At 38.4% G+C, this 71,714-nt stretch overlaps 4 protein-coding genes and 1 pseudogene across 11 annotated transcripts; 2 read left to right on the top strand and 3 right to left on the bottom strand.

Annotated features, from left to right (window-relative positions):
* Window positions 1-3,160: 3,160 nt before the first annotated feature.
* On the top strand, window positions 3,161-7,293 carry LOC145787811 (uncharacterized). Of its 4 annotated transcripts, none has more exons than XM_082599641.1 (8): window positions 3,161-3,595; window positions 3,700-3,796; window positions 4,403-4,479; window positions 4,773-4,850; window positions 5,619-5,699; window positions 5,933-6,007; window positions 6,537-6,718; window positions 7,082-7,293. In XM_082599641.1, the coding sequence occupies exons 1-7, from the start codon at window positions 3,400-3,402 to the stop codon at window positions 6,710-6,712; spliced, it is 780 nt and encodes a 259-aa protein (XP_082455767.1). In that variant the 5' UTR covers window positions 3,161-3,399; the 3' UTR covers window positions 6,713-6,718; window positions 7,082-7,293. The 4 variants fall into 4 exon arrangements, with proteins under 4 accessions (XP_082455767.1, XP_082455765.1, XP_082455766.1 ...); XM_082599639.1 differs by having other exon boundaries at window positions 5,619-5,708; XM_082599640.1 differs by having other exon boundaries at window positions 5,616-5,699.
* A 14,475-nt stretch (window positions 7,294-21,768) lies between these two features.
* Window positions 21,769-46,254, top strand: LOC145787712 (uncharacterized). Of its 2 annotated transcripts, none has more exons than XM_082599513.1 (14): window positions 21,769-21,989; window positions 30,452-31,003; window positions 31,876-31,939; window positions 32,560-32,732; window positions 33,914-34,020; window positions 34,731-34,971; window positions 36,479-36,574; window positions 37,095-37,242; window positions 39,151-39,314; window positions 39,811-39,866; window positions 42,123-42,342; window positions 42,601-42,683; window positions 43,103-43,239; window positions 43,787-46,254. In XM_082599513.1, exons 1-14 carry the CDS (start codon window positions 21,893-21,895, stop codon window positions 43,953-43,955), a joined length of 2,307 nt encoding a protein of 768 aa, XP_082455639.1. In that variant the 5' UTR covers window positions 21,769-21,892; the 3' UTR covers window positions 43,956-46,254. The 2 variants fall into 2 exon arrangements, with proteins under 2 accessions (XP_082455639.1, XP_082455638.1); XM_082599512.1 differs by having other exon boundaries at window positions 34,728-34,971.
* Window positions 46,255-46,663: 409 nt separating this feature from the next.
* On the bottom strand, window positions 46,664-54,796 carry LOC145787458 (adrenodoxin-like). Of its 4 annotated transcripts, none has more exons than XM_082599205.1 (5): window positions 53,132-54,796; window positions 51,221-51,333; window positions 50,535-50,664; window positions 49,038-49,138; window positions 46,664-47,808 (listed from the first exon to the last, which is right to left on the bottom strand). In XM_082599205.1, exons 1-4 carry the CDS (start codon window positions 53,299-53,301, stop codon window positions 49,045-49,047), a joined length of 507 nt encoding a protein of 168 aa, XP_082455331.1. In that variant the 5' UTR covers window positions 53,302-54,796; the 3' UTR covers window positions 46,664-47,808; window positions 49,038-49,044. The 4 variants fall into 4 exon arrangements, with proteins under 4 accessions (XP_082455331.1, XP_082455332.1, XP_082455330.1 ...); XM_082599206.1 differs by having other exon boundaries at window positions 46,664-47,754; XM_082599204.1 differs by lacking the exon at window positions 46,664-47,808 and adding an exon at window positions 47,876-48,672.
* An 8-nt stretch (window positions 54,797-54,804) lies between these two features.
* Window positions 54,805-56,333, bottom strand: LOC145787457 (glutathione S-transferase kappa 1-like). The gene has a single exon (XM_082599202.1). The coding sequence runs from the start codon at window positions 55,522-55,524 to the stop codon at window positions 54,835-54,837; it is 690 nt and encodes a 229-aa protein (XP_082455328.1). The 5' UTR covers window positions 55,525-56,333; the 3' UTR covers window positions 54,805-54,834.
* A 324-nt stretch (window positions 56,334-56,657) lies between these two features.
* On the bottom strand, window positions 56,658-63,136 carry LOC145787223 (glutathione S-transferase kappa 1 pseudogene; annotated as a pseudogene).
* Between the last annotated feature and the right edge of the window lie 8,578 nt (window positions 63,137-71,714).

Genomic DNA, 71,714 nt, shown 5'->3' with positions numbered 1-71,714 from the left:
CACGTAGCCGGTAACACTGATATTTGTTTTAAAAATTGGTTTTTGTTTTAGTTGTGTTTTTAGAAAAGTAAAATTTCATGATTAATGATGCCTAAAGAGAAACTAAACAAACTACTGTCATCACGTACAATACGCCGCAATGCAAGAATGCGAGTGCGCCAGCATTTTGAAGATTTGTCGCAACCAAACTTTGAAGATATTGCAGAAACAACTAATCAATCCGCTTCGAGTAGTCATTCTCCAAGTGTTACATGCGAAAAAGACACTTCGAATTCATCAAGCCGAAGTGTACAGCTGAATAAAAATCAAATATGTGATTCAGAATTTTTTCCACGTGAAGTTAATCTGGACATGCCAACGGATTCTAATATAGAACACAGTTTCGGAAGTTGTAGACCGGTGTCTGATTCTGATACAAGTGTCAATAGTGATCTTGATGAAAACCATGAAGCTGACCTCCTGAGCAGTTTGTCTAGTTGGGCACTTAACTGTCAAATTCCACATTCTGCTCTTACAAAACTACTTGGAGTATTAAAACCTTATCACCCCATTTTACCTCGTGATTCTCGTACTTTACTGAATACCACAAAAGCAGTATATGACATCAAACGGGTTGCGGGTGGAGAATACTATCACATTGGTCTGGAGCATTCTGTGGGTAACTTATTGAGAAAATGCTCATCTTTCCCGAGCAATGGTTCAACCTTTAAAATGAAAATGAATATTGATGGTTTACCTTTATTTAAAAGCAGCAGTGACCAGTTTTGGCCAATTTTAGGCTTGATTGATGTCCTTTCAAGTAAACCATTTGCAATCGGAATCTACAATGGAAAGACAAAACCAAACTCTGTTGAAGATTTTCTTTCAGACTTCTTGCAAGAATATACCAAACTTAAAACAGAAGGATTTCTGTTCAGAAAAAATAGATATTTTGTAAAGATCTTGGCAGTTGTTTGTGATGCTCCAGCGCGAGCAATGGTTAAAGGCATCAAAGCACATTCGGGGTACTTTGGTTGCGATAAATGTAGTCAAAGAGGCGTTAGAGTGGAGAGAAGAATCACATTTCCCGAATGCTCATCCCCACTGCGTACCGATGAAGATTTTGTTGAAATGAATGATAACAACCACCATTTACGTCCGTCACCCTTTACCGGAGTGGGCGTTGGAATGGTGTCACAATTTCCATTAGACTACATGCATTTAGTGTGTCTTGGTGTTATGAGGCGTGTAATTAAAGCATGGATCCCCGGATCTTTTAAGTGTAGGATTAGTTCTGTGATGATTCAGCGTGTTTCATCGTCTCTACTTTCCAAAAGAACTTTTATTCCCAGAGAGTTTTCACGGAAGCCGAGAGGCTTAAATGAAGTTGATCGGTGGAAAGCAACTGAATTCAGGCAGTTTTTATTGTTTAGTGGACCTGTTGTGCTTAAAGATGTGCTAGAAAAACGTTTTTATGATAATTTTATGTTATTACATGCAGCAATTTACATTTTTACAAGTACCGAGCTATGCAAGACTTTTACAGATGTTGCCCATGGCTTTTTATCCAAGTTTATTGAACATTCGTCACTGTTGTATGGGCAAGAGTTTGTAGTATACAATGTGCACGGTTTAGTTCATATATCCAATGACGTGAAAACGTTTGGTCCTTTGGACAATTTCTCAGCTTTTCCATTTGAAAGCTTTTTAGGAAAAATGAAACGACTGGTGCGGAAAGCTGAAACTCCATTGCCACAAATTGCCAGAAGACTACACGAGTTTGAGCTGCTGGAGAACAACGACGACAATGAATTGGATAGTCATCGACTGGGACGCATGCATGAAAATGGACCTGTGCCATGGCAATTTAAACATGCTGTTCAATACAAAACTTTAAAAACAAAAAAATGGTTCATTTCCGTTGATGACGGAGACAATTGCTTTAAGGTTTCGGGAAGAATTGTTATGGTGCGAAATATTTTGCTTTGCTCCAGATCGAAAATAATCAATTTAGTGACAGAAGAATTTAAAACCATTACTGACTTTTATATTTTTCCCATGCCGTCATCGTCTTGCGGCATACACCATGTGTCTGGTTTAAGTAACAATTTTGTGATGACTAATCTTTCTGATATTGCTACAAAATGTGTTTTATTGCCTTACAAAGATGAACATGTAGTTTTTCCACTAAATAACGTTTGATAGATATCCTAAAACTGATCACAACTACAGTAAGTGTCATTTCAGTTCAACCGCCGTCCAAACAAACAAATACTCTTGTTTTACTGGTTTTCTTTCCTAAATCATAATATTAGTCATTGTTTCAACAAATGCTAGTGATAAGCAATTTGTTCGCTGGTATTTTTACAGGTTTGCTATTATGACATACATAGTTTCGACCGGAGGACGTTATGTGATAGGCTATATAGGGCGATTTTTTGTCTCTAAAGTTACTTTTTTTTAGTTGTACCAATTAACAAAAGAAATGTAGAACCAAAAGTTCATGGTCTTAGGGTCAATGTTTAAGAAGTTATAAAGTTACCAAAAGTCACTTTTTGTGTTTTTAGGTTACTTTTCATTTGTTAGGTCACTTTATTTTGCATACTTTTTTGCCTAATTTCCCTATTTGTTTATCTTTCATTGCTACTGAAGAGATAAATTTACATTCTATGTAATGCCAAGACTTTTAATATATCGTCTACTATGGTATGGATTTTAGGTTTAAACGAGCCCATGCTTGTTCGTATCGCGTGTAGCCTATTCCCGAAAGCTAGTAAAGTAATTTTTTTGATGAAACAAATTGTGTTAACTATTTTTAACCACTTGTTTTCCCTGCAACACCGAAAGTGTTTGATTGACAGAAACTTTCTGCCAGAGAATGTAAAACATTACATATGTATAATTTGAATCTGTAATTTTAATTTGAGCTCAAATTGAAACTAATTTACAGTAGATCCTTTTTTATGTTGAATAGCTGCTTTTTCTTTCGCTTTCTTGTTTTTGTTGAATAAAGTTATTTTTTGGGTTCTTTTTCGGAAAATTAAAGTCATATTTTTGAGTTTTTTAGGTTATAAAAAAATCGCCCTAGTGATATAATATAATGAGTCACTGTGCGAATCAAGCATGTGTTTGAAACCTTCTAAAAAATGTGAACTCCCAAAAAATGGTCACCGTATAAACATGAACCAGTGGCATCAGCAGTTACTCAATAAGAATAGGTCTCCCCATGTTTATGCAAGTATTATTTGGGAAATGCAATCTTTTTTTAATATTATTTGACTAAATATAAAATTCCATAGTCAACCAGCTAGGCCGTACCTATTTTAAGCAAGCTGCATTTCAGTGTCATAACCATAAGAATTGTGTCTTACAGCAGTAGCACCGGTAACACAGAATATTCCTTGTCTTGCAACTTTTAAAATGTATAAAATTGTGGCATTCGGAAATCAAAGCATTGAAATGGCGCCTCAAAACTGGCTTCGGAAAGAAAATAAAAAAATATTTTGCTTGTGGCCACAATACGGACCAAGAGAGCTTTCTGCTGCTGTGAAAAACCGTCATGAAGCACTGACCTCGTGGCAGACATGCGAAGTTGTGAGAGTTTTGTATGAAAATGGTTAGTGAATTAATATATTTCACTATGGTTTTAACATTAAACAAATGTACCATGTAGGCTACAGTAGGTTAATTGGAAAGATACGCTACTGCTTTACGTTTCAGATTCGTATGAGAAAACACGATTGAAATTACGGCGAGCAGAGGACACATCGGACCTTGACACAACAGACGTGGAGGTGTCAAAAAAGCGAAGAAGAAAGTAAATTACTAGTGCAGTAGACTGTGATTAATTGACAATAGCCAGCCTTAGATGGCAAAAAGCACGACGTCGTGCTATCCACTTGTATCACAAGTATTGTTGCCGGATTAAATGAAATATCGCTGTCAAATGTTATACATAAAAGGCCAAGAAAAAGGCGTACGTTTATGACCTGCTACATTATGCAGTATCATTTTTGCTTTAGTGAAGAAGATTTAATGTTATGGCAAAGAAGTGAATGTCTTATTAATGCATTCAATTCTGCAAATGCCATTTATGGATCATCATCATCTTCATCAGCCGGTCATGCCACTGCTGGCAGATGGCCTCCACATATGTTTCCACACTATTCTGTCTTTTGCTGTTCTCATCCAGGTGATGTCAATCTTTTCGGCAGATGGCCTCCACATATGTTTCCACACTATTCTGTCTTTTGCTGTTCTCATCCAGGTGATGTCAATCTTTTCTTCTATGTCATCTCACCATCTTCTTTTTGGTCTCCCTCTAGTTCTTCTTGCATATCTTGGTGTCCATTCTGTGGTTATCTTGGCCCATCTGTTGTCTGTCATAGTGTCTGTCATTCATGATCATATCTATTGAATTTAGGCCAACCGTGAGATTTTGCGACTCTGAGTCAGATTTAGATGAGGGGAAATCTACACGAAAGAAGAGTCGTATGTCAGGTAAGTGATTGTTTGTTGACAAATAAAAAGCCTATAAATATAGGCTAATTGATTTCGTCTTGACGTGGGTAGTTTGTCGTTATTTATTGATGTTACATACAGGAGAAGGCAAAAACGAAAATTGTGAGCGTTTGTCAAAGTCTACTCAAATAGGCTTCTAGCGGCACCTGTCTTTGTCACATTGAACTGAATATGGGAGGTTATGTAACCAATCAACCATGCAAAAACCACTGCCTATGTAAACAAAAAATAAACATAGCCTGCGTGTGTTTCATTCATGCCGTACTGCGCAGAACCGATTTCTTCAACTCCAACAAAAAAGGGCTTGCCGCAATCCGTTTCGTCTTATTCCAGCAGTGAGTCTGAAAAAGGTTTGTTATGTTCGAAGTTTTGAATTTTCAATAAATCATCTTGAATAAAAAATTCATTTCCTGCTATGTTTCTATGGAAATGTCTTATTATGGATTGAAGCATTGTAATTTGCAGTAGGTCTGATAGTTGACAAAGTAAGATGGCAAACGTTGTCAAGGAAACCATCCTCTTCTTTTATAAAACAAAACTTTAATAAAACTCAAGTAGGCCTACTGCTCCAACAATTAGATTAGATTAATTAATAACCGGCAAATCTTCATTCGTGTAAACGGTTGGTTTTGGGACTACATTTCATTGGGGTTAAATGTCCGGGCATTCTTCGAGCATCCATTTGATTGTAGAGTCCTCCAGGGTTGACAGACCAACTGCCTTGGTGGAGTAAAAGTCGGGCAGTGGTAGAGTATGTAGTCTGTTCCTCTGCACCACTGTTGCATGCCGCGGATGTTGATTGTCCTATGTGTGCATCAAGGCTTCGAAGCGACCCAATAACCGTGCGGAGGCGATTCAGCCGTACCCAGACAGGTCGGCAGAACTTCATTCCTAGTGGCAAAGGTCCAGCGTCCGGACAAGGGTACTGAGTCTGGAGGTGTTGTGTGTGAGTGTGTCCACTCCTCTTGCCAGGCATTGGTTATCCAAGATGAAGCACCGGTGTCATGCCCCAGCAAGGATTGTACTTAAGCAACAAAGGGCTTCTCGATCCGAGGCGTCTCCCTATCGCCGGTCCAGCGATGGCTAATGTGTTTATTTTTCTTTTTTTGGCACAGAAGAAAATGACCTCAGTTTATCGGAGAGAGCTGTATCTGGCCCCAGTCATTCAAAACGAAGCGATGGAAGAACTGATTTTTCCAGTAAGTCTGGTGAGATTTCTAGCCATAATAAATAAAAGCCAAGAAAGTCAGACTTCGATTATTTTTTCCCAACAGACAGTAATAAAGTTTGTAAATTATGTTGCAATCCCTATTCAATCCATTGCAACATAGTCTTAATATTATTCTTGTTTTCAAGCTTTTTTCAAGAAATATAATGATGCATTCTACTATATTAAATGTTGAAGCTTTAAAAATTTTCAACTGTTTTTTAGGTCTCCAAACAGATATTTTGCAAGATGTAAGTGTCATTGATGAGGACATGTCTCTGTCAAGATTTGAAATTAAAGGTAAATCTGTAAATCTATGGCATTAGGCTACTTTCTTTAGTGAGTTAAGCTGTTATAAGTTGCTAGTTCCCAAAACTTGTTTTGTAAAAAACCTTCATACCTAATGGCGGTTGGGTGGCGCAACGGATAAGGTGTGCGCTCTTTAATGATGCAATCCTGATTCGATCTGGTGTTGAAAAACACCGCTCACTTCTACCTGGGGTGCAATAAACTGGGTGGGCGTAGTTTCTGAATGCCGAAGTCTCGTCAGTGCCAAAGGTTTAATAGCGTAATGTGAACCTTTTCTTCTCATTATCCCCCAAAATCTTAGAATCGAGGAAGGAACCACCTTTACTTTTACCCCTTTACCTAACGTTTCTTTTTCAACAAACATCCAGTTTTTAATAAATAGGTAACTACAGACAAAGCCTCTGTTTCGGCCTTTTAGGTCTCACCAGTGCCGTTATGACTCTTTATTGAATGCTTTCAGTTTTATTTTTAAATTCAGCAAAAAAAAAAAAACATTCAATTACAGTAAAACGTATTTCAGGTTTGCTACAAAAAGCATTGGCTGGCATCGAAGTACTAAAAATGCAGCAAGCCAATACGCACATGTTAGTTGATTCTCTGGTGAAAGCACAAGATGATCGTCAGCAATGTCTAAGCGAACCTCCTAGTGATCTTGTGCTTCCACTCAACTTCTACTACTACGCCTTCTCCAAATGATCCAGGGTGAGTAGATTTAATGCAAGGTTGCATGAAAAAGGTGTTTATTACAGTGACGAAAAAAAATCATAATTTTGTATTTGTAACAGAAGTAATTCGCAAAAACTCCGAAGAAATGATTTCTAAGTTTATTTGTAGCAGGATAATTTCCATTTTCTTTTCCAGACTGTTGTAATCAATGTAACTCTGAGTTTATCAAGCATGGGAGATGCTTTCAGAGCTTTTTTCAGCGTGATTAGTTCATTGCTTTATGGGAAAAAGTTGCTTGTTAGAGTTAGTTACGTGGCTTCAGTAACCAACTTTTTCCACTAGACATATTGGTTTGGACCAGCTATTGGTAATTTATCCCAATGACATTATTATTTTTAGATGGAGTACGAAGAACCCACAACCTGTCCACAGCAACAAATTCAAATATCGATGCCGCTATTTCAGACTGGCTGAAATACGCAAGAGATAGAGATGGCGGGCGTTTGAGAAGAGGAAGACAGGAAATTTGATTTTAATTTGGCTCTTCTGCCCTGTTCTGGACCGCTGTTATATGTAGAATGTTTTTTGTTTTTGCTATGATGGTTAGAAATAAAAACAAACTTAACTGCCATCTGTCCAACTTTTTGCTTGTATGAATGCCTTTTCTAGCAATGTTGTACCGAGTGGAATGCTAGTATGATGGGTGATAAGGTTTACTGCGAATTGAGGCCTCGATGCCACATCTTCGTGGTCATCATTATCAGCACAGATTAACTCGAAAAAAGTGAGTTAACTACACGCCACCATGTGGTTAAAGTTAAGAAACTTTTTCGGTTTGGTGAGGTCGTAATGTCTATCCCTTGTCAGAGCAAAACGTGATCGTTTGGTAGTAGATTAGCAAATGGATGGCCAACGTTATATAGGCCCACGAGTAACCAAATCGTTTTCGCCACAGAAGGGATGATTGTAAATTGCGTCGTTGATTCCACGTCGACCCAACGAAAGCGTTTGGTCATAGGTTGTCCAACAGTGCACCAACGTTGGTTCTACGATTAAACAACTCTTTTTTGCCACAGTGAGAATAGTTGTAAATTACGTCGTGGATCCCACGTCGACCCAACGAAAGCGTTTGGTCGTCAGGTAGGCCACCAGTGCACCAACGTTGGTTCTACGATTAAACAACTCTTTTTCGCCACAGTGAGGTTAGTTGTAAATTGCGTCGTGGATCCCACGTTGAACCAACGGAAGTGTTTGGTCGTCAGGTTGGTCGCAGGTGGCAAATGGTTGTCCAACAGTGCACCAACGTTGGGTCTACGATTAGGCAAGCCTTTTTTCGCCACAGTGAGGATAGTTGTAAATTGCGTCGTGGATCCCACGTCGAACTAACGAAAGCGTTTGGTCGTCAGGTTGGTCGCAGTTGGCAAATGGTTGGGAAAGGGTTGGCCACCAGTGCGCCACCGTGGGATCGACGTTTAGCCAACCGATTTTTGTGACTGACGATTCGCCCACGTTGGACCGCTGGCCAAATATCTTACGCGCCAACGTCGGAAACCAACGGAAGGCCCACGGAACGTTTCCGATGGTCCAACGTTGGGCCAACGACACGTTGTTGTGCGGGTTGTTTTTGACAAGAATTCCCGACTCCCGACAAAAATCCGGACTCCAGCTCCTATGCACCACTGGCGTTGACAAGGGGTCCAAAGTGTAGTCTACTTTTGAACCGGGGCGCGAAAATCTTTTCAAGGGCCCCTAAAACATGAAGAAAGCACAGCGTATTCTTTGGATAGCCGCGTAGGCTATTCTTTGGATATCATTGGATGGCCTAGGACAGCGGTTCTCAAACTTTTTCAAAAAAATTGTTGAACGGTCCCCTTGCGATTTTTTCAACGACTCTCGGTCCTCCAAAACTTAAGGCAAATTAGCGCAAAAACGGCAAACGATTAATAGTTTATTTGTTATATGCAATTAAAAATGCACACGTCAATAAAATGGGTGCATCTGCTTGGGTGTTATTAGTTCTATGTTAGGTTCCGTTTGGTTCAATATGATCTTGATGTGTTACCAAATGTCTTTTCAGCCTGCTAGGTTCTAGAGCAGAACTTGCTAAAACTTTACAGCACAGCACGCACTGCGGCTTTTTTTTCTCCTCCAGAATGTATCGCAGTGAAACCAAATTGAACATAGGAATCATTGAATCTTAATTTTTTTCGAGGCTGAACCATTTTCACATTTTGTATTCAAATTTAACTTAAAAATTCAATTAGTAAAGTGAAAAAGTTCTTAATTTTAGGCTAATTTGAGTTTGACTGAGGCTAAAAAAGCTAAAAGTTCGAAAAAGCATTCAATTCAAAACTTAAATCAGTAAAAAATAACCAGCCTTAATAAACTTCGCCTAACCCCTTTTTAGTCAAGTATATTTCGTAATTCTGTTCTTGATCTGGTAAACACGACTGTTGTAGGAGTACGTCACCACTATGCAGTCCTTGATGTCACAAAGTCGATAGAAACGAAACAAAGGCTATCACAATCAAACGAAAGGCCGGGCTTAAAAAACTGTGTGGAAGGATGACAAACCAGCTTACTAAAATATATCTGTTAAGTTTGGTTTGGAAAATAAGTTGCCTGAAAATTTTTACTTCCTACAAAATTTTTTCTTCGGGATTGTGTTAATTTTGCCGGAAGGTGCTTCGCGGTCCCAGAAAATTGTCTCACGGACCCCAAAAGGACCGCGGACCCCAGTTTGAGAACCACTGGCCTAGGAGATTAAGAGGCTTATGGCCACTACAATAATGTAAAAAGAGTATTCAAACATCATGAAATAATGTCAGGTAACTTGAATCCCACGTGTCGTCGTTGAAGGAGCGTCCGATGAAAGGCAGGCTTGTCGTAATCCGTGATATAACCCAGAGTAACGTCTGCAGATGTTCGAATCAATGTAAAAATGACAAATTTTGTTGTCTGGGTTCGTTCAAAATATGTGTTTTACATCAAAACAACAGTTTTCATGATTAACCATAGGGGTTAATGAAATAAAGTCTCAGCGAAAACGTGTCAACTAAAAAAAAAGACAGTTGCCAAATAGCGTTTGCCATAAAAGATGAAGGTAAAACCTAAGTGGCAGTTTAGAGTAAACCTATAATTTTTAAATAATTAATTTTTAAAATTAATAATAATTAATAATAATTTTTTTAAAAAATTTCAAAAAATCTCCGAATAGGGAACTCTCCGAAAAAGGCTGTTTTCAAATAGGAAAATCTCCGAATCGGACTCGCCGAATAGTAGCAGACCCTGCGAAAACACCCTAGCCCTAAACCTTAACCCTTTTAAAATGTTGCGTAGCGCTCAAGTCCGCTTTCCCGCAATGCAGGATAAATATAAAACAAACAAACAAACAAATGTTTGCGGGAAACTGCGACCAGCAACTTCGGCAAACTCTTAGGATCATTACCGGAAATTTTAAAATGTTTGCATTCCCGGAAATTTTAAAATGTTTGCGGAAACTGCGGAAAAATAGAAACTGCGATCAGCGATGTTTTATTTTTTTCTCTCGATTTTTTTAGTTTGTTTGCGGATACCGATACTCAGATACCCTAACCGGGGATATCTAGATAAGGGGATATGAAGGCTCGCAGCGATTACCTTATTCTCATGACACTACCAGGGCGGTAGTTTGTAGTGCTTTAAACATGTGGTTCTTTTTAAAATCGTAGAAAGTTTTGTAGTGCAGCTCGTACAATGAGCTACAGAAGACAGTTAGCAAATGTTACGTAGAGTATATTTAAAGAATACCTTGTTTACAAAGACAGTCAAAAAGTTACCAGTAAGCTGTTTTTTATAACAAAGCCTTTGCAGGAGGCTAGATGTAAAGCAAGTATATGGGTAGTTGAATTGACAAGCAATCACGAGCATACTGTGAATATCCAGGCCTGATGTTAATAGGGCAATGCAAGTTGTCATAAAAAGATTTATTAAACTACTATCGGTGCCAATTGTCATTTTACGATAAACACAGATTATTTAGGATAAACAAAAACCCTTCTATTGTCACAGGTAATAAAAGCCTTTGTATCCCCTTCTTTAGATATCCCTGACCCTAACCCTTTTAAAATGTTTGCGAAAACTGCGATCAGCGACTACGGCTTTTTTAAATTTTTTCTCTCGATCTTTTCAAGGTACAAACTGACTGCACCCGTTTTTAGCAGGCAATTGTAGTTTAAAATGAAACGCTTCTGGGTAGTATCGAACGGGTGGCGACGATGTCGTCCCCTGCCGATGTCGTACCCCCGATGTCGTACCCTCATACATCGGGACGCGCAATAATTTACGCCGCCAAAAAAAGCTTCATATGCGGTGCGCTGTTGGATTTCAGCCCGAGCGTCAATGCCCATGTCGTCCCCAGTGAGTGATCATGAATCATGCTGCCGAACAGACTTCAAAATGCGGTGGGCTGTTGCATTTCAGCTCGAGCGTCAATGCTCATGTCGTTCCCAGTGAGTGATTATTATGAATAACGTTGCCGAAAAGTCTTCATATTCGCTGAGGCGTAGGCCACAAAAGCAGAATTGCGAAAATAGGCTATTACATTTTAAATATTTATTATGGTGTTTGTTACGTTATTCTTTTAGTTTGGTACAACTTGTGGGATTAGTTGATGAACAAACAACTTTTTTTGTTTGTTTAGATGAGCAAACAAATTATTTTAATTTCAAAAATAAAAATTAATTTCTAGGCTAATTATTTTTTTTCAAATGTCCACTAGCCAGGGTTAATTATTTTGTTGCTGACGAGTGCACAGTTCTGCACAACCGAATGAACAGTTTGTTTATTTATTATTAGCCTATTTCTTTAAAATAACATAACCTACGGACACGGTAGCCCATTGCTACGAGTGGCGGATCTGTGCAAATGGCGCCCATGGCAAAGTTTAAATGTGCGCCCTTTTTAACAATTTAAGTTAAATATTGCATACAAGTCTTTTATGAACAAATCATGAAGAATATAAATTAATGTATTATTGCCGTTTTATACTGTTCAAAGGCAGTCACGTGAGTTTGTTTTGTCATGCAAATTTTGTTCTCTCTGCAGAGCTAATCAATTTGACAGAATGCTGCGCTATTGCGCCTTTCCAAGTTATTTCCAACATAAAAACTAGCCAACGCGGCTTATTACTTTTTCATCTGACGCTGTGTGTGTATAGCCTAATAATCGGACATAAGTTTGTCTGCTTGACTTTTCAGCTTCTGCTGCTTGCAAGTTTCATCTCTTTCGCCCTTCAGCCCCACTTTGCTTTTTCTTTGTATTGGTTTGTTTCAGGGTCTAAAAGGGCAAGTAAAAGTTAAATTAAAAAAAATCCTTGGTCGATAATTATAATATATAGCCTAGGCCTAGGCATACGCAAAATGTTTTCGTAGTCTTAGCCAACTTAAAATTCATCTCAATAGAGCACTGTGTTGATGCAACCGGCGGTGACCGACCTGTAGATAGGGGCATTTTTGTCGGATAACTGTGGATAAAAATAAAACGACCCAAGTCCGGCAGATTTTTTCAAAAACTACCGTAACATTAATTAATTTAATTTGTCGCCGACATTTGTTGGCATGTCGGCGGGTTTTGTGACCGTTGAGTTCTAGACTATGCTAACTAGAGATTGAAACTGATAGCGAAACAATCCCAACATTAGTGTGTAGCCTACTACTACGAATTGCGTTCATTTTATCCGTTTGACAACTTGAGGTCGAGGAAGTTATGTAAAAGTACGGTATCGTATATTTATAAAGCACAGCTTGTGAAGTTGTCAATGAACCTCAAAACTTCAGACTGCTTATTAGTGCTAGGCAGCGCCAGCACAGCACGTAAAAGAAATCATACCTAACATAATTCTTGGTCTCAAAATTTCACATAATGATGTTTATAGGCTCAATAATACTTCAATGTTAATTTCTTCCTAGAACAGACTGAGTGGTCTGGTCAGGCCAAATTGAAGTCATAAGTTACAACAGTTTAGATTTACAAATTCTTATAAAAATGAATAAGTAAGTTCTGGAGCTACCTCTAAGCTTCAACTAATCGTTGCTTAGCGACTTTACTAAACTTTCAATTTTTAAATGGCAAAATCGTCATTTCCGTAGGGTGGCAAATGACTAGGTCGTCTCGTTGTCTCCCTGTCGGTATGGGAACTTGTGTAACTTTTGTATTGTGTGTAGCCTATTAGGCTACTTGCATATTTCAAACATGTAGCCTACTGCACTATGTTCCTGTTACTGACACATAAACCATTGATTGATTGATTCCAATTGTTGCTGACTGAACGCGAAGTGAGCCAGAAGAGGCACAATGTTGCTTTTCCAACGTCCATTGTTTAACAATAAAAGAGTGACCCTTTTTGATCTTTGTTGGGCGCAAATTAGAGTTTGAAGAAAGTATAAGTCACAAATTTTATTTGACACAACACCGAAAATACAATCAATAGGCCTAATGTACTCGTAGCCCATTGGGATAAGTAGCCTAAGTCAACTACGTCGTCTAATTAAAACATTACAGCTATGCGACATCAAGACAGTTAAGTTAGGCTATATCATATTGTTTGTTTTCAATAAAAAATGTAGCCTATCTAATGTAACTAAACTGATCAGCAAACCAAAAAAATAATGGCAGCAGTGGCCGAGAGGTTAGCGCGTTTGCTCGCAGTCGAGAGCCTGCATGTTCGACTCCAGCCACCCGCACTTGCTGTTGTTTCTCTGGGCAAGAAACTTTATGATAATTGCCTCTACCCAGTGATCAATTTCGAGTAATGGGTAGTACCAAATTTAAGTCATAAGTAGAGTAGACAACCGGAAACAGACATTGCCGTCGGCTGCAGCGTGGGTCAGGTGTAGGCTACGTCGGAAGACGTACACCGATGCATAGCGCTCAAGTCCACTTTCTCGCAATGCAGGATAAAGATTAAAAACAAACAAACAATCGTCAATGCAAACTGAGTAGCCATAGGAAAATGTACAATGTAGTCTAACTAACTGGTTATTATTAACAAATGGGCGTTTTTTTTATTTCGATTCGAAAGGCTCTCATCCTTGAGGAAATCCTACGTACGCCGCTAAGTCTGCATTATAGATGTGCGAAAAGTAACAGGTAATTTCCTTAACTCAGGGCCGGATTAAGGGTTTATGGGGCCCTGGGCTGAGCTGAAAGCGGGGGCCCTTATCAAGTGACATTTTTCGCTAAAAAGGTTATCGATCAATGACGCTAAAAGCATTTCTCAGCAGCTGGGGGCTCCGTCTCCAAACCCCGAGTTGTGTGTATTGTGTAGTTGGTGCAGTAGCGTAGCCAGGAATTTAGAAAGGGGGGATTTTGACTAGCCAGCGGCGGGGGTCTGGGGGGCCTCTCCCAGAAAATTTTGAAAAATTACCTTGAATTTGGTGCATTCTGAGAGCATTTTCAACAAAAATGTGGGTACGAATATTCCTGTAAAATGGTGCTGTCAGGTGGCATAGCAAAAGGATAAGAATAAAATCGTGTTTTCTTCGTCATTTTTCGGAAATAAAGCTAAGTCTCTGTGTTTTCTTGTTGCTAATTCCTGGCTGAGATGTTTGAATGTTTGGTATTGGCAAAACTCGCTCTTTTAATGCAATTTTGTTTAAAGTTAAGCAATTTTTTTTTAGACTGAAAGCATCGTTCTCAATATCGTGACGTCACACGAGTGCCAAAGGGGGGTTGTAACCCCCCCCCCCCCCCCCCTTGGCTACGCCACTGAGTTGATGCTATGCTTTTGCTGCGTTTGGGATCGAAAAAAGCGATTAAACAGGAACATTGTATTTAGAACAACAAAATGACATAATTCGTTTAATGCTGACTTTATTAGAGGGGCGCAAACTCTTAAACTTACCCGAGCGACGCCACTACAGTATTCTCTAAGTACGCTGCTGCTCTCTAGTTGTCTTTTTGAAAGCAAAACCAATCATTTTAGAGCAGATCAACAAACATATCCGTTTGTGAGATAGGCTATCACTGTTCACAAGGAACTCGATCCTTTCTCCACAATTTTTAGTGGCAACCTTTTAATACAAATTGCTTATAGGCGATTATTGATATACTGTATGATAAAATGTTCATTTTGTGCAATACTGTAGGTAGGCTACTGTTCAAAACAAACAATTTTTCCCCATAAAAATTGTAAGGAAAAACCTGGTTAATTTTCAACAGTATTTCATCTGAAAAGATTCGTTTAGTTAATAAACGTTCGTTTTTGGCCGCAACTTTATGTATGAACTGTGAATTGTTTGTCAGCTTCACACGATAAAAACAATCATATTCATAGGAGTAGCCTATAGGCCATAAATCAAAAATGAAACTGCAAACTGGTAGGCGGTACCGGTAGTCATTTTGTTTGCTGCCCTAGAAAATTGTTCATATCAACTCAAAATGGACGCTTTCTTGCTTTTCTCGTGGCAAAATCGCTGATCAACTCTTCAAAATTCAATGACTCCAAATTATCGTGTTCAATGCTTTGAAGCGAAAGATTCGAAACTCGCTCTTGCCGCGAAGAATTTCGAACATCGATACTCTATAATTTTGAAAAAGATCTTTCTCCACTGCAGTTGGAGACCATCACACACAAATACATACGCAGAGCAACGAAGACATTGGGAAAGGTTTCAACGCGCCTGTTTTTCCTTAGAAGTAAGAACATGTTGAGCTCAACATCTTCCACTTTGTGTTTATTAGGTTTTCTGAGGCTTTTTTTCCACCATCAGCAATTTTCACTTTGAAAAATTCTGCAACATGAACTGTTTCAGTTGAAAAATTGGCTTCGAAATTCGTGAGATATTCCTTCATCAATGCAACAGTAGCTTGATGAATCTCGTTAGGGCCAAGATCCGTCAGTTTTGAAATGAAACCAAACTTACTTTCGACGTCACGGTAGGCTATGCTTTCAAACGCTTATCCAGTTCTGCAGATAGTTTGTCAATTATGGCAAGATGCACAAATTTATCTCTTGCGGAAAAAATCGTTGGGTCTGTAGAGGGCTCATCAAAATGCCTATAACGTTGGGTTTGAATTCGTTTTGAAGTACCTGCGTAGGTGTTGGATCCACATTTCTTCTTACCTTTTTCTTCATACGTTTCAAAGTTGGATTTTTCGCTTTTGACAAAGCTTATGAGACTTTGTAACAACTGGACTGCATTATTCAAACACAAGCCACTTTTTTGAAGGGACAGGTTTGCTTTTTGAAACCTTTCCAATATTGCACTCCACATTCCAAGCAAAATAACTGTCTCCAGTTGTTCCAACTTTTTTACAAATCCTTCTCCTTCGACTTTGCTCTCTCGAGATTGAGCATCATCAGAGGCCAATTCTTCAAGCGCTAAAATGGTCTCACTGTATCCTTTGTTTAATGCACTGACTGCATCATATCTAGCTGACCATCTTGTATCAGATAATGTCTTTAAAACAGGCAAACCATCTAGGAATTTTCGATGGACTTGCCAACGATGAGTAGACGAGACCAGCCATGAATAAAGGCTTTGCAACAATTCAAAAAGCTCAGCGGCAGAACGGCATGTTTCTACAGCACATTTACCGATTAAATTAAATGAATGTGCTGTGCAGTGTGCAAGGCACATAAGGAGCTACACTACATTTCTCGTGCAGAAGAGCTTGAAGACCATTGTACTTGCTACTCATATTGGCAGCATTATCATAACTTTGACCGCGGAAAACTTCAATGCTTTTCCAAAAACTCCAAAACAATTTTGGCGATTTCTGCTCCTGTATGAGAGTGCATTGGTACAAATTTTAAAAATCGCTCGATTGGACCTTGTTTCGAGCCGCCCCTGCTTGTTTGAGATACGAATTAAAGCAGCAATCTCCAGCTGTGCAACTAAAAAAAATAATATATTTTTTTCTTTGAGGTGGGGGCCCCCAAAAGTGGGGGCCCTGGGCTTCAGCCCAGTCCGCCCCCCCCTTAATCCGGCACTGCCTTAACTCATATTAACAGATAGGCTAAGCAAATTGAAAAGTAACAGTTAAAAAAATTGCTAGTTAACCTAATCGCCTTCCGCTTTTGACCTTTTTTTTTAGACAAACTAGATTAAAATTGTATCATTTAGGCTACAGTTCAGGGTGGTCCAAAGAGTTGTTAATATTCATAGCCTGCTAACAGTAGCCTAATAATAACTTATAGCGAAAACTGATCGAAATCTATAGAAAAGAATTTCAAAATCGCAACCTAGTTAAGTTTTTATTTAACAACGTTCCTACTTTCAGCAACGCGTTATCATTTCTCACTATGCAGCCGTAAAGTTTTTCTCGGTAGCCACTTTAACAAGTCGAAATTCTGCCACTGAAATTGACTAGAATGAAACCGCCAACCAATCATAAGCTACGGTTTAAGTGACGTAAAAAATGGCGAAAAGAAGATAATAGAAAGCAAATTAAGTGATGGATTTTTTGTCAGCTGGTTAGCTTAGGGGTTAGGGCTAGAAATAGTCATTTCATTGACGCGTGTTCGATTCTCACCACTGCTATTGCTCTTTTTCTTCTGTAATTACCAAATAAAGTTCAAAACAAGCATTAACTCTCTGGATGAGTGCAAGAAGGGTCACAATTGGACGGTAGCCTCTTATAACACGTTCTGATTGGTTGGCGGTTGCATTGTAGTCAATTTCAGTGGCAGAATTTCGACTTGTTAAAGTGGCTACCGTTTTTCTCAGACCCTGATGTGGCTCTTCATGTTCGCAGTCTTGGACCACCCTGGTTTACACAATCGTTTTTTTTTTAAGTCACACGTTATCTGAGGTTTACTGTAGCCTAGCTCTTTGCTGCTTTCATGGTTTTAGCTTTCAAAGTAGGCCTAGCAGTTCAGATTTTCAAAGTAGGCCTAACACAAATTTAACACATAGTTGCGAACCATACATTGTATGCCAATGTATGGTTTGCAACTATGGTGTAACTATAAAACTTCTACTTTAAATCGCATACGAGTTGCTTACAACGACTCGTACAGAATTATCCACAATTTGTCAAGATGCGACAGTGCTAGAGTGTATCAGGTACAGAACGACGTGTTAACATTTGATGCTCTATTAAGAAAAAATTGCTATGCATTTGTAGAACGTTGCAAAAGATCAATTAATCCACTTTTGCGCAATGTTATGTCTTCTGATTGCTACTTTAATTCTACATTTTATATTCACTACAACAGTATTTTGTACGTTGTTTGATGTAGCCTGCTTGATGTTGTGTTAGTCTGATATTTTGTGTGATGACTGTTAAAAATTTGAATTCTATGGACTTTGAGTCTGATTGCAAATAAATAATAATAAAAGTAACAGTTTGGCGCATCTCTAATTTACATTACCAGATAACGTAGGACCACACTTGTTGCATGTCATAGTTAATGTTTTTTTAGCTGTTTCTGTGTTTTTTGTCGTAGGTTAGATATGTTCATTTTCGCCCTTTATTGCGTTTATTTATTGTCCGCCCCGTTAGCTCAGTGGTTATTAGGGATAAATGGTTATGCGCCCGGCTCAAGATCACGCGGCGCAAGCTCGACGCTCGGGATGTGCGCTTGAGCAACGCATTTCAGGACTGCTCTCCATTCAACGGCACCTAGTGAATGGACTAATTTCTCGGCAACAAAACTTCAACAAACGGAAAACTTCACTCTGCCAATCTCGGTGACCGGCCCTGCGTAAAGAGCCACTACAAGTACGCGTAACTACCAGGAATAACCAATCAAGGCTTTGTCAGTCCGAGGATAAAGCTTCAAAACCAACCAATTTGCAGTGGGCTACGTTAGCGATGTCAAAATAAATGTTCATGAAAAGAAATTGAGTGTTGATTCAGTGGCGTAGCTTGGGAATGTGCCGCCCGGGGCGGATTCAGATTTTTCCGCCCCTTCAAGAAAAAGCATGTGCAAATGAAATGCGTTTTTTTATCAGATTTTAATCAAAATCGAAAATCGTAGTCTGAAAGTGCCACCCCCAGACGTGCCGCCCGGGGCGGTCCGCCCCCCCCCCTCTTAGCTACACCAGTGTGTTGATTGCAGGAACATGAAATCCATGTTCTTCGGACGAAAGAGCAATGTGAAATTTATGAGGAATCAGAGCAAGAAAGATTTTTTTTGTTTTCAATTCAATTTTATTTTTCTTTGTTTAAGTCATGATGAGTTGAACAATATTGTAACGAGTAAAACAGTAATGATAAATTTAACAATAGATTACAGGAACAAAACCAACAAAAGAAAAAGGTAGCAAAAATATCGTTTCGATTTGAATAAGTTCGTTTCGAACAACCATAATTTTTACCGACATTTGAATGTACAAAAAAAGTTGAACATCTGGCAACAGGGACGACATGTCCAGGGGACGACATCGGTGGCATTCGTATCGAACTCATACCCTTACTGACACCAGCCCGAGAAAGATCACACGCACCGCTGACTCAGTTGAATAAAACAATTGAATTTAGATGTTATATATAATTATATAGGCACTTTTTTCTTCTCTCGTTTTTAGCTTTGAAAGAGAAAAAGAATACGTCATGACCGGTCAAATAGTGTTTCAGATTAAAAACCGAGCCAGTCAAATAGCCACTGCCTTTATTTAATAATTTACGTGTACCGTATTTTACGGACCATAAGGCGCACCGGACTATAAGGCGCACTGTCAATAAATTGCTTTGATTAGTTTTTTGTTCATACATAAGGCGCACCGGACTATAAGGCGCACCGGACCATAAGGCGCACCGGACCATATATAATAGTAGTATCGGTACTGGTTTTGAGTGTAGGCAATAAAGCACTACCGCACTTGATCCATACATAAGGCGCACTGGACCATAAGGCGCACGATCAATTTATGAGGAAAAAAAGAATTTAAAGTGCGCCTTATGGTCCGTAAAATACGGTAGTTGGTATATACCTCCAAATACCAATTGTCTCCTTTTGTCGGGCATTGTCAAGGTTGCCAGATCCACAAGACCAGTTTTTTAGATTATCATATAGTTTAGGTTAAGATTGCAGGCTTTAAAACTCGTGTTTTTTTTCCGGCAGCCATTGTGGCCTACCGAGAGCTCCTTCTCGGCGCCAAATCTGCGTGCTTGGAGGCCAAAATACAAATAACAATAGCACAAGTAAATGGAATTAAACTTGCAACAATGCCAAAATGATCACTTAGTGTTGTTAAAGTCTGGGCGACGTCCTGCTATATATACAATCGTTGTACCACACAATAACTGCTTTATTGGGATTGTAATACCGGTGTTGCGGGACCATCTAACGACGCAATTGTTTCAACTGCTCGCTGCTCAGTAAATGGTTTCAACTGCATTTCATAAAACAACCGCCTTTCATAAAACCTGACCATTTATACCGTTATGATGTCACCATTAAGGGTGTGAAGTCACCAACACATGTCCCACAGCGGGAACATTTTTCAACTATGAACACACGTGTTTTCCCCTCGGATGTCAACTAACCTAGTTCTCCTTTTTAACAACAATTCAATGTCCGGCAACATTGAATCGACATAAAAACGACAATAACGCCAGCCGATATAAATTGGCACTTCAGATTAACACTTTTGTTAAAATAAACGTAGGAAATTACAAACAAAACTTACAGCTCTAGTGATCGCAGCTGGATATATTCCAATCCATACACAATAGCAAATGTTCCCGCACAATACAACAGTGGTGATTGAATGACGGGCTGACCTAATTATGCATTACTCTTTGATACTACATTTTCTACAATTAATCCACGATCATTCTATTGCGAAATTAAACAATTGGCTACAAGAAACCGGCGGCCAAACTTGGCCGACCGAAGATGTAGCACCGGCGGTCATTCAAGCACTACTTAGCGGCCATGGCCGCCGGCTGATTTAAGGCTTGGATTGGGGAACTAGTGTTAAGATTATGGTCCTACAACTCTTTAATATAGCCTATCTGGCAATGCTCAAGAATGCCTCATAATTATCAAGGGTTTGCCAGATTGATAAGCTTTTCCTCAAATTGAGCTAGTTTTGCTTGCTAGTTGCTGAAAAATTTTAACAGTTTGCAAGTTGTGATATTGTTGATTTCTTTGATTTCCTATCATTTCGTATCAACTTCAATAGAATAAATACCGGTAGGCTATTATTTTTAGTTAAAAACACCTTGCAACACTGACAGTGGGTATTTAGCGGTACCCCATATAATGGCTAAACACTGGAAGCTTAATGCGTCAGCACTGAACCTTATCTTTGAAACTACCAACTATTCTTTCAATCTACCGATGTGTTTTGTTGATAACTATGTCAAACCATACAGTCTAGGCTATTTATGCTGTCTGCAACGAAGGAAGATGCATGATTGTCATTTTTGGTGCCTTAAAGCAGTTACGCTGTTCTTGTTTTGAAAAACCAAACAAACTGTCTTGCATTTTCCAGAGTAAATAAAGTAGGAGCAGGTGTTTACGCTTGTGTTTGGCACGAAGAGTTTGGATTGAGTTTCTCCTTGTATGCTGTAGTGCATAGCTTATTATTACCACTTGAATGTACCAATTTTTCTCTAAATGTCGCTTGAAAAGCCAGATAACCCTGATGTAGGCTATATATACAATTCATTGGACTTGGAGTTTTCAATACTGAAGTTGATATTGATAACCTTGCTTTTTGGGCAAAGTGGCTTATAGGTTAGCTAATATTCTTGAGCTTCATTTTATGGAAACTGGAGCACAAGTGTCTGCCCTGGTCAAAATGATATGGCGTTATAGATTGTAATCGACCAAATATATATAGGATAAAGTAGCTGTTTTGTGTCTTGACTACTTTCCCTTTGCTTTACTTTTCTAACCAAAACCCTCGTAACCTAACCCTGAATGTTGGAGTTAGAAAAATAGTAAAGCAAAGAGAAACTAGTGAAGACATATATAAACAACTTTGAATGCTGTTTATACAGTACACACTTCAGCCTGTATGTCTTGGTCGATTCCAATTTTTCATATATTTACGTCCTAGCATGTATGACCAATACAAATCCTTGCACACTAGCTCCATTTTATGTTTGTATCTAACCAGAATACGCTATTCTTTACAGTCTATCATTTCATTTGTGTAAGTTTGCTGCAAGCTTGTCAACACAGTTCTGCTTTGATCATTTTCAACGTGGAACTTCTATGGTCATATTCATGCTGGATAATAGAAAGTAATTGGAAAGTTGTTCGTAAAGATGGATTCTTCAAATACACAAGCAAAGAATGGCCAAGTTTCTCAAAATAGAGGTTGGACCAGTTTTGATGATAGCCCAGTTCATTCTCAATTACAAAGTAAGTTTTTTTTAAATCACTAAACTGTGCAATTTTTTGTTTCAATAGTGGATTAATTTTCATGTTTTTAATGTTATTACAGTATTATCAAGTAAAAATTCTAATTTCAATTTTGAGTGTAAACACATGGGTATGAATCTTGCCTGTATATACAGTATTCAATCAATGTACAGGGGTCGATCTTAACTTTTTTTTCACTAGGCCACCGGACTAGTTGCTCCCCGTTTTCACTAGTCCGACCAGTTTACTGACTTTTTACTTGTCTGATGACGTATTAAGATAAGTGTTTTGGCTTAGACTGAAACTAACTAAAGTAAAGGCTTTCAGATTTCAGTACGCACAAGAGAGCAACAATATGCACAAAAACACCTTCTCGTACTACAGACGCAAACAATGCAATTTTAAAACACAAAAAATAAATGTGGCATGTGATGTGTGTTTAATATTTATTTATGTTTTAATATTATATATACAATTATACATTATGTGTGACATGACCTACATTGAAACCAACAAACTCATTTCAGTAAAGTGGGCTTTAATAAACTTAAAACGTGATTATCCTGCAATTGAAAACTAGCTTTAAGGAATGTTAACAGAAAGTATTAAATGACAAACTAAAACAAGACTCTACTTAAACTGTCAATTGCACTGCTACACTGTTAACTGAAAACTAGAGAATGAACCAACACGAAAGAAACCAAGAGAAGCCAAGCCAGGCAATCGGCAAACTCACACTGCGCTGTTGGCAAAAGAGATGTGGTGCGTGACGACACGCGCTACAGCCGCTACACCACATTGTGCATCTGTAGTATGAGATGACACGCCACTCGCCAGGGTGGTACAATACATAACATTCGTTCACTGTCAAAAGAAGTGGACTATTGGATGGATTGCGTTTGGTTAGGCCTCTACCGTCAGACCTGTCTGGCTTGTTGGGTCAGCATAACTATTTAGGTCACGGAGGCACACAAGCTCTTCAACTACGACAAGGTAGCAATCCAAAGAAGAGGGGAAAAAACGAAATAAAAGTCAAATAAAATATTGTTTGTAAAAATGTTCAAGCTTGGGGACGTATTAATATAACACAGTGTATTTCAGAGTGACGTCGCCAATCGCCATTTTGTAAACCAAAACTTTTCACCGGCGAATATTTTCACTAACCAATTGGACTAGTACTGTAACATTTCTACTAGTCTGCGCAAATTTTCACTAGCCTTGGCTAGCAGACTAGCGTTAAGATCGAATTCTGATGTAGCATTGTATCACTCAATTCACACAAGTTACATCTTTTAACTTCTTTAACAATCTAATGGCAACATATTGTATCCAGTAGATACAGGAAACGTACCAGCCATGAAAGTATTAATAGTCAACAATTCCTACTGAATGAAAGGGAGCCAGCAAAAAGAGTCATCAAGTCATCCACCACCTTCAATTGGCTTAAGTAACAAAAAATAAAAAAACAAAACAATGACAACACCTAAAAACTAAATAAATTGGTGTTAACTATAAAATAAAAGTAGAGAAAAAAAATGAAGTAAACAACAGAGACATGCTTCTACTACTAGCCTACACTTTCTACAGTACAAGGCTTGAGTACTAACATTTTACAAACAACACTTCACACAGTACAATAATTATGTGTTGTTCTGAGATAGTGCATACAGATTGTATTACTTTTTGAAGGGCAATGCAGGTAGGTTTTTAGATTGTTTGGAACTTCACTCCAAATACCTGGACCTCTAGTAGGCTTACATCGTAGTTTTTCATGTTCCGTTTTGGCTCTTTGTTGAACAAAATTATTCTAGGCAGAAATGCGGGTATAGGACCATGAAGTGTGTGTACTTTTTCAAAGATTAGGTACTCCATTTGTGGTACTGACTTGCAAATATGTTTTAGTCCATTTCGGTCTCAAGGTTTCCCTCATTCAGGTTGTCATTTGATCTTTATGAAGAGCTTTATAGTAAAACAAAATTTGGCAAGACGCACGAGATCGATCAAACTGGAACATCATTGTAGTACATCGAGGGCTGTAACAGCCATGATACCTACAGAGAGAGATAGTAAAACAGCAAAGTGGTAAAATAACCAGCCCTGCAATTTTTACTTTTTACCAATTCGTACTTGAAACATTTTTTGTCCATTATATACGCTCACATGATCTGTCTATCAAAGTTGTTTGAATAAGAACCTTCAGATGATCCCAATAAGGGTGAAACAACGAATGATTTGAAGCTATATTATTGATAGGGTTTGTGCCCCATCGAAGTTCTATTTCAAAGAAAGTTTAGGTGCAAATTAACCACCTACTTACCAACAGACATATTTACAAAAATACAAATGGGTAATAATACCTTTTGCGATTTGTAAGTTTGTCATAGACTGACGTAGAAGAGCAGACCACAGATCACATCATTAACTATATCATACAGTCTACTGTGCCCCAAACAGTTTATGGTCTGCGTGATTTCAATATTGAAACAATACCATCGCTAGGCTACCTTGACATTTAATTCAGTCCACCACCTCTGTTTTCAGAGTGATGAATGGCAGTGCTTAAGCTTTGGACTAGGTACAAAGAAGAAATTTTGTTATTCACAAAAACTAAGTTTCAGCTGTGCTGTTAAAGGATCATCACAATGCTGCTGTTTAAGTTTCAGTGGTTTGTTGTTTTAAAGCGACAAAACTTGCAGTCACTTATGCAATATGTACTGTAGCTAGTATAATAATGGGTCAAGTGTTTCATGGTGAGCAACAGGTTGATACTGTCAAAACACAACAATCCCATCCCAGAAGTGGCTTAATTGCTTTGGTATATTTCATTGAAAGGACTAGGTACAGTATATATTTTTCTTATGTTGTGTTTTTTTACAGTGGAAGAAGCAGAATTTGTAGGGATATGTGGACTATGAAAAGTTTACCATACTACATGGTACCGTATTACATCGATGATTTTAGTGTCTCTGTTTAGACTTTACATTTTTCAGTGTTGTGAGCTAACAATCAACATCGATTATTATGACTGAATCTAAAAATAATACCTTGTCTGGTTTTGATTGTGACTTCATAAACCTACCTCCTTTGCAAGTTGATGATCTACCTATTTTTGATGAGTTAGAATCTTCTGATGAAGAAACCAAAGATCCTTTGAGCTTTTCTTGGCCTTTAACCTACTTTTCTTCTCGTAAAAAAGATCTGCATTATGACAGTCCCCAAAGAAATACTTCACCTTCAGTTCATCAGAAAAAACAGAATTTTACCAAAAACGATTCTCCAGTTACAAAAATGCTAAGAAAGATGACTATTTCCACCATCTTTAAACGAGAAATCAGCAAAAACCAAAAAGGTTGGTGTAACCTCCCAGGTATGTTGATGAGAAAAGTATGTACAACTTTGAGTGAAGCTGGTGTGGTGGTGTTTGTTCTTACGCTCCTTTACAAACTTTTCTTTAGCTTCCATGGATTAGGTTTGCAGAGAGTAGCCTATGACAGTAGGCCTATCATATGAAGTTCTTAAGCCAGATGAATGATAAATTTCAGAACCTTGTGTTTATAAAATAGAACAAACACTTCAAATCCTAACTTCTAACGCTGACACTAATTGAACTATTTTTCGTGTTCTGTGATGTTTGTTTCATTCTGTAGCATTCCAAACCATATATACGCATAATGCAAATAAACAATTGCATATATAAGTGCCTAATGTAGCAACTTGTCCGTCAGTAATGGTAAGTAAATATAAAAATTAACCAGGGTTGAGAAAAACCCGGGTTTTTTTAAAAAAGCCCAACCCACCCGGGTTTTTTAAAAAAAAAACGGGTTTTTTTGGGTTTTATTGGGTTTTTTTAAAAAAGAGTAGATTCATGCTTATTTCACCTCAAAACTACTTTTTACGAATGAAGTGCCTTTCACTCACAGTACATGCTTGCATAACTCAATAAAATAATCCACTAGGGCTGTTGTTGCTTGAATGTTGCATCATCCATTAATTTCAAGATCAAGTTGGATGTTGCATCATCCACTGATTTCTATACCAAGTTGATGCTACCGTGGTAGAAATCACATTATTGCATCATTTGCTTTAGATTTGAAGGCAAGGAGCATTTATGCCATCATGTTTAAATATTTTTTATCATTTATATATATATACATTATATATAGTAATGGATGAGCAATTGCGTGGTCAATGGCCATTTAGGCAAACGCTCTGAAAGAGCCATGCGTTAGAATCCAGAATCCGTAATTGGTAAATAGCCTCCTAAATTGCATTACACATCATATATACAGACTACAGTAGAGTAGTACTTTCACCAGTTTAACTATAAGGCATTCTTGCATAAATGAGTTTTAGTGTAGTATACACAAAGTGACATTACTTGATTTTTGTGTACTGTACATTACAATATCCACTGCGTTTTCAGTTTATTCTTGGAAATTTACTTCACAATCACATCCTTAAGTCCTAATTTAAAGTTTGTTTTAAGTGCTTTGTAGTGTTTTTGTTCATTTTTTTAATTTTCTTATAAAAACTGGACAAATATGATGCTCTGGGTTTTTTTATGGGTTTTTTTGGGTTTTTTTAAGTGGGTTTTATTAAAAAAACCCACCCGGGTTTTTTTGGGTCGGGTAAAATACCAACAACCCTGAAATTAACGTAATGATAAATAATGGTGCTCCAGTTAAGAAATGCTGGTCTATGATGAACATCAATAGGCTACTTAGTCATTAGTCAAGCTGCCGGTATGTATTTATTACCGTGTATAAAGATGTTGAGTCATCTAACACAACGCATCATGGGCCATATGTTTTAAATTTCATAAAATGTTTGTATAATTGCATATAGACCAGTGTTGTACACGTCAATGAAATAAATTGACAGCGTTAGCGCGAATTGCCTAAAAACTTTATGGCGTAAAGTACTGCGTAAGCTCTTCAAGAAATTGACAGCGTTAGCGCTAATTTCTAGCGCTATTTTAGCCAGGGTTTCACAAAACGAAAGTATTCGACTTCTAACGAGTTTGGTTTTTGAGACTTTCGAGTTGCAAAAGACAATTTCGTCTTTTCTCGACTCAGATCGTCGTCGTCGTGTGAGCGTCTGGGGCCGAGGGTCTATCCTTTTACCACCCCAGATTCACGATGTTCCCGGACTACACTGGAAGGCTACTAGAGAGCAGCCAGTCTTTGGTTTCATCATCCATAACACGCAGACCTTCCACTCCGTTAGGTGGCTTGAAGATGGAGCAGTCATTGATGATGTGGTCTGCGGTCTGTTCCTCGGCACCACATTCACAGGAGGAGGAAGAGGCCATTCCCCATTGGTGCATGGTTGAACGGAAAAGCCCGACGCTCGTACGGAGACGGTTGAGGCGCACCCATGCCTGTCTTGGTAGTGTTAGACCGATGGGGCGTGTGTCGGCGTCGGGGATGAACAAATAGAGTCTGGTGGCGGTTGATTTCCATTCAGAACTCCATTTATGGTCCGCCCAAGCAGCCGCAGAGATGTCTTGTACCTCAGCTTCGTTGATAAGAAGTTGAGTGGCTGGCACGAATGGGTGTCTTGATTTCAGTCGACGGGGGTGCTCGTTTAGGAGAGCAGAGATCTTGTGGTGGAGAAGGTGGTTGGAGAAATTAGTAAAATTAGGCTCACACTTTTCATATATATACAGGGTGATCAAGCCAAGTGTAGACTAATATTTCTTGAAATAACAATACATCCAAACAGGAAAAAAATTACACATATAAAGAAAAATACAAAGAAAGTATAAATAAACAAAATGTACTCTTATTTTTCAATATATCCTCCCTTTGCCTTCACCAAACGCCTTAGTCCATTGTGCTTTTGACTGCATAAGGCACGTATGGTGTCTGATGATGTTTTTTTCCAATAAGTGCGCAATTTTGCCTTCAGAGCTGTAACACTTGAATGATTCGAAGAACAGGCTTCACTCTCCAAGATACTCCAAATTGTGAAGTCCATTGGGTTTAAATCAGGAGAGGATGGAGGCCATAATTCCTTTGGCCAAAACTCTTCCATATTCTCTTTACACCAGTCCTGGACAAGATTTGGTGTGTGGGACCTAGCCCCACCTTGTTGCAGAGTTATTCCGTTTTCTCCAAATGTTGCATTGATCCAGGAAATCAATTTCTCCCTCAACATTTTCAAATAAACATGTTGATTAATTTTTACTCTTTCTTCAATGAAGAAGAGGGGATTTTCTTCACCACTTGAAGTTACCCCACCCCAAACCATCCCAGGGGCTGGTTTCTGTCTCCGGAACGTCAGCCTTTCATTCAGTGGGATATCTTCTTTATTCTTTGCATAAATACGGTCATTCTGATGATTATGCACAGCCTGGACGATGAATAACTTTTCGTCTGTCCAAAGAACTGGTGGCTGCGTGCCTCATGCAGTCAAGTGCACAACAGACAAAGGCGTTTGGTGAAAGCGAAGGGAGTACGAATGAAAAATAAGAGTATATACATTTTGTTTATTTATACTTTTCTTTGCATTTTTCTTCACAGGTGTAATTTTTTCCCTGTTTGGATGTACTGTCATTTCAAGAAATATTTGTCTACACTTGGCTTGATCACCCTGTATATACAGGGTGGTCCACAAAAATGTGACATATTTTGTTTATCTGTCAGTTCCATAAAAATTAATTCTACCTCTTGATTTTCAGGTTAGTTATAGAGTACAGTGATAAGTTTTATGTGTAGCAGTATGGAGCCGGGATATCAATTTTCAGTGGCTGAGCGGACAAAAATCATTGAACATTACTTTTCTACAAAATCTGTAATCTTCACCCAGAGACATTTTCGTCATGACTTTCCTGGAAGGAAAACACCGTCTCGGAATACTATCAAACGCTTGTTGGAGAAGTTCAGAGACACTGGCAGTGTGACTAACAACAATAAGAACCATAGTGGTCCACCTTCCACCGCAAGAACCCCCGAAAAAGTTCGCGATGTTCGAACTCGTCTGGAGAAGTCTCCACGGAAATCCACCAGAAGACTTTCTCAGGAAGTGGGGATTTCAAGATCTTCTGTCAATAGAATTATTCATGCTGACTTGCAACTTTTCCCATACAAAATTCAGCTTCTTCAGACTCAAAGTCAAGCCAACAAGGATGAACGATTTGAATTTGGTCAGCAAACCAGTGAACGGATTGAGAACAATCCCGGTCTTTTGGATGTGCTTCTCTTTAGCGACGAGGCCCACTTCCATTTGAGTGGCCATGTGAACAAACAAAATATGAGATTTTGGGCAGAAGCGCAGCCTCATGCGCATGTGCAAGCACCCTTGAGTGTAACAAAAGTCACAGTTTGGTGTGCAATAGGACGTAATGGCATTTTTGGTCCCTACTTTTTTGAGGACGACGAGGGATGCCAGGTGATTGTTAGCACTGAACGTTACATCAAATTGCTCAGACGACAATTCATTCCAGCAGTAAGGAGGAGAAGGGGGGCCGACTTGAATACAGCTGTATTCCAGCAAGACGGTGCCCCACCGCATTGTTCCAATCGTACCCTTGAGTATCTGCATCAGTACTTTCCTGGGGATCGATTGATTTCAAGGAGGACCAACACATGGACCAACGACCCCTGGCCACCATATTCACCTGATCTTAACCCTCCTGACTACTTCCTCTGGGGATATCTGAAGGATAGAGTTTACCAGGACAATCCTGATACCATTGACAGACTGAAGGAAAACATTAGAAGAGAAATTAGAAGAATTCCAAGGGACATGTTAGGGAGAGTAATGGACAATTTCAATGTGAGAGTGGCAGGTTGATTCAGCAGCGAGGAGCATGGATCGAACATATTATCAAATATTGAAATAACTCAGAAACCGGTTCGTTTTTTCAAAAGTGCTTTTGAGGGCAAAAACTTACAGTTATGACCCATCCCCGGCTGAAAAGATTTTGAAAAATCTTCAGATTTGTAGAAATTATGAACAAACGAAATGTGTCACATTTTTGTGGACCACCCTGTATATGAAAAGTGTGAACCTAATTTTACTAATTGGTGCAGTTTAGATTTAAACTGTTTGAATCGTTCTGGATTCGAATCTATTCGGTATTGTCACTTACTCATCTCGGATTCTTGGCATTCCACTTAAATTAAGTTTTTATACTGTTCAATGTTTCTACTTAATAATGCTTGTTTTTTATGTAGCACTGTATCCATCGCAGAAGCGTTGTTCCACAGCGCTTTACTAAGCACTAAGCAGACAGTGTCAATGCAGCCGTATAGAGGCGCAGCTGAGTATATTATTATCTGAATCCATTTAATTTTTGGGGTGCAAATCAGAAATGAGATTTAGTACCATTTTCAAAGGTCTTTGATATGAACCGACAGGGTATTGAACCCATGTCTGCCGATTCAGAGGCGGACGCACTAACCACCGAGCCGGTTTTAAGCCACTAAAACAGAAAAATACTTTTGTTTTATGTTCAGGTGCAAGTGACTTTCCTACAACTCAATCCCCTTGGAAGGGTGTAGCAGATGATGGTTGGACTAACTTTCCTGCTGGGGGTGGAGCGCCAGGCTCTGATCTCAAGATGAACGCTTCTGCTCAAGCAAGTACACCTTCAAGTTTGGTGCATCCTTCACAGAAGTCCCTGTCACACCCTACACAATATCTTTCACCTGGTCAACAGAAAAAAGCAAACCATAAACTACCATTTGTAAGACTTGCCAATTCAAACAACACCAAAACCCCTGTAAAACCTGCTAACTCTTCAAACTATCCAAATACTTTGCCAGTTACATCTGCTGCTTTGACCCCTAGTGCAATTCCTCAACATGCAAGTACTGCAACACCCAAATCTGATCCCAGCATCCGTCTTCGGGTTGCATCCAAAGACGAAACTGATCCTCCTGCGAGTACAGATTCTTCTGAAGCCAGCAGTGAGTTTCAAGACCCATGGTGTATCACAGTGGAACAGCGGCAATACTACACGAAGCAGTTTATCACAATGCAAACTGATGTAAAAGGAAAAATAGATGGTAAGCCCCTCATTAAATTACACCATTTGTTTGTTTCAATTTTTTCTCTGGCCATTCAGCAATCTGGAATGATATGCATGTTGTACATTTATATCATTGTTCGTTAATCATGTTTTCCATCTGTTGTCATTCATTTCACTTCTGTTTAAGTTGATATTTGTATTGTCATTGTCAAGCAACTGCTAAGTGCTAAAGAGATAACTATTGATCTAACGAATGCAATGCTTAGGAATTCTAGAGTTGCATTTATTTGAAGTATCTCTTCATAAAGGCATCTTGCCTGAATTTGCACTCCTATGTGATGGGACCTAGAGGCGGTTCTGTTTTTTGTCGTAGTTGAACATTTATATTAAGCGGGCGGGAAGGCAAGGAAGCCAATCTTCGTGTCCACCTTTAAGCATGTCTTTGAGTGTCTTGCCAGAGACACAGCCGCATACTCTTGAGCTTTGTCGAACTGACCACCCTTTCAAGTGTCGTCACAGGGCTCTCACCACTTGGCTATCCAGCCGGCTTTGCTCGGATGAAAGCTAAGAGAAACTTTAGTCCTAACAACTGTAATTGCATGTTTTACAACCTTATCAGATTTTTCTATATTTTTTGAAAAATGATTGGCCTATATACCTCTTCGAAATACTTCAGCAAGAAGTCGATTGTTATGTTTTCACATGGCATCTTGTTGTCACAGCGGTGTGGACTGTGGATGATGTCTAGAAGGCCACTGTTTGCGACTACCGATATATAATAATTCTATGGTGATATTTGCTGTTCCTATGCTATGTTGATTGTTGACTTTTCCCAACATCTGACTGGTCATCCTTAACTTTCGTGAACCCTCATTTGTATATCACATTATACAGCACATGCCTTTTCAGGACAAACTGCAAGAAGCTTTTTCACCAAATCAAAACTTCCTATCCTGGAGTTGTCACACGTATGGTGAGTGAATTGCGTTGTCATGCCGAACTTATTTGAAACAATGTCATCTTATCGAATTCGTAAAATGCAGTATTATATATATTTGTTTTTACAAACAAAAATAATGGGGTAGCCAATGTAACGTATTAGAATTAGAGAACAAATGTATGCTCAATCAAGACGGTGCAACAGAGAAGCCCCATTACGGATCCCAAGGATGCAAGGCCTGGAATTTTTGAGTTTTATTTGGACAGCCGTTCATTTGATTTTTTGTTGGACAAACATATCACCTAATTTAGCGAGCAAATTTTTGTTGATTTATGTATCGTAGCCTACACAGTGTGTTTTCTTTCTGTAGTTACTATCGGTTGTGTATCATAGAGGTGAGCATGTTTGCACAACTCTCGATAGAACGTCCTTGTCTTCGGTCAAGACAATACATCTAATTCTTCCATCACCAGGCATAAAGTTCTGTGTATGTGACAAAAATCGAAACATTTTCTCCCCCATAAACTTGTGAAGTGAGAAGTCAGCGAATGCAATGATGGCTAAACGTGTGAAAAGCACCACCAGTATTTGTATTCTCAGCAAATCATTGCGAGTGCTTGATTTCAACTTTCTTAAGCTCTGCAATCCTTCAGGGAACTGTCTGACATGGATCAAGATGGCCACCTCACGTTGGACGAGTTCTGTACCGCCTTCCACTTGGTGGTAGCAAGAAAAAATGGCTACGAGCTGCCCAATCAGCTTCCACAGGCTCTCGTCCCCACTCTTGTCGACATCAGAGGGGAGAACAACGAGAAGCAAGTTCCTGGTACGCAGCCCAATATTTCAAACATATATGTTTGCAATTTCCATCACAGTTTATGTAAATTATTCATAAGTCAATTTATCGGTACACATGTTCTATTGTCACAATAGAACGTGGAAGGTGTTAACGATGTGGTTGCATGATTGTAAGATAGCATCTAAGCATGATTGTAAAATATAGAAAGAATAATAAAGCTGAAGTTACGTCTTCAAATACCTCTGCTCGTAACAGTCCATCACGTTATAACGTGGATCGAATGACGTCAACCCGAATTACCATTATATCCGAATGCCGCGAGTACGCAATAATTCTCCACCAGGATAACGCGAGACTTGATTCTTTGATTCTTTTTTGTATCTGTTGTTGAGATTACTTGCCGGATGGTTCTAATTATTATGAAGATCTTTTTTTGAAGTGGTAGATGAAAATTAATTAAAACCCGTTTAACTTCCGGTTGTGGCTTTGTTACGTAACTTGTTATCATCGTAACTTGTTATCATCGTAACTGTTTATTGATGTATAAGTTCAAGCAGATAGCCTATTGGATAAAAAAATGAAATTTATAAAATCAAAAAATGAAATTTATAAAACAGATCTACTTGAGCTTTGGTAGCGGTAAGAGTTAGAGATTAAATTTTGTAAACGATATACCCAACCAATCATTTCAACATCAGTCATAAGAAATTATCAAGACTTGGCCATTTACGTAAAGTCATTACATCACCACCGCATTTGGGTAAGAAGTTTTGTGGCATACGAATCACATTCTTCATATTGAAACCATTCAAACCGCGTCAAAAGGACTTGTTCTGCTGTTCCTCAGTATATATCACGCTTGACTAAGTTCCACCCAGCCAATCGCCTGTCATGATGACAAGCGCAGGCCTTCTACTGCAGCATGACTTTTTCATTGAAACAGTGAAGGCCACACAACAAGAGATAGTCTTCCTAACTCTACAAAGAGTGTTTATGTGATTTAATGTAAACTGTAAATTCGATGCAGCTGTGTTAAGGCTTCATCTACAGCGAGATTTAGTACGTTGAGATTTCGGCTTTATTCTTTCAAATGAAAAGTTAAAATATTCGATCTCTTTTTTAACGGTTGTTTACTCCAGTACATACTCAACGAATTATGGCATTTTTATCGCAAAGCTTCATTCTGTCAAGTTGTTTTGCTATGATAGATTCGCCCACCAATGAAACACGTGGGGACCAATGGGAGACCTTCAGCGACCGCACTGCAAGCTCGACAACTCTGGCCAACTTTGATCGAGTCCCTGATTCGGCGCAGGTATGACTTTAGCCGATTGTTTTTTTTGAAACTGCATCTTGTCCAACCTGGCCAACGTTCAATTCAAACCTCTAGCAAGGTGGGTTGCGTCCAACTACTTTGTATTGGTCAGATTGGCAAAGCCATACGCAGGACGCAGGTACAATATCATACACACGCAACGTGGAAAAAACAGGTGAAGAGTGAGGCAGATAAAGTCGGACTGACGGAAGAAGATGCGATAGGCAGAAGGAGATGGAAAATAGGATTAATGTAATCGCTGCAAGGAAGAATCGGTCACCTCCCACTAGTGAGAACAAAACCGAATTTAGATGATGATGTAATGTGGCAGAATAGCAATTTTGCTGCTTTTTATCTCGTGTCTAGTGATAATGTTTCTGATCATGGCTTTCTGTGTATCGTGCATTACTTCATTAGAGACCACCTTTTACATCTTGACTTCACGAATCACGATATACCTGAAGGCTGAAATGTTATTTATTTTCCAAGCATTATTGCTAACAGTCAGAAATATTTTCATTCATTTGGCTCATACCAATGTTTGCTCATGGGCAAATAAATGACCCGAACCAGTGCATTATGGAAATTATGCTTTTGTTAGATTAGCTGATGCATGTTAACTTTCGCTGTTAAAGAAATCTTGAACTTTTTTTAAGTCTTTTCTTGTTAGATGCAATTAGGCGTCAGATCATGATCTCACTTTTTAGAAGGCCCTCCCTCATCCTGTGGCCCAGCGGGTGTCCCCATCCCGCCATCACGAGCACTGGTCCACGATGGGTGATGGAGATGTGGCCACTTCATCAAATTTGAAAGTGGAAACACTGGATGATGAATCCACCACATCCTCCCCACAGACTCGAGTGAAGAAACGTCATCATGAAACTAATCCCTATGGATTCTTGAGGAACGAACTCTCGGATGCAGACAGCAGTGATGCAGAACCTAACACGGGTATGTTTCCACGCGCTATAGGCTATGGCCATGACCTACTAGAACACGGCCAAATATGTTGCTATTTGAGGAAATTTCTAAGGGTCTGAATTGTTACAATCATAGCTATGACAAACCTGTCATCTTCCCATTTCCAGAAGTAAGTGAAATAAGCAATATTTGCACCCAGACATATGTTTGGCTTGTTTAACCGGAGATTAGGTATGTGCGTTGAGCACAGTTTGCACAATAATAATGTAATATGTAAGACTTCAACTGCACCCTGGAGGTAGTATCGTTTGGTGCAATTGCATATTCCATTTGAAATGTTAAGGATTTTTTGTGGATTCTATGTGGTAAGCTGTTCATTTGATGTGCTAATTTGAATTTTAGTTTGTTTTGTTTTTCGACCAGTTGAATTTTGCAAGTAAAGTATGTCTTTTGGCGAAAGATCCTGCTATACAAAAAACCTAACGACTGTATGATGAGACTACCTCCAAGATGCAGTTGAAAAGTCTTACATATCTTACATTATTATTGCATAAATTGTGCTAAACGTACATATCTAATCTCCGTCAAAACAAGCCAAAAATACGTCTAGATGCAAATATTGCTTATTTTACGTACTTCTGTAAGTGGGAAAATGACAGGTTTGTCATGGCTACGATTGTAACAATTAAGACTCTTAGAAATTTTCCCAAATAGCAACATATTTGGCCGTGTTCTAGTAGGCCGTGCTCTGGTCTTTAACAGGAAGCGTGTATAACATTGTCGAATGAACGCAGGCCGTCCTGCATCATCACTTTCGCAGTTGATGTTTTTTTCCATCTACCATGGCTTTGCTAGTTCCGAACTCAAGTGAACATAACCCCGGTAAATAACACAGTGGTGTCAGGCCGTTCTTGTCAAACAAACCCATGTATTCCAATGGAATTTCCTTTCGTTAAAATCAAGGCTGTGGAGTCGGGCGAACATTATACGACTCCGACTCCTCAATTTATAACTGCCCTACTCCGGCTTGAGTGTTGCCAGATCTGTTTAAGTTTCTGTCTTTTTTATTTATTTTTTTTAAAGGTAATTTCACTAAAGATACGATCGAAATTGAAACGGTGACTTTTCCATAAACTAGAAAGAACAAACATTTATATTTTCTGGTAAAGAGTAAGAGCTCAATACAGAAAAAAGCAAACATATATTGGAAATAGACTGTAAACAATAATTTTATTGTTTATCGTTTTGTATCAAACCTAAGTTGGCCTTTTTTAACGACCCCGACTCCGGACATGCCAAAATCCTTCCGACTTCCCGACTCCGACTCCACAGCCCCCATTGCTTTAGTCCTGCGATGAATGAGATTAGCAGAGATCATCATTTATATCGCCTGTAGCAGTTCATTTGGTCATTCGTGCGTCAATCACAATGCATGGCGGTGTGTGGCTGTGTGCTCACTTGTTCACAATAACAACATGTAATAAACATTAAAAATGGGTATGTTGGTTTTTAATATGTTGTAATATTTACATTCAAGCTCGAAGAAGTTCTTTTTCGTCATCGCAATCATCAGAAACGTCGAAGAACACAAATGTTGGCGAAAATGTCTTCAAGAGGAGTATGCGTTCGAAAGGTACACACTGTTTCGGTTGCTTTGTTACAAGGATGATCTCATCGCCTTGTTACTTGTAATAGTATCGATGTTTTAATACGCAGCTTTTCCCAACAGTGTAGAATAAAAATGTTGCTCTTTGAGAGATCCTTGTTTGGATGAGTTCACCACAGCAAACATTCTGTGGCTTTTGTCGAACTAACAGCAATCAAGTATTTCGTTACTGAACTAATGGAAAGGTTAGTTATCGATTATGGTCAATTTCTTCCCGTTTCTATCCCAATCGCGATCGGTAATGGGAAGGAAAATAAGACAACATAACTTGCCACTCTTCTCATACAGCAAAATCTTTAATTTTTACATTAATTCAACGTCTGCAGACATTTAATCTATGTAAAAATGACAAATTTTGCTCTCTGTGTTGTAAGCTCTACCATAAAAGCCTTGAAACATTTTTTATTGCTTTCTGAGATTTGAGTGTGATGCTTTTTAGTGAGCTCTTCAGTTGTTAATTTTCCTAATGGAAGACTTTTTCTTGAAGGTCGTTTGAAGTCGTCATCGTCCATCACATCATCGACATCGTCAGTGGCATCCAGTGAACGTTCATCAAACGGTCATCATCAGCACGGCGACAGACTACACTCCGACCATGAACACAGTGACTGGGCATCAAGACCACTGCGGCCTGGGTTCGAAAATATTTTCGTTCTAAACCAGGGGTTCCCAACCTGGGGGCCATGGCCCCCTAGTGGGCCATGCGCCTTTTTCAAGGGGGCCATGGAAAATTTTGAAAAATAATAATTTTTTTAATTTATCATTTCTAAGTCCACTCCAACAAGTGCTATATAACAAAAGAAATAAATTAAAATTTAATAAAAATACTAGTAGCCTACATTTTTCCCCAAATCTTCACGAAATGGTCTTTACCGGTTACTGTATAGCCTAAACAAGTTTTTTAATTATAATGACGTTTCTTAATTTTTCCAAAAGGTTGAAAAAATAGGGGGGTTATTGATTTTTTAAAATTTTTAAAGGGGGCCACGGTGTAATAAAGGTTGGAAACCCCTGTTCAAAACGATGAATTTGTAGCTTTTGACTTAACTAGCTTTATAAGAGGATAAGCAAATAGCATTATGTCGTTGTTGTTGTAGGAGCTTGTCAGAACCTTCATATTGCGTTGTATAGATTGACAAAAACTTCATATTTAGTGTCATTTCTGCTACTAAACAAAGTGAGAACGGGATATAACAAAACAAATTATTTGAAATATTTCTACTATTTGAAATATAGCATTTCAGTTTAGAGGGAGCCGGTTCAATGCCACCCGGTGGCAATGTGGATAACAAGATAACAGTCGTTTCATTATCAAAGCTATTGTTGTCAACTTACAAGAAGTTGAATAATTTTGCACAGTGCTTTTCAACCTTTTTGAGAACCATCCGCACACTTTTTTTCGCAAAAATTCATCCGCACAAACCAACCGAAAATTATACCACAAAAATAAAGTAAAGAGACTTAACACTTTTTTATTCAAATGTTCAACAAGTAGGCTATCAATGACTCGGTTGCTGCTGAATATTTCTGGCAATTTCAGACCAGTTAGGCAAAACTTCTTGCTCCAAAGCTCTCAGCATTAGGCCATCAAGTGTCTCATCAAGAAGACAACTCCTTTTCCTCGTTTTAGTGTCAACTAGTGCACTAGTTGGACATGCAAAAAAAAACGTGACATTAAAAAGTTTTGAAATGTGGTGTCACAGAAGACTATTACGCATCAGCTGGATGGAAGGAAAAACAAATGAATTTGTTTCCAAACAAATAAACGATAAATGGAGTCTGATAAACAACATTAACCTCAGAAAATTGAGATATTTCGGACACATAGCAAGAAGCAACTTGTTGGAAAATTCAATGTTGACTGGGATGGTGCAAGGCAAACGAACAAAAGGACGACAAAAATGAAATATTTTGACAATATCAAGCAAATTACAGGAATAAAAAGCATCCCGGAAGCACTAATAAAAACAAGACAGAACAAAATGGAGGTAGTTCATAAGGGAGATCACAGCTGATCAAACATGATCAATCTGTTGAAGAAGAAGAAGTGCACTAAAGCCATTTTTGGCCAAATAAGTTGTTTTTTGTTTTGTACAAGAACTTCTAATGCTGGGATGGCCAGGTCTTTATAAGAACTATCCAGAACTCCTATCCAAAACGCAGCGTGTTTTCCGCGATTGAAAAATACTTGCTGGCAGAAATCGGTTTTAAGAGTAGGTTATGACCCAAAGGTCGCGGAGGCTCCTGTTCACCGAAGGGCTTCAAAACCCACAGCTTTGTTTGTAATGAAGCTGCCTGAAGGCAGCTTAGAAAATAAGATTTAAAACTAAATCACAATGAATAAGTTTATTTGAATTATTCTACATCAGAAAAAGTAAAAAATATGCACAATTTTCATCCGCACCACGTTTGTCATCCGCACTGCAATTTTTTTCATCCGCACAAGTGCGTACCATCCCACAGGTTGAAAAGCACTGATTTTGCAAGTATTTTCATGTTGAATAAAACGTTTTTCCATCTTGAAAATATTTTTTTATTTTTAGTTCTAGCTCGAATTCTTCTGAAGAAGACATCACTCCGCCCTCACTTGCAATTATTCCTGCCCCTACGCCCCCTCCTCGCCCCCACATTCCTGCCTCAACCGCATCTCCTTTACCGAAACCCCGAAGCTCCAAGGTGAAACCAGACCCATCTAATAACCGCCAAGGTAATTAGCATTATTTCCCCCCTACGTACCAGGCAGTGAACTATTTGATGTGGGGAGTTGCAAATAATAATAATCGTGTTTTTATTTGCGCCCATTGCGATAACATACAGTACACTGCGATCACAGATGCGATACAACAGACGACAGGAAGCAGCGAAGTGACATATAGTCTTCGAGTCAGCTGCTCCCCTTATATTGGCTTGCCATTAAGTGTCTTTGCCCAGACACAGATGCGTGCTCTGGAGCGGTGTCGAACCCACGTCCTTTCGAACGTCGCGCAGACGTTCACACGTAAAGTCATTAAGGCCCCGATCAAACGAAAATGGAAGACGTCATACTCGAGTTTCACTCTTGTTTGGGATCATCAGTTGTGCATATCTATGTGTCTTGGGCGGGAATCTGTTGGCACAATTCCCATCTAGGTTTTCAGTAAGCTTAATTTGACTGTTTGTAATGGAAGAAAGTTTCTCGTTTTCATTGAACCTGTTGTTTACAGATGAGGAGAAGAAACCCGACGGCCCTGCACCCCCACCTCGCCAAGGACACCCTCCTGTAAGTAATGCTTCGATTGAAGACCTGAGTTAAGATACCAAAGAAAGTTCAAAATACGACTTTAGGTAGAAAAAAAAACAAGTTAAAGTTTTTTCAAAGTTGTTAATTTTTTCATGTCTATGCAAGCAGCAGTGTGCGTTATAGCGAAATTAAATCGTTTTTTAATGCAAATTTTGTGCGGGGACAAGCACTTATCATTACACAATACATTTTGGTGAGAACTCAATTTCCACAAAATGTGACATGGATAATTTTAAATCGCAGGTCTTTAACTTGTTTAATGTTCATATAATGTTAGTAGTAGTAGTCCTGTTTTAATTTGATGATATTCTCGTCACCGAGGGTGGCTGAATCCACATCCAAGTGCCTCAACATCGATCTGTCCAATGCCCACCTTGCTGCTTTCCTCCTCAACTTGCCTTTTACACGTTTTCTTGGGTCTTCCTTGTTTCCTTTGTCCTTCCACTCGCAACTCCAGCGCTTTTCTCAAAACACCATCTTCATCTATTCTCAAAACATGCCCATGCCACCTCACTCCATTTGCCTTTGCCAACTTCAACATTCTCATTCAACTCAAGCAAGTTCATAAGTTCTTCGGTATTCCTTTTGTCCATCAGCTTCACACCACACATTGCTGTCATCACCGCTCTCTCAGTTCTTAAAATCGCCATGTTCCCGTAAGCACCATGTCTCACTTCTTTACAACATTGCAGATCTCACGTAACTAGTATAAACTCTTACTCTCATTTTATCTTCTACCACATAACAACCCTCGACACTACCTGAATTTCACCCAACCAAGCCTTACTCTTGCAGTCACTGCCACTTAACAACCACCACTGGCATTCAATCTATCTCCTAGATAGCAAAAGGCATTCGCTGATTCAACTTCGTCATTCAGCTTTTCATTAGGACCAACCATTCCTTCTTCAATCTTCTTGCATCTTTCACATTCAAAGCCATCTCCGGATCTGCATATCACTCTCTTCACCTTTGCACATCTTCCATGCACCCACTTCCTACATTTCGTACACATAACAGAATTTCGCTTACTCTTCTTCCACATACACCACAAGGGTCGATTTTTCTCATTGTGGTTTCCTCTTCCGTTCCATTTATTACAAAATATGTCTTTTTAATAATGACACGCGTCGCATACCTTACAAGCGACTCCTTCTACTTCTCAAATTTCTTTCTCAAATCTTCCACTGTGTCACTCAACAAAACCAGATCATCGGCGTACAGTATCTCCATCAATGATTCTTCTCTTACACATTCTGTAATCACATTAATCACAATGGCAAAGATTGGAGGAGAGAGGACAGAACCCTGGTGTACACCCACCTTCACCGAAAACTCGTCTGAGAGGGCAGATCCAACTCGAACTCTTGTCCTTGCACCTTCATAAAGACTCATTACTGCTTGCATAAAATTTTAACTTGACTTGAAAAAATCCTACATCTTTACCTTTATTGTATGTTCCTTTCATTTTGAAGTACTTATTTAGAAATTTGGTAATTTTTACTTCACTTGCTGTTCTGCATTGAACATGTTACCATATGATTAGCGTTTTAAAGATTTCATTCCGATGCAACTGGCGAAGCGTTGTGAAGAAGGGGGTGTTCTTCCCGGCTATCAGCACAAGGCTGAGCACTCACTAGTACAACGAGCAGTTGCGATTCGCTAACCATAACGGTGTAGCTTCCACGCTAGCCATTCAGACCATCCAATCAACTATATGTTGCTTGACAGCCGATTTATAGCAAGAATTGACAGCGATGGACACCGTGTTTCGCCCATGAGGCTGGGCTCATCAGTATCGCACCGTATTTATCTTACCACAAGGGTATTCGACCAAGTTCATTGAACCAAGTAGCAAACCTCTTTGCTTGTTCAACCCAGACGACCAAATGAAACGATTTTTTTACATTGATTCCACGTCTGCAGACGTAGAATCAATGTAAAAATGACGGATTTTGCTGTCTGTGGAGTGACTTGTTGCTTTGCTCCATTACTAACGCTGCGTTTACGTTTATTTGCCAACAAGTGACGCCAGCGGAATCTGTTACTTACTGACGCACATAATCTTGCAAGTTGTTACTTTTTTAATGTTGAGGTCGTCAAAAGCTTTATGCGACGTCACTATACTTACTACACCCCACATACTCGGTTATCGTGACCCTTTATACCGATATTGGGAGGTTGGGGACCCTGTTGTGATATCTGAAATGTGTACTTGACTTTTTTTTTCTCCAGAAACCGGAACCCGCTCCAGTGGAACAAGAATCATTCGCTGACTTCAGCACTTTTAACCTACCAAGTGGCCCTCCGGTGGCCAAGTCTGACGTGCAGGAGGGGGAAACACCGAAACCGAGAAAGGAAAGAGTGAAATCCGGCGATAAGAAAGAAAAGAAGGATGCCGCCCCAAAACCGGATCGGTCCGCCGAAATGCCTGTTCCTGTTCCGCGAGCGTCAAGTAACTGAAACTTTCCAACCGCCACAATTGCTTCATATTTTCTGCTAATTTTAAGGGTGGAAAATGATTTTTTTTGCATTCTTTCTTCTGTAAGTTACTATTTTGTCATTTTCAGAAGGTTAAATGCTGATTTTCGTAGCAATCTTGATTCGATGTTGTTTTGAAAAGCAAACGATTTGAGCTTCTTATCGACCTCTGCAATGGTCAGCTGCTCTAAAGTTGCAACACTAATCGCTTACAATTTCGTTTGATCCACAGAGGAAGTGGCGAAGTCTCCAACTGAAACCGAAGTTAATGAAAAAGCGGCGGAACAGACAACTGCGACACCATCCGGGAAAAAGGTTACTCATATGGTTCCTTGCCACCGTAGTATCGGCTACATATAGAATATAGATAGACATTTATATCTGTGATTAAGTTACAGCTTATTGTTTGTTTTTATATGTTTATTTTGTAATGTTCTTCGTTATGGCACTTCCGTTCATTTGCACACCAACTAAACAGCATGGTGAAGTTTTTGAAGTTCTTCCTTTCATTTTAAGTATCCAGTGTGTCCCAAAATATGTTGATTTTCATTTATTTGGGGACACTCTTACCTTCAAATCTTTCTGCCAGCTTGGGTGGCTTTCTTTGAGCTCTTTAATATTTACAGTAACTACATCGCTGATCAATTCACAAAATGATACAATGAAGCTTTTCAGTGGCACAAGTCTACTACATCCCCGCACGCGGGAAATTAACCTAAACTTTTGTTATTTAGGCCCAAGCCCCCACGAAACCTCCCCGCCACAGCCGCGTGTTGAGCGCCACCGACTTAGTGAGGCCAGAACCTGCTGTGACTACTCTGACCATCTCCAAACAAGGAGAGGCTGTCATACCCCCTGCACCCAAACAGAAGTAAGACCCTGTCATCGATTTACCGACAACGTCTGCAGATGTTGTACCAATGAAAAATGACGGATTTTTCTGTTTGGGTAGATTGTGATAATGATAACCAATTATTCTTTGAGCTGTTTACAATTGTTGTTTCAATGGGCGGATGTTATTTTTTTAATGTAGTTTTTAACAGAGAGAAGAGATGATTCTTATATGTATATTTATGATAATAATTCCATTATAATAATTGTTAATATTAGAATATTTTTATATATAAATTCTATTCGAATAAGTTTTGCGAGTGATGATTGTTATCTATTGTGACGTGAAAGCGCAAAGCTTGTCCGTGTCAATTTTTGCTGTTAACACAAAACATTTTTACGGCACCTAACCTTAGCATTGAGAGTCTTCGCTCATGTATTCTCAAGGTGTAATCAATAAGTTAGTTATGTTGATCTGATTGTGTCAACACTTGACTCAGTACGATGAGAATGCATTCGGTCCTTCAATAAAAACCTTTGCTTCGAGGTATGTCGTTCCTTCATGTAATGTTTTCATTTCCTCACAGCCGAACTCGCAAGAAAGCCGCTTTGCAGTCCTCCATCCGGGATCTGAAGGCTCGCAACGCCCAGCTGAGCAAGATGAACTCCGACTTGCAGCAACAGTTGAAGGACACTATGGAGACGAGGATCACCATAGAGATGAACGTCCATCAGATGAGACCATTTTCGCAATAGATAGATAATTAAAATCAACGTATATAAGACGTCCCTGATCATCACATTCGCATATGCTTTTGAATATTTTCCAGACAGCGAAATCCGTCATTTTTGCATTGATTCAACGTCCGCAAACCTTGAATTAATGTAAAAATGACGGACTCTGTTGTCTGGGTATTGTAGCTCTCTACCCAGTTGGCTAAATCCGTCATTTTCGCATTGAATCACTGTAAAAAGATCGGGTGTTGCTAACTGGGTGACTATAGTACAGTCCGTTATATTGAGCGACTGTTGGTGGCACGTGATGCAGTGGTGGAAGCGCCGGCCAGTGTGACATGGTACAAATTTGTTGCTGAACTTTCTGTGAAGTAATGTTCTTGTTCATCTTAATCAACACTTGTACGAATGCAGCGATTAAGAGAAATCTACATTCTAAAATTTATTAATCGCATGATTTTTGCTTCACACTTACCATCAAATGGGATACAGGTTATCAATTCTGAATGGTTGCGCTTGTAAGCACCTGTGCTGTTATTTTTTTTCTTGACACCCGTAGTTGGGTGTACTTTCTGTCATTTTAAAATGCGTTTCCGAGACACTTGGCAATTTATCAAATCTCGATATATTACTGTTTCTGGTTTGTTGTTGATTTGCCCTGTCATACTTATTTGGTGTGAATTGATGACTTCGCCATCTGATGTCTGACCTGACATATTCAACTTAAAATAGAGAATAATCTTGAATTGCACTCACTTGTTCTATGTGCCCAGACGGTGGTTTAACTTGTGGTGAAAAATATAAAACGTCCTGAAAATTATGAAAGGTTTCAAAAGCATGTGTTATTTTCATTTCAAGTAGGCTATCTACGTTGGCTGTCTTTGCTTTTCCCTGTTGGTGCTTGTAAACCTTTGTGTACCAACTTATGCTGTTGCTGATATCACGTCAACATAAAGTTTGACCACAAAGGTTGAAACAAGTGAACGAAGTTAGCTCACATTAGCCTGGTATACAAGTCGTCGTTTCAGTTTATCGTAATGTCAAACCGTTGAAAGCTACATATCTGTTTATTACCTGGGCATTGATTTCCCCACATTCTTTTGCGATGGAGTTGAAAGGTCCCACTTGCTGCACTGGGGGCACACAAGAAGATGTTTGGGGCTTGTTGCCACAGATACATGTAACTGGTCCCGTGTTGTAGCCCCACTTTACCATTGCAGACAGTTGCAGTTGTAATTACTCATTTCGTCAATGTTTGCTTAGTCATTTTCTCAACTGCTGCAGCAGCATCTTCCCATGTTATAGCTATTGTGATATTTTGAAACCCACCTGGCCAAAAGCACACTTGAATGCGATGGGAAACAATAAAAACACCTCGTACTTTGCTGAATGGAACTCTCTTGTCGGACATATTGCAAGGAATGTCGTATTCCCCGCAATGTTTGCAACTGCCTGGTACACCCGAGTTATTTTGTGTTCTTTTGTATAACATGGTACATTTCCATTGTCGTATTTTCAATGTATTGCCAATGACTGATGAAAACTAACGAGGGCAATTTTGAATCATAAAATCATTTTATTTGCGTTTATGTAACCATTAATTGCGCAGAAGTAACTTCAGGGGTTGTTCAAATACCATATGACGTCATTTCCCTGCTTTCTTTCACCCCTGCATGATGCAACATGCCCCCCTAAGGCGCCACATGGTCTGTAAACAACCCCTTGCGAAGCCGATTTGTTGCAAGATGAATAATACAGTTATGTTATTTAATTTCAAGTGTGCGCAAAGTATTCTTTCACAACTGACGCCAGTTTGCTATGTCCTGATGTTGCGATGGAATCTGTAGAGGCGGACACGACGCGACTGTTTCAAATTCATTTCTGACAGCCCGTACATCTACAAACTGGCCGTTGTTTTCTTTCTGGCGTCGTTAGATGCGGCATCGACATGAAATACTGCCAACCAAACCTGGGAAATACCGTTTGATATTGGCAAATTAGCTTCAGAAAAACTTCTCACCATGTGCGTTGTTTGAAACACGGCTGTGTCAACCTCAGAGGAGTTCTCAGTGTTCTTTGTGAAACTTAAAGGCAGGTGTGTTTGTACGTTAACTTGAGATGAGATAGTCGAGATACTTTATAATGTTCAAAAATCCACTCCTTAGGCCTACATCGATTTATTTTAGCCAGATGTTGAAACAACATAACAGTTTCTTGCTTTAGCAACACGGTCGGTCTTCAAAGTACAATTAACATTTTTTACTTGCATGTTATCCCGCACAAACTACGTCCTATTCTGAAAGAATAAAATCTACTAAAACTTCAAGGTAGCAACTGGTTGTGAACTTGTGTATGGTTCAAGCTATGGTTCAAGTCTACTTGTAAGATCGTCCAGCTGAGTTTAAAATAACGAGCAAGTATCGGTCTGACCCCAGACAACAAAATCCGTCGTTTTTACGTTGAATCAATGTAAACATGACGGATTTTGCAGTCTAGGACAACCTTGCATATTATATTTCGTTCATCTACAATACTAGAATTTGGTGGAAGAAGTCGTTGTTAATCGAGCCTTGGGGGGAAATGACGCCTTCAGGGTGGGGAATCAGATAGTCTGGTAAAACGTACTTAGCGACATAATTAAGACATGAACCATCTCGGTTGACAACAGCCCGACAATTTTAATACTTGAAGCAGCCGGACTAAACCAGACCAGACGTGACTAAACCAGATGTGTGTTACACCACAGCAATTGTATATTTGTAAAGGGGCAACCACAACCGAGCAATTTCAAAAAAGAATTGCAATATGCGAAATAATCGGACATAACGTACACAATTTGCAAGTCCCAATTGGACATTACTAAGGTAAAGGTGGTCCCATACTTGATTCAAGTGTCGGGCATGATAAGATAAAGTTCTCATTGTACTAAGCCTTCGGCACTAAGGAGAGTAACGTGGCCAGTTCCTTTCTCTGGGCCGCCTTTCCTATAGCAATTATGCCCACCCAATTTGTTACATGCTAGCTAGAGGTGAGTGGCGTTTTCAACAACCAGCTTGAGACTGGAGTCGAACCAGGTTTGCATTATTTAAAAGCCAACGCCTTATCCGTTGCGTCATCCAACCGGACAGTCTTAGAGAGTGATATTATGACATTCATCGGCAAAGAAAATGTTAAATAAAATATACAATATGTGGATTGTGGACATATTGAAAACATGATAATCCTTCAAGACGGAGTTGGTATAATTTAGAATTGTAAAACGATTTTCCTTGATTCACATCAAAGCAATCTACATCCACAGACCTGGCCAACGTGCAAAACTATAATAATGACTGGAGACCGATGTAATTTTGGTTTCCAACGTAAGGCTTAACACTCATTTGTACAAACAGTTTGACATATTTTATTTACTTAATAAGATTACCATAACAAAGACTTTATAAAACATAGCTAAACATAAAGTTAGCACTTAAACTTTACACAACACAAATGAAAAGTGAACAAGACCTTGGCGAATCATGCCAGAAGCCAACACGTCGACTGTGCGCAGAGCACGCATCATCAATTAAACACAACCAATCAGAAGAGAGAATCAATAGTTTTACAACATACAGTAGTTATAAAAAACTAAATTTCCAATGTGTGATCACTAATCTTCATTAAATGCAAAACGTCTGGTTTTTACTTCGAAACAGTAATAAATCTTTTCCTGTTACTGCTGTTGCCAGATGCTCTTCGGATTTCCAGCACGTGCCAAAATCTTGTTAAATAGCTGAGTGGTGACGGCCGCACCAGTCAACCAAAGGTCCACTAACGACTTCTATTAAAAATAGCAGATCGGTCTTCAGTCAAACTTAAAGCACGATGACACGGCCTGTGTATAAAGGTAGCCACGAGTCACATGCTTCATTACAACCAGGCAGAAAGTTTGTAAGCTCAAGTTGAAACTTCAACGCTGATACCTATTAAACGGCGTATTTCATAGTGATTGTTATTTTTTTTTTTTTTTTTTTTTTAAGCAAGACACAGGGAATGGTTAAACCCAATAAGCGCGTGTCAATATTTTAATTTGTAAGTTTCTGGGCAGCCGATTTGTAGCAAGAATTGATAGCGACTTATAGACTAAACTTATCGTTTACTGGAGGTCTGAATGGCTAGCGTGGAAGCTGCACCGTTATGGTTAGCGAATCGCAACTGCTGCTCGCTGTACTAGTGAGTGCTCAGCCTTGTGCTGACGGCCGGGAAGAACGCTTCTTCTTCACATTTTAATTTGTATTAATATATTTGATGCATCATGCTGGTTACGAAGATTAAAATTTATAGAAACGGCGTCGTATTCATCTAAACCAGTAGTTTTCAACCGTTTTGGTGGAACGGAACCCAATGAAACATTACAAAAGCTCGAGGAACCCCTGTTCAATAATTTAATTGTCTCATGCAAAAAACATCGTTTGATTAATAAAATTAAATTAAAATACTCATGTTCAGATTTATTTATGTACAATAAAAATACAAACTGTAAAAAATTACATTTATTCTCATAAAAAATTCAGCGAACGTGTTAAAGTGTAGCAAATTTATTAGTAGTGGCAAACCTAACCAATATTTGATTATATTTAAACAATATGCTTATAATAATAAAATAGACTCTCGGATTTGAATGTAAACTTGCGGAACCCCTAGACTTACCGGCGGAACCTTATGGGGTTCCGCGGAACCCTGGTTGAAAACCACTGACCTAAACAATAGTAAAATCGTATATTTAGATGTGTTGAAGTGGCCCTAGTAATTAGACTAAAAATTTATTACTATTACAGGGCCATCAATAATTAACGTTACAACTTCAAACAACTGTATTTAGCATCAACATTTAGCGTTACAATGTTAATACTGCATTCTATTAATACGCGATTTCACTGAAGAGGATACTACTCAACGCCAAATCCAATGTTATAGATACCACCTACCTATCAGATGATTTTAAAACTCCTATGTTAAACGGTTTTTTTTAAACACATTAGACTATAGTCTTCTCATCGCCACCATCTTGTGACTGAAGCGGCCATCTTGTCAGCTGGTTAAGCGCGTCAAGTAATCATCCACCTGCGGGTCATAAATCTCTGGCATCGGTGATTTCCTTGGGTAATTTCACCGTGATTCCATCCATTTCCTTCGTCACATGGACTTGGCAACCCAGTCTTGACCTGCGTAGCGGTTACGTTTAAGCGTGCGTGTCAAAGCTCAGTATTTCAAGTAGCCTTACTTCTTTACTACAGTTCCCAGTACATTATTATGGCTCGCAGCATCACCAGGTCATAGTGGACTTAGCGACGTGCCATCACGCCTGCATAACCGTGTTGTGAAACCCTGGTACGACGGTCAAAAGGACGGCGGTTCGACGCCGCTCAGCAGCACGGGGCTGTGCCTTTGACAGGACACTTAACGGCATACCTCATGGTAGATACGAAAGTTATATACCTTAGCATGCACTTAATCTACATATTCCACTACGGCGTGTAAGCCTGGATACGAAAAAAGAACGCTATTACTCATAATGATCATCGATGATACTTTTATTAATCGTGTAGCATTCGTGAATGAATGGCTTTAGTTTACATCGGTTTAAAGCAGTGGTTCTCAACTGGGGGTCCGTGGAAGTTTCCGAGCTTTCAACATGATTGATAAATTACGAAATTTAAAACTTGTTTGTGTTTTGTTTATGTATTAGCCTACAATGATTCTCAAACTTTAAGTCGCAACGCACTGGTGCTTCGTTTGAAATCGCAAAGGACATTGCACAAACGTTTGGTTTCTTAACTAAAAAATATCATACAAATGACTTAAACCTTTTAATAAGGCTATGTTGGCTATCTTCAACTTAATTCTTTTGAGACAGCAGATTGTTGATCAATGATTAACTTGGAAATGCAAATGTTAGTCAGTAGTTTATCACCACTCACAGTTTTGCAATGACTGTGATTATAACGAATTAACATTGATTACAAATAAAAAGGGAGAAGTTCTTTGTAACGGTTGCAAAATTTCTATTAACTTTAGATAAAATTTATACTAAAACATCAAATCAGTATATAAATTACTGATGTTTGATCCTGTGTGCTAACATATACCTCACAACATAATTTCGTCAATCGTTAAGTGCGTTGCGAATTTAGCAAATTCCTCTTAGTGTGTTGCTTCGAAACTTATGTAACATATGATTCCACAAGGAGACGCGATATAGCAAAATTTCAAATAGAAATTTTCAGGGGTCCGCGACCGCTTCGAAGGCACCAAAAAGGGTCCACTAAGACAAAAAGGTTAAGAACCACTGGTTTAAAGTGTCCAAAATTATTAAAGATTGCGAGACAAAGTAAAACTGCTCAGCCAACAAAGTCATAGTTACCTTGGCCTCACTGCCAGACGTTGAAACGATGTTGAATATGGCAACTTTTTTGGCCAAGTCTACATCTACTCATGAACCAAACTTAGATGGTTAGAGCAACCACGAGGGAATTCACCGATCAACTCAAATGGAAAGTCGTTGTCTCCGTATAGTGTTGGCCAAGTTACACTTTGCTGTTGAATGTTAAGCAATCTTACGTCTCCGACAATCCGCAAGCCAGGTCAAGCATGTCCATCTCGTCCATAAGCGGCTCCTCCAGATCTTCGTATGTCTTCTCGTCCAATATCACGTGACACGTGGAGCAGGAGACCGTTCCCTCGCACACACCTGGAGGAAAGCAAAACGAGGGTCGAGAGGTGGATGCAACGTTTTGGTGAGGTCTTATCATGGTAGAAGGAAATCAAAGTTTGTGGTTAGGATAAGAAATGATAAATAATAATGGCAAATGGAGGTTTCTAACCGAATGAGTGTAGGTTTTAAAGCAAACTTTCATACCTTATGAGTTCATATGGTCAAACAAACCCTTTAGGTTTAAAAGTATGACACGGTTTGAAAGGCAGTTTGTTTATTAATTTACACAAAGGATCTTAAAGAATGCACACAAATTTTCTTCATCCTTTACTTACAGGGTAGAATCAAACCGTGCTAAATAAGATTCTTTCGAAGATTTATCGAATAAACTTGCAAAGGACGATAGTCCTTCAATCACTCAAAGTTTCCATACAAAAACTCTGCTCAATTAACTACGCACGCAGGAGGAATGTAGTTCAAAAAATAACGCAAGACTAATAACACAATTGCGTATTTACTGGGATAATGAGTTAATGACGCTTCACAAAAAGTAAGCAACTCGTTTCACCAGTGTCGAACATAGCAAGCTTACCATAAGTTTCAAACATTAAGTCATTGTCAATCACAGCATCCAGCAGACTGTCTCCAACAGTAGCAGTGGCCTTGTGCAACTTTCCGTGACGATCCACAAAATTAACAGTGATTCTGCAAAGACATTTCATTGTTTTTATCACCAGATAACATAATCTTATTAAGAAAATACGTCAGACAATTCGTTGTCACACACCAAACAAACGTTGATAATTAACCATAAAAGTCGCAAAGATAAGCACGACTCATACACATATAGTGCAGGGGTGGGCATTGGGCAATCTACGGCCAGCGTGCAGCTTTTGTGCGGCCCGCGACAACATTCAAAACTACTCTATGATGTATCCGGCCGGTGATCGAATTAAAAATAGGTGTTTTTCTGGCCGGTCGAGTGCAATTTATGCTGTACAGTACTGGACAATTTATTATTGATTTTATTTTTGGACAATTTACAGCAAATTTCAGATTTTTTTTGATAACTGAGAGCACTACAATAAATGTAATGGTGGTTCAAAGCAAAGAAGCTGCAATTCTCCAACATCGGTATTCAACATCACGTAATAATGCCAGATTGTGACGTCATAATGGCGCAAGTCTCTAGTACAATGCCAGCAGTTTAGTTGAGCCTTTGTGACGTCCATTATGACATCACAATGTGGGGCTGTTGAATACTGATTGTGTAGAATGGCAGCTTCTTTGCTTTGGGCCACCATTACAATTATTTCTGAGCTCTCAGTTATTGGAAAAACAAAAAAAATGAGATTTGCTGTAAAATTATCCCAAAAAAATCTATAATAAATTGTCCAGTACTGTATATGATATATCTTTTTATATGCATCAACGTGTTTTTTAGGCTACAAAATACTTTTTCAACTAAACACTGATAGGCCTTACAGACGTAGTGGTTAGTTCTATGAACGTGCTATGTAGGCTACATTATTAAAATTAATAATTATGAAATTATTGTGCGTGTGTGTGACTGTGTGTGCATACTGCATAGGAACTGTGTCATAGAGTTGTGCTGAGTGGGCAGAAGATCAGAAAAGACAAAGTGTGTAGACTCGCAAATCGTTGCGGCAACTATCATATCTTTAATCTTTACAAAGATGGGCACAGAAGGTAAAAGAAATACTCAAGCGAGACCTGCAGTGTCAAAGCTGACAGCAGAAAATATGTGTGGTAGAAGAATTTGTGAAGGAATGCTTGATGGCAGTTGCAGAGATCGTTTGTTTAGAGTAAAAGCTGTTAGTGATACTCTCAACAATCAGTTTCTCCAAGAAAAGTGACAAGACGAATTGAAGATATCTCTGTGAATGTGAGAGCTTAAAGAACGCAAAAAGAACCTGACAGAAGCTAAACAGACAGTACGAGTATAGGTTTCTTATTGAACAAATATGAGTTCAAAGACTTGACGTTAAGTTCACATACTCTTATGTTATTGAACGAGTATCGTTGCGGTCAGCCGCCGCATTAACGCTACTTTATTTGGCCCGCACATGCAAAAAAGTTGCCCACCCCTTTTAGAGCAAATGCCATTCAGCCCCGGTGTTGACATTGCACAATTGAATACAAAGGTATCACAAGTATATCTACGTGTAGATCACTATCTCTGTCATCGTCAAGAACCTGTCACTCACACACAAAACAAGCATATGTTAATTTACCTTGGTGTGCCAACCATTTTGCGTTGACTTTGGAATAGCTTTTACTTCATAAATATTTTGAGGTATCTGGCACCACCGTATTACGCAGTACTTTACAGTCTGTTACATATCATACCAGTTTTAAGTGTGACATATTACTCACTAAATGTTTTTTTTTAAAACAGGTGAGACAAACAAAGATAAAAATTGTCCTTACAATTAACTATTTACCAGTCTTGCCCATCTATGCGACTTGAATAAAAACTTACTTGTTGCCAGGAAGTGCTGAAGTGGAGTGAAATAATCGGGGAAGCATCATTGTTTCATGACAGGAGTCCCGCACAGGTCTGTGAGCTTTGCAACGAACAGAAGCCTGAACAGTTGATTGGTTGGAGGCACAACACTTTGCAACATTTCTTGCAATCTTTATCATAAACATTGTGATATCCGCTAGGACATCAGCACTAGTAAAGTTTTTTACACACTAAGCAATCTAAATTGCAGTGCTGTTATTAAAGCAAATTATTCATTCAGAATAATGAGAAAGTTCTGACAAAATATCTGCAATAAGCACACTTAGAGGTGAAAGCAATACAGTAATACACAATTACACATGCCACAAACTTCACAAGTGAGAGGATGAATCAAGAGATCGGGGTTGGTACTCCACCACAATGGGTATTGGAAATTTAAAACCACTTTCAAATTGAAGGTTGCAATACATAACTCCAGCTCAATCAGTCCGTTTTTACATTGATTCAATGTATACAGATGTTGAACAAACAGTGCTCATGGCTATCAAGAAGGGGAATTGTTTCTCGAACAAATTAGGTGGCCACCCAGACAGCAAAATCTGTCATTTTTGCATTAATTCAACATGTGCAAACGTTGAATCAATGCAAAAATGACGGATTTTGCAGTCTGGGCAGTTTAAAAAATCTCAATTATATTTTAGCTACATACATTCCGTTAGTATGCTTTTTAATAAAGTAAACATTACAGACTTAACTCAGATAAACAAATTCATAAATGCACACAATTTTCACTGAACAGAACTTATCACATGATTCAGAGTAACAAATAGCATCGATGTTGCAGTAAAAACTTTAAAAAGTATATATTCATAAAATCATCTTTTAGGGGGTGCTGCCAAACACTTGTTTTTGTAGAAGTAAGACAAATGACAAGTGTGATGATTGTTATCAATAAACATAAATAACAATGTAATGATGATAGTTTCAACAAATGGCGACCAAAAGCAAAGCACCATAAACAGTCCTTTACTATAAAATTGCTAATGCAGTAATCCCCGCTTATTAAGCCCACAAGCTCAAAGTCATCTGGTCCTGAAGTGGGAACTACTGTACTGTGTATAAGACCAAGTTCAATTTTTCCATCTGCACTTTAAGTATGTTGATGCATCGGACAGACGCTCACTTTTAAATATGCAATCCTGGTTCAACACCCGGCTCAAGCTGATTGTTGAAAACACCGCTCACCTCTACCCGGGGTGTAATATGTTGTGTGGGTGTAATTGCTGAAGGAAAGGCGGCCGAAAGAAAGAAACTGGCCTAATGAGAACTTTTCTTCTCACTCTCTTCCATTGATGCCTATCATGGAAACCACTAATGCAAGTAACTTGCTAGGCTATATTGTTTCTGCATCTTTGCCATCTTATTAATTATTATCTTTACAAAGATTATGTAATTCATATTTTCATTCAACAAAAAATCAAACCCCATGAGAGTACCAATACAGTAATAGAAAAGCTACTACACACAAATTGGTTCATTGCTTCAGGTATGTATACACAAACACTAAGCTGCACAATTGCACATCCATGTGTTAATGTAATGTTAGTAGGTCATTAATGCTAACTTTTGTAAAGTCTTAATTAAAACGAACAATGCGGTAGAAACTGCAATCAATTATTATTAATAAACAAAAATTAAAAACTTTGTAAAAGCACAAGTTACAATTTAGCATCTTTTAAGTCATTTAATGGGCCAGGAAAAGGTTCATTGAGGTAGTTGGCAAGCAGAAACAAGCGGTCTTCACCAAACAATGTTTCTGGTCCACTATCTAGGTGAACCACAAAAGTTGGTACACCAAATGCTCCATGGTCTAATGCAGCCTGTGTAGTATCTTTCAAAGCTTGTTTAATGTCAGCATCTTGCGTCCGGCTGATAAGGGGATCAATGTATTTGTCAGGAATGCCAGCTTGTTTGCAAGCTTCTCTTAAGCTTTCAACTAAGACAATATCTTGATCTTTGGACCAAATTCTTAAAAAGAGCACTCTTGTTAAATTTTCTAAGTACGATGGATGTTCATCATGCACAGCCGTTAACAACCTCTGTGTGACAAGACTTCCTTTTTTAAACATCACTTCCATTACGTCTTTAGGGGTATTAAACGGGAGCTGATAGTATTTACCAAGTCTTGGCAAGTCTCTGCTCATATACAAAGCTTTGGCTGGCACAGTGGCAGGCGGTTGATTTCCTGTATGTTGCATAATGCCTCCAATGAAAACTGGTCTCAGTTTGAGTTCTATCTTGCTGTTAAATTTTTTGTTGAACCGTGTAAGACCTTCAAAAGCAAACCAGCTATAGGGTGAAACCACATCATAAAATAGATCAACAAGCACTTTAGCTACACGAGGCATGGTCTCAATAAAAGTCAAAATCTGTTATAAAATGGTAATGGTGTACATATTTAAAAATAAAATTACTGCAATCAAATACATATATAAAGCAAACAAGAATTAGAAAATAATAAATCAACAAAATGAAATATCTTCTGACAGGTGTCAAACCCACAATAATCCTCAAATGAACGACTTGGATACATGTCTTGTACCGGTAATACAAACAAATATATTTTCCCACATGAGTCAGTTCAATCATAACTAAAACTCGGTTTGCATCGGCTAGCAGCTAGATCATCTTCAGTTAAGCTTATTCAAATAAAATCATTTCATTTGAATTATATTTTATCATTCTGTTTGATGCTATTTGAATAAGCTTAACTGAAGATGATCTAGCTTCTAGCTGATCAAAATCGATTTTTAGCTGCTTATGATGAAACTAAAACGCATGAAAATAAATTTATTTGTAGAAAATAATAAAACATTATTATGGTTTGTTGATAGCATGGTTGAAGGCTAAGAGAAGATTACATAACAGAAAATCAACCCTGACAAATCCAACTATGAAACTAAAGCCAGGGAAAGATGAGCAACATACTAAAAAGTACTCAGTGCAACATTTTTGGGAGCTGGTATACAAGTCCCCCCCCCCCCTTGGTAACTCATGACAAAGACAGGACTCCACCAAACATATAGGGTGAAACTACTTTACCTTTGCTTTACTGTTCACACACTTCAATCCCGGAATGGCCCGTTTCGGTGAGTCCGATTCGGTGAGTCTGATTCGGTGAGTCCGATTCGGTGAGTCCGATCCCTTAACTGGGGATTTTTTCAATTTTTTTTTTAAATTATCGGGTACCATAGCCTAATTATCAAATTGCCGTTTTAGGGTTAGGGGTTTGGGGTTAAGGTTAGGGGTTAGAAGTTAGAAACTCACCGAATCAGACTCACCGAATCGGACTCACCGAATAGTAGCAGACCCCTTCAATCCACATGTTGTGGTCAATTCCTTTTTGTCATGAGTTACCAAGGGGGGGGGAGACTTGTATACCAGTTCCCATTTTTGAAATTGACTCATAGTCCAACCAGTTAAAAATTTGACTAATGCTTCCCCATATCTGTCATTGCATTTACTATTGACCATTATTAAGTTACAATCTTGCATCTAACAGCATCAAAGATTTGAATTCATTCAATGGACCTGGAAATGGTATGTTTAAATAATGGGCCAGCATAAACAAACGATCAGTGCCAAAAAATGTCATAGGAACCTTGCCTTTGAAGTGAGCAACGTAAGTGGGCACTCCAAAAGCTCCATAACTTAAAGCTTCTTGATTATTTAGTTCAACAGCCAATTTTGCATCATCATCTTGAGACAGTTTTATGAGCCTGGTTATTTCTTTTTCTGGTATCTGAGCATGAATACAAGCCTCTCTTAAGCTATTAACAGATGTCACATCAGAATCCTTTGACCAAACTCGCAAAAAGAAAGCTCTCGAAAGGTTTTCTAAATGTTCAGGGAAATGGTTTTGTACCACCATCAGAAGTTGAAGAGCTTCTTGTGTTCCCTTCACAAACATTACATTGCGTACATCTTTAGGAGGTTTCAATGGCAACTGAAAATACTCAGCAAGCCGAAACAGGTCTTTTTGTGAATATTTAGCTTTTGAAGGGTTATCTATGGGAGACGAGCTTCCAGCAACCCGCCCAATGCTGACAAGGTTGATGGGCCGCAAGCGCAATCTTATTCGTGTAAACACTTTGTCATAACGTGTAAGTGCTTCAAATCCCACCCATCCATAAGGAGAACGAACATCATAAAACAAATCCACTAGGACTTCATCACAAGACTCCATATTGTGCGCTTTTATCAGTCAGCCTTCGATATGTTACTTTCAGGCAGAGGCTATACTTACAATACAGTAGGGGTACAATGTTCTCTGGACCTGTTCAAAATTCAAAAACTTTCAAATTTTTTAGCCTCTTACATTGTTTTCTATGGTCTTGACCAGGGTTACCTTATCAGTGTTTTTAATGCTCAATTCAAGAAATTTGACATTTTTTATGCATTTGGCAGACTAATTTTGGTTTGGCATGTTGGCATTTCTTTGAAAGTTGATTTTTAGCATTTTCTTTGTAAGGCAGCGGTGGTTGTTGCAAGATGCATAAAGCAAGATCACTGACTGTCACAGCAAAGATACATGCCCAAACATATTAAATGTTTGCTTATATCAGCAAAATATTTAAGAATAGTATGTTCATTACGTATGTTGTGATTACGTTGAGTTGACAAATAGATAAGGCATAGGCCTACAAAAACCAACCAGTCTTGATTCTTGAATTATATTTTGTTACTAAAAAATGTTTCTCAACATTCAAGTTTAGCAGAAATTGACAGAGATAAAACCCACATTTTTGCCCATTATATATCTCATTAGTACTGGTAGTTGAGGTTTAAGATTTAGGCTTGCAGCTTTTGATTTTAATATTATGTAACCACCTAATTAAAATAGAATTTTTATGCATGTTAATAATATCAGAGTTTGCTTTATTTGTTCGTTTTACGTATTTTTCAAATTTTCTTTTTTACATGTGCTAGCTGAAGATGCTATTACTATAGCGAAATCGATTCTTAACTTAATAAATTACACTATATAAGAGATTAGATTGTTGTGCAAATGCCAGCATTTGATGAATGCAAAATATGGTAGCAGTACCATCTTAGTAGTTGAGGTGGCATGAATTAATGGTGCCAGGATGCAACCTATTCTGTCCCTTGAAAAGATTAAGAAGGAATTGAACAAAGCCAATGTGGCTGATCGAAGTTTCCGCAAACATTTCAAAATGTTTCCCCTGAATTTTTATGGGCCACTACAAAATAAGTGTGACTAACCCTCATTCGATAACCCATACCCGAAAGTGAGATTTGATTTATAAACTAGCCGATTATTTCAATAGCCTATACCGTACTCAAATTGGCGATTACAAAGCTAAAACAGTGTCTGATCAAAGTTACCCCATCCAGATCAAAGTCACCCCGGTGAACAAGTCACCCCGGTTGACAGTACTTAGTGTGGTCAACTGTTTTGTCAATTCCAATCAGCGACTTCGGCGCTTTTGTATTTTTTCTCTCAATCTTTTCAAAGGAAAAATTTTGAAATGTTTGCTGCAACTCCGACCAGCGACTTTGGCTCCATTATATTTTTTCCCTGATCTTTTCAGGAGACAAAATTGGGGGACAAAGTGTTTAGGAGACGGAATAGGTTGCACCACTGGTGCCATACTGATAAGCTTAACATCATGGACAAAACATGTGTCTTTTGCTTTTAATTTTGGTTCATTTGACTGCCAAGAAACATTGTTGATTGGAAAAGTCTTCATGGCTATCGTGTAGACAACATCAGTGGCGAACCGTTTTTATTCATTGAAGTAGTGTGCCTGCCTCTGCACGTGAGTGCATGCCTGAGGCCTGTGTGTATGAATGTGTAGTTAGATTTACTGTTATGGGGTGGTGGCTGACTAGATGACTGCTTATAATACAGTTTTTCGCTACCATTCTCATTGCGTCATAATCTAACCAACAGTTGTACAATGCATTGTTTTGACAATTACATTTACTCTGCTTGTTTGTTGATACATGGCGCTGTTAAAACAAAATAAACTGACTTGACTTGGTTAGCAAAACCCCAATGCTCACTGTTTGGTTACACTGGTGTAGTGGTCAAGACCTTACTGCAGTCCAGGACAGGAGTGACCAAGTTTGTCAAATATTTCATTATTTTTTGGGGTAAAATAATTAAATTTATAACCCTTCAAAAAGTAGTTGAAGATTCCTTTGCATATTCTATAATTTAACTTCAGAGTAAAAAGATTTTACAGACATAATTTTTCAAAAAGCATCTTAAAAACTTAACCGTATCTGTTACTGGCGTAGACCTTATGGTCTCGCCCTCTGCTAATTCAGCAATTTCACATAGAAGCAGTGACGCTAGAAACCTGAGATTTCTTGACTTTTACTTTTTTTTCTTGCCCCAACTTTTAATCCCGATTATGTTGGTATCAGATAATTGTGAAGTTCACAATAAACCTTTTGTCACAGCCAGTTATAAAATGCAAGAAATTTCCTGATATTCAATAGCTTAATTGACAGTTTACTATCAGCGTGCGGTTTCATTTTGTGTCTGTCAGTCATAACACAACGGCGCTAAAATTCCATTCACTACCCAGGCAGCAAAATCCGTCATTTTTACATTGATTCAACGTCGATTTTGCTGTCTGGGTAGGGAGTTGGTCTTTGACGCGATATGAGTCATTCTTTGCTGGCTGACATCTATTAGGAAGGTAATTTATTATTTGCGCAAATTGCTTTGTAGTGAAAAAAGTGCATGGAATACTGTTTGCACAAAAACTGAAAAACAAAATTGATGAAATTCTGTGTTCTGTGCAAGAGGACTTTCAAAATAAAATGTCAACTGAGAAATTTGACCAAGAAATGACGAAAATAGGTCAAAAACCGAGTCTTTATCACCTTTTTTAACTCAAATACACAATCACGAATATATTTTGCGAAATAAATTGATTAAAGTGATATATAAGGCTTTTGATCAACTGCATACTTTTTCCCGTTGTTATTTGATATAAGCCGACGGAGTAATTAGCAATAAAAGAGACGTAGACCTGATGGTCTCGGCCAGTAACTCTTGACGCCAAAAGGAAGCAGTGACAGATACGGTTAAATGACTTATTGTGCAGGCCCTTAGGGGCAAAAATGAGCATCTTTAGGCTAAACGTGTTACACGTTGTTTTTTTGCATTTTTTTGTGGTTGATGAATCTAACTTCAATTTTAGTGGGTGCCGCAACTTTTTGAGTCACGTGATCACCCCCAAATCGGGGATTCCCCCCAAGTCAATTTTGAGCTCTTTTCACGGCATTTTTATGCAATTAGATACGTTATTTTTTTACATTTGGACTGACTGCCACTACAAAATACACGAGATAAAAATGACACAAAATTATGTTATTAATGACGTCATTGTGATGTCATGTATTAATTTTTTGCTTGTTTTTTTCTTATTGTAGTCGCTTGTTTGTTGTTGGTGTTGCTTTTTTGGTTACAATAAGTTACCAATGGTTTTTCAACTGATTTGATTAGTATTGAGTGTCAGTACTAACATATTTAAAATCTTAAGGAATCCAACTTCCGGAAAGTGGTTATTTTCAAGATAGCTTCCAAGATGGCCGCCAAACCATTGAACAAAACAGTAAATTGACCGTAACTCGGTCATCATATGACCAAAACATGTAGTTTTGGTGTCTATATCTAGGTTTTTATACCCTGTGAAGTCAATAAGACCATTCTCAGAATTGTTGAATTATCTGATAGCCTATAAATTCAATATGGCAAACCAAGATGGCCACCAAACCATTAAAATAACAGTAAATTGACCATAACTAGGTTATCATATGACCAAAACGTGTAGTTTTGGTGTCTATATCTGGGTTTTTATACCTTGTGAAGTCAATGAGACCATTCTCAGAATTGTTAAATTATCTGATAGCCTATAAATTCAATATGGCAATCCAAGATGGCCGCTAAACCATTAAAATAACATAGTAAATTGACCATAACTAGGTCATCATATGGCCAAAACATGTAGTTTTGGTGTTTATATCTAGGTTTTTATACCCTGTGAAGTCAATGAGACTATTCTCAGAATTGTTGAATTATCTGATAGCCTATAAATTCAATATGGCAAACCAAGATGGCCGCCAAACCATTAAAATAACAGTAAATTGACCATAACTTGGTTATCATATGACCAAAACGTGTAGTTTTGGTGTCTATATCTAGGTTTTCATACCTTGTGAAGTCAATGAGACCATTCTCAGAATTGTTAAATTATCTGATAGCCTATAAATTCAATATGGCAATCCAAGATGGCTGCCAAAACAATTAAAAATGTACAATAACAATGTATTGTTTATTAAAAAACCCGGCAAATTTCTATCACAGGGATTTCTATATATATTTGGGTTAACTGAGCAGGCATGAAGAGTTCATACGATGTGGTCATGTAGACTCTTGACATAATCAGCGTAAAGAAAGCAAATGGATCAAGTATTACTACTGCTCATCGCTGTCACTCTCGATGTCATCGTCTGTAATTATGTGATTGCTGTATGGACACATGAACCAGTTTGGCATGGTCCACATCCAGCATGGTATGGTAGCACATATCTCCGGCAACTACAGTGAGGTGAACACGATTCGCAATTGCAGTGATCGTTTTCAGTAGGTTGTCCGGGGCAGCTTTCATGTCCGTCATGATTGGAACCATCTGATTATTGTCTACTTTCCATCCCCAGTCTAGAGCATCCATACCATCGTCAGTAGCCTACCCATCCTGACCATAATCTGGTAGTAAACTCTGAGGCAGTAGAATTTGGTAAAGGATGATGTAGGTGGCAAACGTTCAGGGTGAACAAAGGATTTGGCTGTTTGAATTTTCTTGACCAATGTATTGTATCGCTGTGTTTCTAGGTTACTACTGCCATCGTTGCCAAACATAACGGTCATAGCTTTGTTTCCAAGATCCTTAATGATGTGGTCTGTCTGATTTGGGAGAATAAAGCAATTTGCACATTCTTTGATTATTGGTTGACTTTTCACTAGTTTCTTGAAAGCGTCTTCTTCCCGATACCAAATATCCTTGACGTTGAATCACAACCGGTGAATGCATGAATGAAGAGGAGCTGTAAGCATAATTATGTCTGGTCCGATGATTGCTTTAAGTTTGTTGATGTCGTGTATCTTGGTTGCGTAAGCCTTTTCGGAGCGGAAGTAGAGGTCTTTAATGTCTGGGTCAGTGTCAGCATAGCGTAGTATCAATATTAAAAGGTCCGTGTCTTCACCAATTAAAGTCGTACTATGTCAATGAGGGCTGTCCATCTGCCGTCTTGACAATGTCAACATCTGCATCACCTGGAGCGTTCATCACATTGCAGCTTCTATTCCTCAGTTGAGAAGAAATTAATCCTTCCTTGTTGGAAGCTCGAGGCAAGAACTGCTCCTTCTTTCCAATGAACTTGGTGTCTACAGTAAAGTGAACAACCGGGTGGACGTTCATGCCGCATCTTTGATGGGTATTGTCTTTGATAGACGGACCACCATATCCATCAAAGACCACCGTTGCTAAGCGATAATGACGAATGGTAAAATCTGCATACGACTGTGCAATAGACCCATAACTGTCTCCAGTTTCAATAGCACTCGATGCAACAAGAACCCTCCATCAAGGACGTAGTGATCGGTTTTCGAGGCAGATTCTTTCACTACTTCATAATCGGCTGACATCACACTGCTGGCATGTTCTGTGATGGCAGTAGCTATTTGAGGCTTATCTTCTGCAAGAAACAGGGTCTGGGTGTTGCGTGGCTGTCACAAGTAATACTCGTCTTCCTCTCAACTGGTCTGAGTTTTTGGGAAATGACAGCAACAAAACTGCGTTATATCAACTGGTTCAACAAGCTGAACAACTTCAGTCGATCCAAACTTGTTTACGATTGTCGTAACATCGTTAGATACAGCTCTTAACAATCAAACATTGGACATGTCTGAGGTTTCCCCATCCATGTGATCACAAAGAGGCAGACACCCGTATGTTTCTCCATGTGAAACATGGAAAATCCGATGCCATAGTCAAAACAGTAGATACTAATGTGGTAATTATTGCAATTTCGTGTTTTGACAAGTTAGAAATCTGTAAACTATGGGCTGAATTTGGAGTTGGAGAAAAAACTCGCTTCATTCCAATCCATGATATTGTTTCATCTTTACCTCAATCTCCGATGATTTGCGCTTCTTTACCTTTGTTTTATATGCTATCACAATCTGTGATACTGTTTCGTCTTTGAAAAAAAAGGCTTGGGATTGTTGGATGCTTAATCTTACCGCAATGTGTGGCTTGTTTAACTCTCTGAATTTCTCAAGCTCACCTATTTCTATAAATGACATACAAAAGTATGTCATAGCTCTTTATGGCAATGGTCCTACTATCACGGATGTAGACAAATGCCGTTATATGATGTTTACCAATGGTTGCACTATTGAAAAGCTGCCACCAACGTCAGCTGCTCTGATGCAACATACACGCAGAGCGATACATCAAGCTGAAATACGGAAATCAAGCCTCGTAAATGTTCAGCAACTACCTTCTCCTTTAGCTTGGGGTTGGAAACATAATGATGCCAATCAGCTTGTTCCGTTTTGTCAGTCTACTTGTGGCTCTCGATGTTCCTGTAAGAAAAATCCATAAACTGCACAAGTCTTTGTTCATGCGAGTACGAAACATGCAATTCGACCACAAAATATCCAATCCTTTCTGATGCTTCATCTCCAATCCACATTGACGTTTCATCTCCATTCTCCAATCCACACTGATCATTCAAGAAATGCTTTTGACTTTCTAAACTCTATCTTGTAACTTGAAAAAACTTGTCGTACACGAATTTTTTTAACATCAAATTACGTATGGTAGGAATTTACCATCGAAAACCGCTAGTTTTTTCATCTTGAATTACTGTAACAGTGTTAAGACTCTGACATTGCATCATCTGGGGTCGTGTATTAATTTGATTTGTAGATCATAATTAGGCCTACATATTCAGTTCAGTTCAGTTGTTTTTTTATTTCTGACCATCATATCAAAACAATACACATCAACATAGCAAAGGTCAAGAAAAAGGTAGAAGCGACAAAACGCGAACGTTAAAACGTGCTTGTGATCGAAGTAAGTTATTGAGTTGAAAAAATTTTGGCACGGTCGCAACACCTTCAGAAAAATTTAAGATATAAAGGGAAAATAAAAAAAACTAAAAAATGTTACAAAACAAATAAACATATATAGGCTATAACTTTATTAGCCTACATAACTTTAGCTGATATATTGAAGATTTGTATGGACAGTTGCTATGAAGATCGGCAATGGTGCGTTATCAAGAGTGCTGATGGTCGTAAGGGGAACACGTCTTGATGCGTTTAGCTCATAGCAAAGAGCAAGGCAGGCAAAGAAAACCCCACAAAGAAATCCTACCACGGGCAAAGCCATTTCAAGCGCAACGCACCAGGCCTTGCACGACTCACAAAATAGATAGGCTATAACTTGACGACATGAGACAATGACAAAAAACAAATAAATCAAACTAGCAAAAAACAACATCATCATCTTACGGAAATTCAATTATACCCAGGGAAGTTATGTCTTAAAGATATCAAGCGTGCCTTGATAAAAGTTGCGTTGATAAAGCGATAATTTTAGACCCCAGTCAGCTAAACTCGCCACTTCCACACCGATCCAACGTTGGCTAACGTTGTATTAATGCAAAAATGACAGGCATCGCCAGCTGGGATGTAGTAGTGGTATGTCCCAGTAATATGATAAATTTGGGTTACCCTATGTTTTACACGTTAAACCAAATTGCGTCATACTGTACTGAAATTATTGTTATTGCTTGCAATTGTAAAATTTTACGCATTTGCAAAACTTATAATGAGAGTACTTGATCGCTTTTTTCGGAATAAACTTACCTTTGGTTCCTGAATTTGAAGTTGTCTAGTTTTAATAATGTAATGATGACGTCATAAAAGATGCAATCATGACGAAACTACTTTTAGGAATTGTGAAATGGTTTTAGTAACCGTTACTCCAACTAAAACCAACAGCAAACGACCAAAATAGGTTAAAAAAGCAAAAAAATATATGTGATGACGTCACAATGACGTCATCAATCAAATTATTTTGTGTTTATTTTGTCTCACTTATTTGTATGTGCTTTTTAAGTTAAAATGTACAAAATCAAATATGTAATTGCACAAAAATGACGTAAAAAGAGCTGAAACGTGATTTCTGGGGAAATCCCCGATTTGGGGGTGATCACGTGACCCAAAAAGTTGCGGCACCCACTAAAATCAAAGTTGGGTTGATCAACTGCAAAAATATGCAAAAAAACAACGTGTAACACGTTTAGCCTAAAGATTCCCCTAAGGGGCTGCACTATTATGTTTTCACACTTTGTCGATAATCCCCTCTTCAGTCTTCACACACGATGTTAGTCAAACTTGATCGAACTTAACCTATGTCTTTACTTTTACTTTTCATAAAATTAAAAAAAAAAAACTTGCTTCAGTGTTGCCAGATCTCATGAGTTTCAGCACAAAGCCACAAACACTAAAATCTAGTTTAGGGCTTCCCAAACTTTTTTGCACTGACCACTTTTAACCTCCTAGAACTTTTCGCGACCTTTCACGGTTAAATGATAAATAGTGCGAAATATAACCTACATTTGTGATATTGATGAAAACGTTTTCAAATGAAAACTTGAAACAACATAACGGTACTCAATGACTGTTACTTTACACTACAGTTTACACGAAGCCTACTGGAAATAGAACAAAGAACCAAACACATTTATTCAGATGGATATGAGTGTGATGGATGCGACCGTTTTTTTGCTACAAAGCAAGTCCAACCATGGCTTCATTGGTTTCAAGGCGGTTTCAACGTTGCTTGCTTTTGATGGTGTATGTTCGTCAACTTTAAAAACGCTGACTCACACAAATTGTCGTTGTAGGCTTCAGCTCATGTCCGAGCATTGATTTTATTTCCAGTCGGATGTGGCTTTGGAGGCCTACTTTACAGTGGAAAAGACGTGGCCAAAAGTCACATTGTATGGAGAGTTTGGAACGTGGTTATATTTTTTAACTTTTTTTCTAATGTTCTATTTTTTCTGAACCTTTTGTAGTGTTCTGTTTTTTTTTTCGAAGAAATCCGTGCCTTTCCTCGTTCTCTTCTTCCAGATTGACTTATCACTAGCAAGTTGTTCCTACTATTCTAGATCATGTTTGCTGGGTTGAGGGAGACTTTAACTGATCTTTATAATTGCGTCATTGGTGAGACGATCCTCCCAACAAGTACCCAGCATTTGCCTCAGTTTCCTCTGCTGGAAATTTTCAAGACAAATACGTCAAAACAAACGACAGGAGTGCGGTTAGGCCTACTGCTGAATCAGGTCATGGTAGATATTCCGCTCTAACGTTAAGCCAAAAACTGCGAAGGTTTTTTGCATAAAATTTATAAATTTCCACAAAATTTAAACTTCAAGTCAGAAGATAGATCAGTAATATTTTCCTGAGAAAAGTGCTCGGTGGGTTAGCTATAGTTTGTTTTTGCGTTGCAAATAGGTTTTGGATTCAATATAATTTGGTATTGTCCAGTTCTGGAAAAAAATGCTTCTGAAACTGTCAAAAGATTTGACAAACGTAACCAAAGGCTTAATAGCCTAACATTTTATTTCACATCATTGTTAACCAAAAACTTTTCAGTAGCCTACGGTAAATGAAAACATTTCAAATGAATCATTTTCAACTTCTTGTTTCCAGACGTTTAATGTGTTGAAGAACGCTTTAATTTTAGATTTCAATGTAAAACAAATGTAAAAACATAGATATTTTCTCTATGGAGAGACAAATTAAATTCGTTCAGTTTTTTTAAGAAAATCTGATAAATAGCTTAATTTCAAGAACCCGATGTCATTGCGAAAATGGTGGGCAAAGTTTGCATTTTTTTCGTTAGAAAAATCACGACTTCAATTTTAAACGCTAGGCTAATAACCTTTTTAACTTCTAGTTTTGAAAGCCATCTTTCTTCACATTGCAATAAAATGGCTTTGAATTCCGATTCCGTTTTACCACACCAATTTGCGAAAATACGCGTAGGGCCCAGGCGCGGATTTATGGGGGGGGCCCAGGGGGCCCTGGCCCCCCCCGAAATTTTGTGAAAAATTGTAGAAATTGTATGTTACCGCATCAAATGGTTTGATAAGCTTCTAAACAGCTGATATTAGTCCCTCGGCATCACAATTGATGAAAATGGTTCTTTTAATGTCTATTTTATAGCATATCGCATATGTCGTAGTATCATTGTTCATATCTGTTTAGCCTTTTCTTTCTTTTTAATTGATTTTCAAATTTTCTGGCCCCCCCCCCCGAAAAAAACTCTTAGATTCGCGCCTGGGTAGGCTACTGGGTGCGTTACTCTCAACTTGTTTAGTTACAGTTAATAACTTGCACAGAAGTAATTAAAGTAACTTGCGTTCTTCTGGTGACTATTTACTTGGTTACCTCCTGATGTTAAAGCTAGTTATCATCTTTAACATCAGGAGGTATTTAGTCACCAGAAGAACGCAAGTTACTTTAATTATCAATTGCCTGGTGAACAGTCTCTCTCTGTTTTTGCACAGAAGTGTTAATATGCAGTACTTTGAGTGAAATTGGCACACTCTCTGCGACCCCTGAAGTTCGTTACGCGACCCCTTGCGGGGTCGCGACTCCCAGTTTGGGAAGCCCTGATCTAGTTGACATTTTGCATGTTGCAAGTGGCAAAAATGTAGGCTAGTAGGCTACAAAATTATGTAAAATATAGTCAAACTGTGTGTTTATCTACTAGAACTCCAGCAAGCAGCTTACTTTTGCAATATAGTCTGTCATCATTATTTATTTATTTTTTATTATTTATTTGCAATCAGACTCAAAGTCCATAGAATTCAAATTTTTAACAGTCATCACACAAAATATCAGACTAACACAACATCAAGCAGGCTACATCAAACAACGTACAAAATACTGTTGTAGTGAATATAAAATGTAGAATTAAAGTAGCAATCAGAAGACATAACATTGCGCAAAAGTGGATTAATTGATCTTTTGCAACGTTCTACAAATGCATAGCAATTTGCAAAATGCAATGCAATCAAGTCTTCCTTTATTTAAATTCGAAGCTTGCACGATGCATTATTGAGGCCTGTAGCCTATACTGAAGACTGCCATGATTCAAACATTGTAAGCAGTTCAGTTCAGTCTGTTTTTATTTCTGACCATCACAACGAAAAAAAACAATATATGACAAACATAGCAGATTGATTGATTGATTGGTTTATTTTGTTGTGCAATATTATAACAGCAAAATCATTAAATGATGCAGCACGCTTAACGAACACAATTGAAACAAAGAAAAATTACAAATGTACACTGCATCTTTGAAGTAAATCACAACGGGAAGCTGCGAAGTGACCATGACGGTCTTCGAGTCAAGCAGCCACCCTCAGCCAGGTCGATGATAAACATCTAATAAACATTACACTAAATTATCTACACTTGCAACAAAGAGTCAAGACAGAAACAAACTTGCATTCATAATACGTCAAAATGTCAAGTTCCAATATTAGGTGTTGATAGTCATAACGATTAAAAGTTTAAAGAGTATCGGTCCACATTAGTAAGTTACACTGCATTCAACTTAATATTCTGCAATTAGATAGTTTTTGTAAAGTTTTTTAAATAAGTCAAAAGATTTTTTTTTAATATCTAGTGGGATTGAGTTCCATATTTTTACTCCACTATACTTGATGCTTCGTTGAAGTTTTGTAGTAGCATACAGAGGTACGAAGTAATTATCATTTTTGATTGAACATCTAGTTGAGCGATTATGAACGTTTGATGTTTTTTTGAAGTAATTCGAAACAGTACAGGGTAAAGCATTATGGTTATATTTAAACATTAGTTTAGCAATCTCTAGTTTGTAAATGTTTTTTATTTTTAGAACTTTTACCTGCTTGAAGTATGGCGTAACGTGTTCTGACCACAAGCCTCCAGCAACTATTTTTATTGCTTTGTTTTGTAACTTTTGTAGTTTCTCGATATATGCTTTGTATGTAGATCCCCAAATAGCTATTCCATTCATAATATATGGGTGTATGAGCGAATAATACAACTGGAGTCTGGCATTGAAAGGAAGAAAGTGTTTAAGTTTCGACAAAATACCAACAGATCTAGCAAGTTTAGATCTAAGAGCATCAATGTGAGGTTCGAATGAGAGCTGTTTATCAATTATTATTCCAAGATACTTAGCGTGGTCGACGGTTTCTAGCTCAACAGCCCTATAGAGAACATGGAATTCATCGAATTTGTTGTAGCCTTTTAAGGAGGAATTACTAATAGATTGGATTTAGAGGCATTAATGGTCAATTTGTTGGCATTAATCCAACCTTCTACAGCAGCTAATTCAGCATTAAGTTTGGTTTGCAATAAATTTAAGTTATCAGCTTTAACTATGAGATGTATCGTCCGCAAACAACCTTGGCATTGTCGACATGCTGTTTGGTAGGTCATTTATGTAAATTAAAAACAAGAGTGGACCTAGAGTTGAACCTTGAGGAACACCATACTGGATAGATTGCTGCGTGGAAGTATCTTGATCAATCTCAACATATTGTTTACGGCCATTCAAGTAAGACGAGAGAAGATCGTTTGCAACTCCACGGACACCATAGTGGTCAAGCTTCCGCAAGAGCCGTTTATGGCATACAGTATCAAATGCTTTTTTTAAGTCGAGGAAGGCAAGTCCTGTGAAATCATTGTTCTTTGCTGCAAGCGGAGGGGCAACAATAGTAGAAACAGGTCGAAGAAAATACGGGGAAATGTTATCACAGCCAAAGGCTTTGTTTATATTTAAAGCATGTAGCTCATTGATAACTTCGTTAATATGAGCAGGTTCCAGGTAGATCGAGGTAGGGACACGGTTCCTTAAGTAACTGAGATAACCGTTCTCGTCCCCAGGTTCAACACTTTCAGCTAACTCTTTACCAATATTACAAAAAAAGTTGTTAAAATTATTGGCAACAAGCTTTGGCTGGGATATTTGCACTCCGTCAACATTAACACTATCGATAATATGTGTTGACTTGTTTTTGTTGGGTAACAGTGAATTTATGATTTTCCAAGTTTGTCTGGCATCGCTTTTGTTTGTGCTAAGTTCGCGTTCATAATACTGTTTTTTAGCTAAAAATTTCAGTTTAGTTAATTTGTTAGAATATTTCTTATATATAAGCTTACTTGCTTCGTTGCCTATTTAGAAGTGGGTTTTATACATTTTTTGTTTATTTTTTATGGACACGTATTTATGGACCTCTAGTTATCCAAGGTTTTCTTTGTAATTTATTATTTTTACGAGAAAGTTTTTTTAGTGGAGCGTGGTTATCAATTACATTTTTTATTGCATCAATCAGTTGCGAAAATTTGTCATTTAAACCTTCGGGGGACACATTCGAAAGAGAAGACATGAATTTGTGCATGCTTCCAGTTAATTCCTCACAATAAGCAGTTAAGTCGAGATTCCGTTTATCACGGTAGTAGCATGTTGAATACTTTGTTGACACCCTAAAGTCTGAAACAAGGCAAAATACCGGCAAGTGGTCTGTGATGTCATAATTAAGAACACCTGGGGTTACGCGGTGGGTAATATTGTTAGTAAGGATGTGATCAATCGTGGTTGAAGAGTTTTCCGTAATTCTTGTGGGTTTGGTTATTAGTGAGTGAACACCATTACTTTCAAGCATGGTGAGATAACTTTTAGAGAGGGTAGAAGGGTCAGAAACGTTGATATTGAGATCACCTAGAATGAAATATGTTTTCCTTTCATTGTTGAGTTTAGTCAGAGTAGTGTCAAGAGCTTCAACAAAACCAGATTGATTTGATCGGGGATGTCGATAAACTGCACCTATTATAAGTTTATATTTAGAATTGTTAAGATCAATGGATATCCATAAGTTTTCACAGTCGTCACTATCGATTTGAAAATTGTTTATGACTTTAAATTTGTAGTCCTTTGAAATATATATTAAAACACCGCCTGCAGAAATACCAGAATTTTCATAGACATAATCGTAGCCCTGTAGCGATATATTAACAAGAGGTTTTTCCTTAATGCGCGTTTCGGTAACACAAATAATATCAGGAGCATTTTCAAAAGTTTCAAGGAATTCATGCAGAGTATCAATATTTTTTTGAATGGACCTAATATTTATATTGATTGATGATTGATTGATTGAATCTTTATCCTCGGACTGGGAAAGCTTCTTGCAGAGCTTAATCCTGGCAGTTTCGCATACTTGTAGAGGCTTTGAATCACTGACGCAGGCCCGGTCACCGAGATTGACAGAGTGAAGTTTCCGATTGTTGAAGTCTTGTTGCCGGGGAACTATTCCATCCATTAGATGCCGCTGAATGGAGAGCAGTCCTTAACATGCGTTGCTCAAGCGCACACCCCGAGAGTCGAACCAGCGCCGCTTGATCTTGAAGCTTCTTCGTTCCAGA

This window comes from Aplidium turbinatum, chromosome 18, assembly GCF_918807975.1.
Source record: "Aplidium turbinatum chromosome 18, kaAplTurb1.1, whole genome shotgun sequence".
In the NCBI taxonomy this organism is placed as follows: Eukaryota; Metazoa; Chordata; class Ascidiacea; order Aplousobranchia; family Polyclinidae; genus Aplidium; species Aplidium turbinatum.
This window is presented reverse-complemented; position numbering and strand designations above follow the sequence as displayed.

Bases quoted from the DNA above. Each gene is read 5' to 3' on its own strand.
- LOC145787811 (XM_082599638.1), top strand. From the start codon at position 3,400: ATGTATAAAATTGTGGCATTCGGAAATCAAAGCATTGAAATGGCGCCT. The intron at 3,797-4,402 runs GTAAATTACTAG...TATTGAATTTAG, and splicing joins TCAAAAAAGCGAAGAAGAAA to GCCAACCGTGAGATTTTGCG. The intron at 4,480-4,772 runs GTAAGTGATTGT...CGTACTGCGCAG, and splicing joins AAAGAAGAGTCGTATGTCAG to AACCGATTTCTTCAACTCCA.
- LOC145787712 (XM_082599512.1), top strand. From the start codon at position 21,893: ATGGATTCTTCAAATACACAAGCAAAGAATGGCCAAGTTTCTCAAAAT. The intron at 31,940-32,559 runs GTGAGTGAATTG...GCAATCCTTCAG, and splicing joins CTGGAGTTGTCACACGTATG to GGAACTGTCTGACATGGATC. The intron at 34,972-36,478 runs GTATGTTTCCAC...TTTACATTCAAG, and splicing joins TGATGCAGAACCTAACACGG to CTCGAAGAAGTTCTTTTTCG.
- LOC145787458 (XM_082599205.1), bottom strand. From the start codon at position 53,301: ATGTTTATGATAAAGATTGCAAGAAATGTTGCAAAGTGTTGTGCCTCC. The intron at 51,334-53,131 runs GTAAGTTTTTAT...ATGTCTTTGCAG, and splicing joins TCAGCACTTCCTGGCAACAA to AATCACTGTTAATTTTGTGG. The intron at 49,139-50,534 runs GTAAGATTGCTT...ACCGCTACGCAG, and splicing joins GCTTGCGGATTGTCGGAGAC to GTCAAGACTGGGTTGCCAAG.
- LOC145787457 (XM_082599202.1), bottom strand. From the start codon at position 55,524: ATGCCTCGTGTAGCTAAAGTGCTTGTTGATCTATTTTATGATGTGGTT.